This window comes from Drosophila santomea, chromosome 2R (genome assembly GCF_016746245.2).
Source record: "Drosophila santomea strain STO CAGO 1482 chromosome 2R, Prin_Dsan_1.1, whole genome shotgun sequence".
Taxonomy (NCBI): Eukaryota; Metazoa; Arthropoda; class Insecta; order Diptera; family Drosophilidae; genus Drosophila; species Drosophila santomea.
In genome coordinates this window covers 2,276,406-2,348,494 of record NC_053017.2, presented here as the reverse complement: position 1 = coordinate 2,348,494, position 72,089 = coordinate 2,276,406, and the positions used below count along the sequence as shown (strand labels likewise).

The 72,089-nt window shown below is 40.8% G+C and overlaps 2 protein-coding genes across 9 annotated transcripts; one reads left to right on the top strand and one right to left on the bottom strand.

Moving 5' to 3' along the window:
• Nucleotides 1–13,576: 13,576 nt before the first annotated feature.
• On the bottom strand, nucleotides 13,577–68,420 carry LOC120445263 (ionotropic receptor 40a). 6 transcript variants are annotated; one of them, XM_039625555.1, is made up of 7 exons: nucleotides 68,234–68,420; nucleotides 67,601–68,169; nucleotides 67,276–67,539; nucleotides 66,796–67,222; nucleotides 34,475–34,979; nucleotides 13,765–13,994; nucleotides 13,577–13,707 (listed from the first exon to the last, which is right to left on the bottom strand). In XM_039625555.1, the coding sequence occupies exons 1-7, from the start codon at nucleotides 68,334–68,336 to the stop codon at nucleotides 13,604–13,606; spliced, it is 2,202 nt and encodes a 733-aa protein (XP_039481489.1). In that variant the 5' UTR covers nucleotides 68,337–68,420; the 3' UTR covers nucleotides 13,577–13,603. The 6 variants fall into 6 exon arrangements, with proteins under 6 accessions (XP_039481489.1, XP_039481490.1, XP_039481487.1 ...); XM_039625556.1 differs by having other exon boundaries at nucleotides 66,796–67,219; XM_039625553.2 differs by having other exon boundaries at nucleotides 13,598–13,994.
• Nucleotides 43,373–45,408, top strand: LOC120445265. 3 transcript variants are annotated; one of them, XR_005615731.2, is made up of 3 exons: nucleotides 43,375–44,974; nucleotides 45,036–45,154; nucleotides 45,259–45,404. XR_005615731.2 is itself a non-coding variant. In XM_039625560.2 (2 exons), exons 1-2 carry the CDS (start codon nucleotides 43,610–43,612, stop codon nucleotides 45,301–45,303), a joined length of 1,590 nt encoding a protein of 529 aa, XP_039481494.1. In that variant the 5' UTR covers nucleotides 43,373–43,609; the 3' UTR covers nucleotides 45,304–45,404. The 3 variants fall into 3 exon arrangements, 2 of the variants coding, with proteins under 2 accessions (XP_039481494.1, XP_039481495.1); XM_039625560.2 differs by having other exon boundaries at nucleotides 43,373–45,154; XM_039625561.2 differs by having other exon boundaries at nucleotides 45,036–45,408.
• Nucleotides 68,421–72,089: the final 3,669 nt, after the last annotated feature.

Here is a 72,089-nt window from a genome sequence, read left to right as displayed (position 1 = left end):
GGCTTGCTCGACATATTGTTGTCACAAGTTAATTATATTCGAAATTCTCTTGGTCGATTATTGGAAATATGCTTTGTTACAAGTCTTGAAAGTGTGTTTATGTCTAGAGGAGCACCTCCTAGTCAACCAGAAGATCCATATCATCCAACTTTACCGTAATAAAATAGAGACCAGATAAGTCAACCAAGGGAATTAATTGTTTTCGTAAGGCTAACTTTCTGAGGCTAAATAATTTGATCCGATCTTTACTCTTGCAACATAACAGCGGATGCCATAAATATTTTTTATACTGCAATTAAATTATTTTGTAATTCTTGTGTTCCGATGTACTATCCGTCCATCTCTAACAAACGTATTTGGTTTAATAAAGAGTTGACACATCTAAGAAATGTTAAGTCCAGACTTCATACAAAATTTAAAATTACCGGTTTTTAATCTATATTCTCTAAATATGTTAGTGCTCGGTTAAATTTTACCGTGCTTAATGCTCAATTTTATAAGAATTATTTAAACCGTTGTAAGTTCCAGTTCGCACAGGATCCCAAACAGTTTTACAATTTCGTTAACACTAAGCGCAAAACAACCAGTTACCCTTCTTCGCTATTTTTTGAAAATACTACGGTAACATTGAATCAGGCAATAGCCGATCTATTTGCCAAGTATTTTCAAACCACATACTCTACGTTACCTCATTCCGAACAGCCTAAGTCTTACGCGGTATCAAAGTCGAATTTAATATTCTGTCCCTCGCTAAACGAAAGCGTGTTAAGCCTGTCTATTCGCCAGGTCCCGACGGAATTCCTGGCTGTGTGCTTAGATTCTGTGCGGAAGCCTTGTGCAAACCTTTACTGAAACTGTTTAACTTAACTCTGGAATCTTCACAGTTCCCCCATATATGGAAGAAGTCCTCTCCATAAAAAAGGTAGCAAATCGGTTGCAAGCAATTACAGAGGAATCTCCAAATTGTCTGCTATCCCTAAGGTTTTTGAAAACGTTATCACTCCTCATTTGCAGCTCCTTTGTAGGTTAATTATATCACCATGTCAGCAGGGGTTCATGAAGCGCAGATCAACAACTACTAACCTTTTGCAGCTAACCTCCTTCGTAGTACAGGGATTCAAAAAAAATCTTCAAACAGATGTCATCTATACGGATTTTAGTAAAGCATTCGACTCTGTTAATCATTCACTTTTATTAAACAAATTTCATTTATTAGGTTTCCTGTTGAACTTCTAAATTGGATTCTATGTTATCTGAATGGCAGGACGCAACGGGTTCTCTTTAAAAATGCTCTTTCTTGTATTCTCCGAGTCACATCCGGTGTCCCACAAGGGAGCCACCTAGATCCGCTCCTATTTACCTTATTTATTAACGACCCTCCCTTAATAATAAAGCATTCGCGTGTACTTATGTACGCTGACGATGTAAAATTATGTCTCCAGTATAAGGATATTTCTCGCCATTTGGACTTACAATCCGATCTATATAGCTTTCAAACCTGGTGCCGCGATAACGTATTAAACTTAAATGGCTCTAAGTGTAAAGTTATGACAGAATAACACATGTTGATGATCTTGGTGTTTTGTGGACCATTTTCAGACCATATTACGTCTATTATCAACAAGCCCAGGGGTGTGCTTGGTTTTATAAAACGGTGGTCAAAGGAATTTGAAGATCCTTACATGACCAAAACCTTACTTATATCTCTAGTCTGTCCGATCCTCCAGTATGGACCGCCGGCGGGAACGTTGGGTCGAGGCCGAAGCTGCTTGCCGGGTTGGCACCGGTTGGAGACGCGAGGGCGCTCGCGACCGCGACAACGAGCTAACCTGTTCGTGCATGTGGAGCAGCGTGTGGTGAGATCGGTCGCACTTCCTGTAACGATCACCGCTTCGGCAGTCTCCCGTGGAATGCTCGTGAGCGAGGCAATTGGCGCAGTATTTGTTAATGAGGACTGCTCGCAGACGCTTTTCAGCACTGAGCTTTAGGAACCTCGCGCACTTCCGAAGAGGATGGATACCGCGGCAGACTCGGCATCGGTAGGATTGAATACCTCGGGTACGTCTGCTCTCCAAGGCAGGAGCACTGCGTGCGTTTTGTTGACGAGGGGCCATGCTGCGCGTAGTTGAATGTCGAAAGGAGATCGAAAACGAAATGAAAAAGAATGGATGATTAGTGCTAGTAAACTACAACTAAGGTCGAGAGGAGCGCCTATTATTGTGGAGATTCGGAAGACTCGGCAAAAGCACCACTTTTGCCACTGGACGTTTAACAACTCCACGTGCAGTACGGATATTTACTACACGGACGTTGCCGTCGGCTCCTGGGAAAACAGACTCAATTCTGCCGATCCGCCACTCATTAGAGGGTAAGTTGTCTTCCTTGATGACGACCATGTCATCGATGCGGAGATTTTTGGACGGGGCCTGCCATTTAGTGCGCTTATGGAGTTCTTTGAGGTACTCTTCTTTCCATCGCACACGGAACTGCTGATGGAGAGCCTTCAAATGCTGCCACCGATTAAGAATGGATTTCGTTTCTCCCTTTACTTCGGGTTCCACCGTGGACATAAGGGGTCCCCCGACAAGGAAATGACCTGGCGTCAGAGCCAGCAAATCTGTCGGATCCTCAGACATAGGAGAGAGCGGCCTGGAGTTAAGGCACGCTTCTATTTTTGCCAAGAGCGTGGAGAGCTCTTCGAACGTGTATTTTCGTGTGGCAGTGCATTTGTAAAATAGCGTCTTAAAACTTTTTACGCCTGCTTCCCAAAGGCCTCCCATATGGGGTGCCCCCGGAGGAATAAATTGCATTGCATCTCTTGATGACTATAGGCATTCGTCACCGACTCTTTTACGGCTTGAAGGAAATCGCGGGAAAGCAGGGTGGCAGCGACAACAAAGGTTTTGCCATTGTCTGACTGGACTTGACGTGGACACCCTCTTCTGGATACAAAACGAGCGAAAGCGGTCGTTAAGTCAGATGTAGGCTCTAAATGGATGGTCTTGGTGGAGAAACAAACAAAAACTAACACATACCCCTTTGTAATAAGACATGCTTTTCCCGTATAGTTCTTTATATCGAACGGACCGGCGTAATCCATGCCAGTATACGTGAATGGTCGGGAGAACGATGCTCTTTCTTTGGGCAGGACACCCATCAGTTGGCTTTGCAACCGCTTTTTGTGGATCACACATACTTTGCACGAATTTACTACTGCTTTCATCAGGTTCTTAATTCTCGGAATCCAGTATTTCGACCGAATGAGGCGCACCATTAACTGGTTACCACCATGGAGAGTTATGCGATGAGTGAAATTCGCAAGGAGGCGAGAAAGCAGGCAGTTATACGGAAGAATCACTGGATGCCGTTCATTGTATTGAAGGCTTTCGGAAGCCGCCACACGGCCGCACGCCCTGATCAGTCCTTGCTGATCTAGAAACGGGTTCATGCTTAGGATGGCACTTGAACTTGGCACTGGACGCTTTTCACTTAATCAGTGATATTCCACAGGGAATTCTCTGCGCCATGAGACCAATTCTCTGTTTTTGTGGCCTGGGCGATCTTCGTCACCCTATTGGCTACAAATGTGGTCCACTGGCACGCTGGCTTGCTTAACCACGCAAGCACTATCGTGGAGTCCGTCCAACAGTAAAGTTCGGAGTTAATCGTAGGCATCTGCGAAATGATGGCTGCAGCCATTTCGGAAAGCAATAACGCTCCGCACAGCTCCAGTCTTGGGAGCGAAACCGTTTTGACTGGTGCTACCCGAGTTTTCTCGGTAAGGAGTTGCACCATAATGGTGCTGCCCACTTCTACGCGGACATATATTGCCGGCCCATAAGCCTTTTGCGATGCATCGCAAAAGCCATGATGCTCGACCTTGAAATCTGGATGAAACGATAGCCAGCGTGGAATGCGTATCTGCTCTAAAACCGAATAACTTTGGAGAAAATTAAGAAATCGCTGAAAAAGCTCATTTGGTATGTTTTCGTCCCACCCAAGCTCCTGCAGCCAAATCTCCTGCATGAAAATTTTAGCTCGAACGATAAACGGCGCTAACCAGCCTGCAGGGTCGAACAATTTGGCAATTTGGGACAGGACTTGGCGTTTTGTAAAGGACGTTTCGATAGCCAACTGTGGCGGGACGAAGAAGAATTCGTCGGAGGTTGCCTTCTAGCGAATACCGAGGGTTTTGGCAGTACTTTCTGCATCGATCTCGAGAAAATCAGTATTTAAAAGATGGTTGCTCTGAATGGCCGCTAAAACTTCCATTTGGTTGGAGGTCCATGGTCCTCAATGGAAATTCGGCGGAATTCAGAGCGTCTCGGAGCTCTTCCACCATGAGCTGAGCTTCTTCCGTGGAGTCCGCTCCGGCTAGAACATCATCCACATACATGAAATTTCGAATGACATTGCTAGCTTTTGGATGGCTGAGTTCTACGTCAGCTGCTAGCTGCTGCAGTACTCGGATGGCCAGGAAAGGCGCGCAATTGACTCCAAAGGTTACTGTTTCAATTCGAAATCTCTGATTTCCCTCTAGTATTTCGGAAAAGTATTCGTTGGAATGGAGTTTAGTAGTTACGCTCTCCGGTTTTAAGACGGCGTGATGTGGCAAATAGTAGGCGTTGCCATCATGGGTAGGAAGAACTTGTCGCATATGCTTTAAGTCGGGATACGATAAGTCGTATTCCTGGATCACCGAATCGTATCTCGCTTTCAAGGCCTCATCTCTTTTTAGACGCTGCTCATTTCTTAAAAACTGAGCCAACGCGAATGACCTGGAATGCCCTAGCCCGGAACCGATATGTTCTGGGTCGCGAAAAGGCAGAGTAACGACATATTTGCCGCACTCGTCTCTCGTGGTCGTTTGAAGGAAATTCTTCTCGCACATGGAATCGGATTCTTTTACCAACTTTATTGGTATATTCTCCACCTCCCAAAATTTGTTTGTCCAACAGTATTTTCAATTGACTGTTTACCAACAATCGTTTATTTTCGAAACGCTCTATTAGGTTTTCCCACGCAGAGCGGAAACCCTCGTTGGTGAGAGGCGAAATCGAAACGATGGCATGCGCGTCGCCACTTGTTTTGGCATTTAAATGGAATAACTTTTCAACCGGAGTCAGCCGGTTATTGATATAAATGACTGTGAAAAGATCCAGGAAAGTAGGCCAGCGAAGATAGTCGCTTGCGAAAACTTCTGTATCGCATGGAGGCAACCGACAGCCAGAGGAAATGTAGGCCTGGGGCGAAGCGTTCGCGGCTGGGATGGACTGAGACGTACCCTGCTCGATTTTATCAACGAGCTGGGCAACACACCTTTCATAGACTGAATAGCAATAACTGTATTTAGCCCTGAGAATAGGCATGTTGCCTGCTGCCGCTTCGCCTGCTGAAACAAGGCACTCTGAGCAGAGGTCGAATTCCTTTTCAACCTTGTCCCATAGGGTCGGACTTGGTCGCGACGGACGCCAAGCATCGTGACGGTTGGAGCTGCGGATTCCGGCGTGTTGATCTGAGCCTCAAATTCGCTTAAGCGGTCAGAAACCGAAATGAATTTGGCTAGCGCTAGATCGGAAGCAGCCATATTTTTAGCTGTGCGCTGTACTGTGGCTTTGGACGGAGTAGCACAGTCGTCGGAAATCTGCGCAGGCGTTTTCACCGAAATGCTTGGGATTCTTGGACTCTTGGGCCCTTGTGGTGAAAAAATAGACCTGGGTTTGTCTGCGGACAATTTCTTCTTATCGTCCCCGATGGGCATAATCGAAGAAATACGAAATGGTAGGGAAGCGGTTTTGGAGCCCGGTCACACTTTTGAAAATGTAGACAGATTCCTTAGACTGCACTTTAAGCTTTCCGCCTTGAACGGTATAAGGCAGCGGAAAAATACCGTATAGGATGTAATGGGTGAGAAAGTGGTGTAAAATTTACGAAGTGGAAACGCCGTAGTTTCGACTAATTGGACAGGTGACTCGGAGTGAACAGCGAATTGTATAAATGACCTGTGATTTATGGTATTTAGGTCCACCTGATTTACGGTTGGAATGTTGAACACGGTGGACTAAAATGTTTATTAGAACGTAGAAAATTGTATTTTTTTGTTTACAACTGGAAACGGAGAAAATGGAATGGTAGAATTGGAGTCTTTTCTCCGCGTTGTAAGTACTTCTAAAACAAACACAAATTAATATCCAAGCAATACAGGAAAAAATATTTGTCGGGTGAACGACTTATATTTGGCGGTCGTATTAATTATTTATGGATGAAAAAAAAAAAATTATTGTCTCGTAGTTTTTAAAAAAAATTTTTTTTTGAAAATAAAAAAAAATAATTTAATAAATATTGAAAAATTTATTTGTTAAAAAAAGAGAAAAAACCGCATTTAATTTATTGCTCGGAAATTAATTTGGAAATTTACGGAAAAAATTTATGGAAAACAAAACGCCTTTTCCGCGTCGGCACTTAGAATAAATTTTATTTGTGGTTTGGATTTGCCGACGGGAAACAATTTACACTGTGGTATATGTTTAAAAGGAATGCAGATAATATGCGCAATGTATGTCGGTAATATATGTGGATATATATGTTGATGTATTATATGTAATATATATGGATGTAGTATATGTAGATGTAATATATGCAATGTATATGGATGTAGTATATGTTGATGTAATATATGCTGATGTAATATATGTAATATATATGGATGTAGTATATGTTGATGTAATATATATGGAACTGGCGGGTAAATGTTTAATTAATATTTTATTTGGAATGGCCAGAGGGTATTCTTCGATGGCAAAGCAAATTGTATTAAGTGGACGGCGATGTTAAAGCAAAAATGTGTTGCGAAAAGAATTTGGCTTGCGTTGGACACAGTGAAACGAGAACAGAATTCTAGCCACTTTTGGCAGAGCTTTGGACTTAAAAATTTTCACTGAACTTGGCACTTTTATTTTCACTTTTTCACATTTGGAATTTTGCACTTTTCGGACTGGATGAATATTTAAATATATTCGTAAATTTTGACTTAGAAATTTTCACGAATGAGGCTGAAAGGAGAACGGTGGGTAATATGGCGGCGCCCGTTATAATGAATAAGTACTTTTCTTTAATTGCCTTTTGTCGGAGAAATCCGTTAGATTTGACAATAAATCTCACAGCAAATTGAACGAAATTGGATTTTCGAACCTTTTGCTGCAGACCGGCAATTAAAAGGAATGGAAATTTCGTACTTATCTTGTAATTTGTTCGCTGGTGGACAAACTTGAAAATCCAGGTGATCTGGCTCGAATGGATCAAAAAATGTTGAGTTGTAGGGGGGTGCGGTCCTGGAATTTTCCAAATATGCTGAAATAGAAACACTCAAATCAGCTAGTGTTAATATAGCTGGAAGTGTTAAGTTGTTCAAGTCTTCGTCTTCTATTTCTGTTTCTGGTTGTTCGTCCGATTCTATTTTTATTGGCGAATTTAAAATGGTTGGTATTGATATATCCAAACCAAGTTTCAATTTTACAGATAACAAGTTCGATCTAAGTTTTATGAGAACTTTCGATACCTGAGACCAATGATCTGGATTTAGTCTTTCCTTGTTATCATACACTAGTATTCGTGCTTCGTTGAAGGAATTTACCAGAATATTAACATGTTTCTTTATTGTCGGTCATAGAATAGGTCTATTTTGTGACAAACATTTATGCGATTTTTCAAATTCGTTTCTTATTCTTGTTATGTTTTTACATAACTCGTTCCATTCTATAATATTTTAAATATTCATACTTGTTAGTATATATTTATATAATCATTCTTTTTTATTTTTTTTTTTGTTGTTAGATTTTTTTTTTTCAGTTTCTTTTTTTTTGAAAATATATATTTTTTTATAGCTGGAATAATAACTGTATAATATACCAGTTACTCGTAGAGTAAAAGGGTATACTAGATTCGTTGAAAAGTATGTAACAGGCAGAAGGAATCGTTTCCGACCATATAAAGTATATATATTCTTGATCAGGATCAATAGCCGAGTCGATCTGGCCATGTCCGTCCGTCCGTCCGTCAGTCTGTCCGTCCGTATGAACGCTGAGATCTCAGGAACTACAAAAGCTAGAAAGTTGAGATTAAGCATACAGACTCCAGGGACATAGACGCTGCGCAAGTCGAATCATGCTGCCACGCCCACTCTAACGCCCACAAACCGCCCAAAACTGCCACGCCCACACTTTTGAATAATGTTTTAATATTTTTTCATTTTTGTATTGGTGTTATAAATTTCTATCGACTTGTCAAAAAACTTTTTGCCACACCCACTCTAACGCCCACAAGACGCCCAAAACTGCCACGCCCACACTTTTCAAAAATGTTTTGATATTTTTTCATTTTTGTATTAGTCTTGTAAATTTCTATCAATTTGCCAAAAAGCTTTTTGCCACGCCCACTCTAACGCCCACAAACCGCCCAAAACTGCCACGCCTACACTTTTGAAAAATGTTTTGATATTTTTTCATTTTTGTATTAGTCTTGTAAATTTTTATCGATTTGCCAAACAACTTTTTGCCACGCCCACTCTAACGCCCACAAACCGCCCAAAGCTGCCACACCCACATTTTTGAAAAATATTTTGATATTTTTTCATTTTTGTATTAGTCTTGTAAATTTCTATCAATTTGCCAACAAAATTTTTTCCACGCCCACTGTAACGCCCACAAGCCGCCAAAAACTGTCAGTGTTGCACATCCACTAGCTGAGTAACGGGTATCAGATAGTCGGGGAACTCGACTATAGCGTTCTCTCTGGTTTTTTTTGTCTAAACCCTGTCTAGACTGTTCGCCCTACTCATATATCTTCTTTTTAATATTTTGTTATGTATTATGTACAACGTCAGAAGGAACTGGGCCACACTGGTAATTGTCAAAATTAGGAGTAAAACCCACAGTGCTTGAATATCTTCTGTGTGATCTACTATTTTGACGTTGTTCACGACATTAGCCGTGTTGTCTTTGGTCTGACTATCGTCAGATCCGAACCAACCAATAGTTGTTAATTGAACGATTATTTTTATACCCGTTACTCGTAGAGTAAAAGGGTATACTAGATTCGTTGAAAAGTATGTAACAGGCAGAAGGAAGCGTTTCCGACCATATAAAGTATATATATTCTTGATCAGGATCAATAGCCGAGTCGATATGACCATGTCCGTCTGTCCGTCCGTCCGTCTGTCTGTCCGTCCGTATGAACGCTGTGATTTCAGGAACTACAAAAGCTAGAAAGTTGAGATTCGATATACAGACTCCAGAGACATAGACGCAGCGCAAGTTTGTCGATTCATGTTGCCACGCCCACTCTAACGCCCATAAACCGCCAAAAACTGCCACGCCCACACTTTTTTTAAAATGTTTTGATATTTTTTCATTTTTGCATTAGTCTTGTAAATTTCTTTCGATTTGCCAAAAAACTTTCTGCCACGCCCACTCTAACGCCTACAAACTGCCAAAAAACACTAGCTGAGTAACGGGTATCAGATAGTCGTGGAACTCGACTATAGCGTTCTCTCTTGTTTTTTATTAAATTTTGATTAAAAATTGTATATTGATATTATTTTTTCCTGGAGATTAGTATTTTTCAAGCAGCGTTTTCACGCATCGGCTTGAGGTATTTATTCTTAATATTAAGGCAGATTGGGGCATTGGTATTAAATACAGCCTCAACTGCGTTATTGCGCACCACTGCACAATTTGGCTTCAATCGCTTCCAGATTTTTGGTTAGGTTTGTTTTTTCTTCCTCCGTAGTTGCCGTCTTTATAAGGTCCTTTATTAACCTCCTTTGTTGAAGCAGCTTGATCCTTTTGCCGCTTCTTTTCTTCTTTATTTTCGGTTTTGGCTGTCTTCTTGCCCTATACTCAGCTATTGTGAGTGGGCATGGTCCATCGTTTGGACACACCTCTAGTGCCTCTTGTAGAGTAGGTGCGTCCCTTTACTCGATAGGAGCAGAGTCCTCCAGTTTGCTGCTGCTGTTGTCGCCGGGTTTGATCAATTATGGTATTATATTTCTTCTGGTATGGTCATCGCACAAGTTTGTGTTTGTATTTTTATTTTCAAACACTTCAACATTCAAAATATTTGCCGTGTATTTAACACTTTGATAGCATTTAATGTCACAATTTTTTTTTTCAATGGTCACTGTTCGCATTTTAACTTTTATATATTTCTTTTTATTGTTGTTTTATATGTCAATGTCGCCATGTAATAATAGTAGTGCATTTTTATGTTTTTAATATAACTTTTATTAAAAGAGAGGTTCAGTTGGATATCCATTATATTTGTAACTTCTGTTAAGACTGATTAAGATTCAATTAAGACATGTTGAAGACTCTTTCACGACTGCTTGTACTTGGTCTTGAAGAGTCCAAGCTAGCCAAATGCAATCCGTCTGCGCCGGCAGAGAGGCCGTCGGCAGAGACATTGCTTTGCTCTTATGTACTTAACTTTGGCAGCGAGAGCGCCGCTGTCTAAGAGAGTCATGTGCACATAAAGATCGAGCAGACGCGCATGCTATTTATGCCGGCTCTGCACTTCTGGTCTGAATAGCATTGCTGAGCACTCAATATATGCCTGGGAACTGAAAAGTCTTACATAAACATTGTTGCAAAAGTGCTACAATGTGATTGTTCCCAATGCTGTGATTTGATACAGTGCTTATTCGATATGTGTGCACATTACACTACGAATGTATATTTTTTTACGATAGACATCCTTTAGTTGAGAGTATATTCTTTTTTTGTTTGTGTGTATTACGACCGAGGGGCGCTGCCGTGTATCGTACCGGCTCGAATCGCGGGAAGATAGACGCGATATAGAAGGCAGTAAAAGACGAGGAAATATATGTTTACTAGTAATATCTAAGAATTTGTTAAATACGTTAGTATTGATCGCTTTAAGAACGGCAGAGAGTCAGAATTAGAGATAATAGGATAGAATCTATTATAGTCAGAACATAATACTCTGTAGTTATTATGCAACTCATAGTTAGATCTAATAATCTAATCTAAAAAAGATCATAAGATCAAACAGAAAAGCTTAGCCGTATAACCAAGTCGGGACTATCAACTTCGCCACGAATAAGGTTAAAAATAAAGACTGTTCCAAGCATCGTTCTACGGTTAGCTAAGGAGGGTAAGTTAATAAATATTAGTCTACTTGAAAAAGGCGGTAATCTAAGGTTTGCATCCCAATTAGGGCGCCGTAAGGCAAAAAGTAAGAAGTTATTTTGAACCGATTCAATGCGGTCCGAGTAAACTTCATATTGTGGACTCCAAACAGGTGATCCATACTGGAGGATCGGACAGACTAGAGATATAAGTAAGGTTTTGGTTATGAAAGGATCTTCAAATGACTTTGACCACCGTTTTATAAAACCAAGCACACCCCTGGGCTTGTTGATAATAGACGTAATATGGTCTGAAAAGGGTCCAGAAAACACCAAGATCATCAACATGTGTTATTCTGTCATAACTTTACACTTAGAGCCATTTAAGTTTAATACGTTATCGCAGCACCAGGTTTTAAAGCTATCTAGATCGGATTGTAAGTCCAAATGGCGAGAAATATCCTTATACTGGAGACATAATTTTACATCGTCAGCGTACATAAGTACACGCGAATGCTTTATTATTAAGGGAGGGTCGGTAATAAATAAGGTAAATAGGAGCGGATCTAGGTGGCTCCCTTGTGGGACACCGGATGTGACTCGGAGAATACAAGAAAGAGCATTTTTAAAGAGGACCCGTTGCGTCCTGCCATTCAGATAACATAGAATCAATTTTAGAAGTTCAACAGGAAACCTAATAAATTTGTTTAATAAAAGTGAATGATTAAAAAAGTCGAATGCTTTACTGAAATCCGTATAAATGACATCTGTTTGAAGATTATTTTTGAAGCCTGTACTACGAAGGAGGTTAGCTTCAGAAGGTTAGTAGTTGTTGATCTGCGCTTCATGAACCCCTGCTGACATGGTGATATAATTGACCTACAAAGGTGCTGCAAATGAGGAGTGGTAACGTTTTCAAAAAGCTTAGGGATAGCAGACAATTTGGAGATTCCTCTGTAATTGCTTGCAACCGGTTTGCTACCTTTTTTATGGAGAGGAATCACAAAGGACTCCTTCCATATATGGGGAAACTGTGAAGATTCCAGAGATAAGTTAAACAGTTTCAGTAGAGGTTTGCACAAGGCTTCCGCACAGAATCCAGAACAGATATGTCTTCGGTAATTCAGATTTAGTCTTTCGCCTAGCTTGCCGAAAACGTCTTACTCACGCGGTTCCTCTGTTTTTGCCTATTTGTGTTCCCTCGACAATCAAATGGTCTTGAAGTGCTCGTGTTCTTGTGTTGGCCACTTACACCGCGAAAATTCTAAGGGAAAAAGGGACTTTAGTTTGATACAGAATGAAAATTATATTGGTGGTCAAGTGAATTTTCGTGTGTGCGCATTTTTGTGTCTCGGTTTTCATTTTCATTTTTTCCTTTATCGCCTTATTTTTTGCGTTGTCATTTTTATTTTGCATTTGTGAGTTTCGTAATTTGTTCCTTTTTTTGTCTTTTTTTCTCTTTTTTTCAAATTTATTCTTGGTTTTACTTTTTGTTTTGTTTTATTTTGGTTAAGTTTATAATCAATTTTTTAGTTGCAGCTCCTTTGATTCCTTTATATTCGGAATAATTAATTTGGATTGGTCAAATCCCTGGCTTAAAAGTTTGAAATTGATTATGTCGGCTGTCGACGGTAAAAGCGTTTGAAATGTTTACAACTTATTTGTAGTCGATTAAAAACGTGGAAAAGACTTAGGTCGACTATGGCGCTTAAAGGTTTATGTTGTAATGATTTAAAATAACTCTTATAGTTGGCTCTGGACTTATGCTATTAGGGGTATTATTGTCAGAACAATAAAATCTCTGGGTAATGCAACATATAGTTAGATCAATAGGGATTTAAAATTAGGGTTACATACCTTTTCCGTCCAGCCATTCAATTAAATTAATCCAAGTTCATAACTGTTTTATAAAGAGAGTCTTAAAACTCCCCACAATTCTAGGTAACTAGCAACCGCGATGAAGGCTGGTCAAACGGCATTGACAAACTAACAGGGCATTGCACAGGAGCGGGCCGATCGCAACAGATGGACATAACGGAATCGGACCGGCCTGGCGTAAGTGCAGCTCGGCACTCAATCATTGAGAATGCGCAAACAGTCAACGAGAAAAGCAGATAAAGAAGCCAGTTAGTAAGAACGCACACCAAGACAGCATGTATTGTCAAAGATGACGCAGGACGACGCGGAACAGACGGCAAGGATCGTAGAAGTCAGTTATCGAGTGGTCTGATAATTAACCAAACTTAAATCTGAAACCGTGTTTTTATTTTAGTCAGGCAACAAACGTTTCCTTCTACCTAACACATTTGCAGCTAAGCTTCCTTGGTTTTTTCGATTTTATTCTTACAAATTGTCTTTAAAAAAATCTAAGCTCACTTAATTAAAAGTTGATTTGGCTCTCAATTTTAAGATTCTTACATTTATTATTTAAAGCTGCTGCGCCAAATGAGATACTCTAATTTACACTTCTCTGTCGTGCCTAATCCATTGCATGCGTGTGCTTAGAATCCACAATCGCGCTTGATCCAATTTTATAAATACTGTCTCTAGCAGCAGAACTAAACCTAAGAAGAAAAAGTACCTATAGAGTTTTCGAATCATTAAATTGTATAGATCAGCACCTGCAGCCAATGCACCAACTCCGAGTGCGATAAAAGCACCCTGCAGCATTCTTAGATTTAGCGGACTAATAACAGTACTATCGTAGCTTTCGGTACGACTGCAAGCCTCACTGCTTTTCGCCTGCACCTTGCCCTTGTCTATTGTCGTGGCTGCTGCCTCCTGGTACTGCTTCGCGTATTCGGCAGCGGTCATTTTATCTAAGATTCCGCTCTCAAACAACTGCATCAAGCTAAAAAAAAAAATTTAAAAAAGAGCATTAAGCACTGACCAATATTTCACTTACTTAACACTGTTTTAGTAAGAAACAAGAGAGAATGCTATTTTCGAGTTCCCTGACTATCAGATACCCGTTTATTTTAACATTTTCTATAAAATGCAAATTTGGTCGTGTTAGTTTTTGGCTTTTTGTGGGCGTGGTAAAAACCTTTTTGGCAAATCGATAAAAAATTATAGGACATATAAAAATTTTAAAAAAATTTCAAAAGGTTTTCCAGAAGTGTGGAGCCCACGCCCCGCAACTCGCACTTCGGAACCGGGGCCCCGGACCCCGCATGTCGTAATCATTATTAAAATAAAATTTTTTTTTTCAAACTTATTGCGTTATTTATTAGATCTTTTATTGTGAGACTAACAATAATTATTCAAATCTTATTATATAACTTAGATAAATCACAATTTTAAATGATTGTATTAGTTAGAGACGGCCCTAGGATTTCTTAGCTGGGCTCAGTCTGCGCTGACTACATACACAGCGAGCTTTGCTTGATGTTTACTCTTTCTCATCTGGATTTCCTTCTTCAGGTCTTTATGAAAGCTTTCTCTGCGTAGGTAATATGGTGTCCAGCGATAGTTCGCAGTAACGATAACTGAGCGCGCTGTACAATTTCAATGTTGGTATTTGACGCGTTTCTTCATAGTTCACAGCCGTGTGTCCAGATGGATTTTCAGCACGGTATTGTAGAGAAGTACTTTGTGTTCCAGGCTAAGTGGAGAGAGAGAGTTGCAATTAATAAGCCAGTGAAGATTGCCTGCTTTAAGCTTCATATGAGTCTTTAAGATTTTATAAGTCGCCGCCAGGTGAGGCGTCTATCTAGGTGAACGCCGAGATATGTTACTATGCTAGAGATTGTGAGCTGATAGTTTGTAGGTATGTCTGCTAAGTATAGGGTGTAAACCCCGATCTTTACACCCAGCACACTACCTTCGGGGACACCAGCATTGATAACACAGTCGAACTGTTACACCTGATTGTGAACACTCTTTTGGAGAGATCCGAACACTTTGTGGGTATTCCGTGGAAGCAGTTTGGTTCTCTTGTATTTTAGTCCTTCCAGCCAGACTCGGTCAATTGCTTGTGCGATATCTAAGAATATAGCTGAGCAGTATTCCCGGTGCTCAAAAGCTGTAAAAATTTCGTTTGTGATGATTCTTAAGTAGGGAGCAATGTTTTTTAAAAATGCCTTTTCAAACAGTTTCGACAGACACGATAGGAGACTGATTAATCTGTAGGATGAGGGTTGCGTTTTGTCTTTGCCTGGCCTGGGAATCATCACAATGATTCCTTAATAGCCTTAAAGAGTTTGCATAAGGTCAGAACCGCACACAGTGGGAGTTCTTTGATAATTTTTTGTGTCACCAAGTCGTGTCCAGGGGATTTTTTGGGCTTAAGATCTTTTATGCTAAATGCTATCTCACTTTGGCTTAATGTTATCTTGTACTGGATTTATTGGTGGCAAGATTTTAATTACTGCAGGTTAGAACAAATGAGTTGGTAGCAGAATTTGGTTGGAATACGTTCTGAAGGTGATCGGCGAATGCATTTGCTCTATCTTCTTTGCTGCGTTTGCTTCCTCAAGCTTAAGTGCCCTGGTTAGTCTACGTGCTGCTATTTTTCGCTGTTCGTTAGGCTTTGGGGATCTGTGATTCTGCCATTCTCTTCTGTCTTCGTTTTTCAAGTACTAACCGTTCGATTTCACGACTGGTCTTGATATGATTTGTCATTTTGTGTGTGTCTGGAAGGGTAGAGGCCTTGGTTGCAGCAACAAGTGTTTCCTGCATAGATTCGGTCAGGCGGTCAACATCCTCATCGGTAAACACTGTTGGAGTTGGTTCCATGTGAGTACAAACATATTTCGTGTACCTTGCCCAGTTGGTCTTGTTGCCTGTCAGCCTGTAGGGCTGCTCAGTTGTATGTGAGAGTAAGTAAAACTGGAGAGTGATCAGATGATAGTTATGCAAGTAACTCGGCCGTAATATTATTCTTGGAATCATTCTTGGTACTGCGAAATCTATGAGATCCGGGAGCTTATTTGGATCTGCAAGCCAGTATGAAGGCCTACCCGGAGTCACATAATCGAACTTATTTCGTGGCGTTGTAAAGTTGTTCAAATGTCGTGATCCCCAGTGCATGTGCTTAGCATTGTAGTTACCGGCCGCTATAAGTCTTGAAAAATTCCAAGAATTAGTCCTCAGAAACTACAAAACTAGTTGACTGCGGCAAGAGTGACGGGGCCGTTGCTAGATTGCATGCTTATGGAAATGGATTGCAGGTAGTCCATTTCAGTTATATTATGAAGGTGGTGTTTGATGCGATAGATGCATGGATATTTGAAGTGGAGAAGCTGTATCAGCATATATTGGTTTCGCATAAGATCTTTCATTGTGGTTTGCATGAATGTAAAAAATTCTTTCAGGGTTTGCTCAAAGACCATATAATAACAAGATGCGTAACGGCCATACATTGGTTTTGCACTATGCAGCCACTTTTTTGGTGACGACCAAAATTGCTCTCTTTTCGCTCGCCTAAAATCGAGAGCGTTAAAATCTAAAAATAGAATTGTCTTGCTTGTATGAGTAAAAACAATAAAGAAGATCGTGTGCATGTGTGCGTGCTTATGCTAGAAGACGATTTTAGGGCCGAAATCAATTTTGATCTAAAAAACAAATTTGATTAATGTTTTGGTCAATTTCGTAATTCGTAACTCTTATGGTTTGAAAGAAGTTTTTTATACACGTTACTCGTAGAGCATTTCTTACCACCCATAATAGCGCGCTTTTTGAAAAATATCAAAATAAAATATAAAAAAATAATTTAAGTGAATCTTATTTGCATTTTAAATACTGAAAATTGGTAATTTTTATTCTAGTAATTTGACTAAATAACTATAGTAAATAATTAAAACGTATACAAAGTAAATTATTAAAACTACTGTAATTTAAAACAAAGAACAACAAACAAAAATTACATTTAAAATATTTCATAAAAATAATTTATAAACTAAAATATTATTTATAAAATAAATAAAAATATGGAACTCTTTATTGCAAAATTTATTTCATTGATGCACGAAGTGCGGACATAAGCACCGAAGAATCATTGACGTCTTATATTTTTCACACGTCGCACGCTGAATACTCTAATGAAAACTATTCTAATATAAAATCATATTTGAAAATTATTATGCATTATTAGGTACATAGATTGTGCTATTATTATTTCTATGTTGAATTTAAATAATTGTTATGTTAAGGCAATGCAAATCTAAAGTTTTTAAGTGGTGGCAATTTATAAAAAATAATATAGATTTAAAGTTTAAGAACTTCTAAAATGAAGGGCATATTTTGTCATTTTTACAATGCATGTGCATACGTGTGCACCAATGCAGTGGTCAGCTGTCGCTGTATGCGTACAAGAGAGCTGCTGGCTCTAGAGCTTTCCACTCTCAGGCTTTTGAACAAAATTTCGAGAGAGCCTGGAGCCACTTGAAAAGCCACCACAAAAAAATCGTGTGCAAAAAATTCGTATGGCGTTACGCATCTTGTTATTCTAATGTCTTTGGTTTGCTGAAGTGAGATCATCATCGTTACAATGCCAGTTGATATATGCTGCGTTTGTTCGTTCGAAGTATTTATTTCCTGCTCTTCCCGCGTAGTAGCTGACTTTTGTGTTATTGGATTCACAAATATAATTCCCGACTTTAAAATAAAGTGGTGGTGAAATAATGTAATTAATAATTTTGTATTGGTTTGGAATTCATATTTGCAACTTATCCCCAAATTGAACAAGAGAGAACGCTATAGTCGAGTTCCCCGACTATCTGATACCCGTTACTCAGCTAGTGGAGAGTCTTCAACACTGACAGTTTTTGGCGGTTTGTGGGCTTTAGAGTGGGCGTGGCAAAAAGTTTTTTGGCAAATTGATAGAAATTTACAAGACTAATACAAAAATGAAAAAATATCAAAACATTTTTGAAAAGTGTGGGCGTGGCAGTTTTGGGCGGCTTGTGGGCGTTTGAGTGGGCGTGGAAAAAGTTTTTTGACAAGTCGATAGAAATTTATAACACCAATACAAAAATGAAAAAATATTTTTAAAAATGTTCAAAAGTGTGGGCGTGGCAGTTTTGGGCGGTTTGTGGGCGTTAGAGTGGGCGTGGCAGCATGATTCGACTAGCGCTGCGTCTATGTCCCTGGAGTCTGTATGCTTAATCTCAACTTTCTAGCTTTTGTAGTTCCTGAGATCTCGACGTTCATACGGACAGACAGACGGACGGACATGGCCAAATCGACTCGGCTATTGATCCTGATCAAGAATATATATATTTTATATGGTCGGAAACGCTTCCTTCTGCACGCTACCACGAAGTGCGCACCATTTTCAGGAAAGAGCACCTTTTTTATGGGCGTAATACTACAGGTACAGCGGCGAAAACCTGGCCAGTGTCCGGAGCGCCAGTGTAAAGTGAACAGACATCTACCGGATTTCTGCGAACGAAAACAGATTGAGCAACAATTACTTAGTTGCAAAGCTATTTCACTTTTTTTAACAAGAATTTGATCAGAACAAATTAATTTAATCTGGACGGCAGATGCTATTTCATCGCATTAAATTGCAGTCCACAATTTCGATTCTTTTTAAGTTTTCATGGATCGGATATCCACATCTCCTCATATCATTTTAACAGTATTGAGATCCGTACAATATGGCAGACATTTCAAAACCTAAACCTTTTTCTCTCTTCGGAAAACCTTCAAACTCCAATTTAATGCCATGTTTTCTTTCTGCATCGTGCCATGAAAAGGCAGTTCATTCCTCCTCCATGCTTGTTGATTTTCGCCGTTCGTTGACGTGTGAAGACGTGTTTTTTAATCGAGCTCCGTATCGGTTAATCTGAGTGAATGGTTATTAATATAAAACAAATAAATAAATCAAAAGCGAAAGAGACGCTCTGTGCGATGCACCATCGTTCGAATACATATGCTGTGTTTGAAACAACCAAGTAGTTTTTTTTTTTTTTTTTTTTTTTACGTCTTTAAACAAAAGACCAAAAACAAAAAAAAGAAAGCAAATAAAAACAACAACTATGAGTCAGAACGACGTTCGCGCTCAGCGCCAACGCGAGCAAGACGACCGCCGGCTCTCATTGCAACGAAACAACGCGTACTTCTCATACGTCTCCGCGACTTCTGCAGACAGCGAGCGGTCAATCACCCCTAACCCGACGAATTTACTTTTGCCAACAACTCAAGAAAGAGCGCGTTCTTGCTCTCCCTCATTACTAGCTTCGTCACAAAACCCTCAAGCACTAAACACTTGCGAAATTTCTTTACGCTTGCCTACGGTGACTAGTACTGTGACAACAACAACCACTGCAACTGCAATCACAACAACAATTGGAACGGTATCATCGGCTCTCTCAATTTCGTCGACGCAAGTACTTGTTCTCCCTGAGCCAGCGATCAAAACAAAAACGCAACTTAACGGTTCCGCTGTGCTAGCAGAAAACCAAAACATAAACAAGAACGCCGGGTCGACCATACGGACTGGAATGGATCGCTACATAACAATTAAAAGAAAACTCAGCCCTCAAAATAATAAAAATCAACAATCCGAAAATAAGGCAAAAATTACACGAGACGATGTCACTAATAAAACGCCAGCAAACACCAACAGATTTGAGCTTCTGGCAAATTCTACTGATGAAAGTGTACAAACGGCAAAGCCATCTAAAGAGGAACCTAAGAAGGTTAAGCCTCCTCCAATATACATTCGCGAAAAAAGTGCCTTAGTGAAACAAAAGTTCAAACTCACACCGAGGCTAGCCATCGTATCCTAACCAAATTCCTGGACGATGCAGGAAAAAACTTTTATACATACCAACTAAAAAGCGCAAGGGGCCTACAGGTTGTTCTCAAAGGGATTGAGGCAACTGTTTCGACCACTGAAATCATAGAAGCGCTCAAGGAAAAGAACTTTAATGCAAAAATGGTAATGAACAACTTAACAAAAATAAGGAACCACAACCAATGTTCAAAATCGAGTTGGAGCCAGAGAGCCAGGTACTAAAAAAAAATGAAGTTCACCCAATCTACAAGTTACAGCTCCAATTGCATCGGCGTATCACAGTAGAAGAGCCACACAAGCGCAACCGCCCAGTGCAGTGCACTAACTGCCAAGAATATGGCCACACTAAGACTTACTGTACACTGAACTCTATCTGCGTAGTCTGTAGTGAAGCCCACAGCACAGCGAACTGTCATAAGAACAAGGAAGACAGCTCTGTTAAAATGTGCAGCAACTGCGGTGGAAGTCACACAGCGAATTGGCGTGGCTGTGTAGTATACAAGGAACTAAAGAACCGTCTTAACAAACACGGAGAATCAACACGAGCTCAAGCACACACATCAGTCACACTCCGCCAAAACATCGCTACACATCGTACCAATCCCAGCGTTTCCTTCGCTACTGCCTTAAGATCGGGAATTAAAAGCGTGAGTCCAATAACACAAAAGTCACCTACTACGCGGGAAGAACAGCAAATAACTACTTCGAACGATCAAACGCAGCATATATCAACTGGCATTGAAACGATGATGATCTCACTCCAGCAAACCCTAAAAGAATTTATGACATTCATGCAAACCACAATGCAAGAGCTTATGCGAAACCAAAATATGCTGATACAGCTTCTCGTGTCATCAAAATCAACATAATGTCTCCACTTCAAATATCTATGTGGAACGCGAATGGCGTTTCATGGCATAAACTCGAACTTGCCCAGTTCCTATCCGAAAAAAATATTGACGTCATGCTCCTCTCCGAGACACATCTAACAGACAAGCACAACTTCCATGTTCCAGGATACCTATTCTACGCCACTAACCATCCGGACGGAAAAGCCCATGGCGGCACTGGCATACTTATCAGAGGTCGCATCAAACACCACCTTCATAATAGAACTGAGACGGACTACCTGCAATCCACTTCCATAAGCATGCAATCTAGCATCGGATCTCATTGACTTCGCAATAATAAGAAAGATCCCTAGAAATAATATTACGGCTGAGTCACTTGCAGAACTATCATCAGATCACTCACCAGTTTTACTTGCTCTCAGGCATCGACCACATACAACAGAGCACACATACAGGCTGACAGGCAACAGGACCAACTGGGCAAGGTACACGAAATATGTTTGTACTCACATGGTACCAACTCAAACAGTGTCTACCCATGAGGATATTGACCGCCTGACCGAATCGATGGAGGAAAATCTTTTTGCTGCAGCCAAGGCCTCTACCCCTCCAGACACACACAAAATGACAAATCATACCAAGACAGCTCGCGAAATCGAACAGCTAGTACTTGAAAAACGAAGACTAAGAAGAGAATGGCAGAATCACAGATCCCCAAAGGCTAAGGAACAGCTAAAAATAGCAACACGTAGACTAACCAGGCTACTTAAGCTTGAGGAAGCAAACACCCAGCATCTATATATCGAACAACTATCGCCCACCAGCAAGAAGAACCCTTTGTGGAAAGCACACAAAAATATTAAGCCACCAGCAGAAACACTTTGAGGCCCCTCAGGAAGCTGGATACGCAGCGAACAAGATAGAGCAAGTGCATTCCAACCAAATACTGCTACTCCTACCTGTAGCAATTAAAATCCAGCCACCAATAAATCCAATAACATTTAGTCAACGTGAGATAGCATCTATAATAAAAGATCTTGAGCCCAAAAAATCACCTGGACACGACTTGGTGACACCAAAAATGATCATAGAACTCCCACCGTGTGCGGTTCTGACCTTATGCAATCTCTTTAACGCTATTACGAAACTTGGATACTATCCCCAAAGGTGGAAAAAGGCGGTCATAGTGATGATTCCCAAACCAGGCAAAGACAAAACGCAACCCTCATCCTACAGACCAATCAGTCTCCTATCGTGTCCCTCGAAACTGTTTGAAAAGGCATTCTTAAAACACCTAGCTCCCTACTTAAGAATGCGAAACACAATACCATCCCATCAATTTGGTTTTCGCAAAAATCATGGAACGATCGAACAGGTCAATCGCATCACAAACGAAATTCGTACTGCTTTTGAGCACCGGGAATACTGCTCAGCAATATTCTTAGATGTCGCACAAGCATTTGACCGAGTCTGGCTGGAAGGACTAATGTACAAGATAACAAAACTGCTTCCCCAAAATACCCACAAAGTGTTCGAATCTTATCTCTTCAAAAGAGTGTTCTCAATCAGGTGAAACAGTTCGACTTCACACGACCGCGTCATCAATGCTGGAGTTCCCCAAGGAAGTGTGCTGGGCCCCGTTCTTTACACTTTATATACAGCAGACACGCCTACAAACTATCAGCTCACAACCTCTACGTTTGCTGACGATACCGCAATACTCAGCCGATCCAAATGCCCATCAAAGGCAACAGAAAAACTTGACTGTCATCTTAAAACAGTGGAGAGATGGTTTGCGGACTGGCGCATTAAGATAAACGAGACTAAAAGCGGACATGTAACATTCACACTGAATAGACAAACCTGCCCACCATGTACCCTAAACAATACACTCATCCCACAATCAGACGCAGTAACATATCTCGGGGTTCACCTAGATAGACGCCTCACCTGGCGGCGACATATAGAATCTAAAAGGACTCATATGAAGCTTAAAGCAGGCAATCTCCACTGGCTTATTAATTGCAACTCTCCGCTTAGTCTGGAATACAAAGTACTTCTCTACAATACCGTGCTGAAACCCATTTGGACATACGGCTGTGAATTATGGGGAAACGCGTCCAAAACCAACATTGAAATTATACAGCGAGCTCAGTCAGCGATTCTGCGAACTATCACTGGGGCACCATGGCGAAAGCATCCATAGAGACCTCAACATAAACCTCGTCAACGAGGAAATCCAGATGAGAAAGAGTAAACATCAAGCAAAGCTCGCCGCACACGAAAATCCTCTCGCGAAGTCGCTCACGCGTGTATGTAGTCACAGCAGACTAAAGCGCAAAGATTCTCCAGCCCAGCTAAGAAATCCTAGGGCCGTCTCTAACTAATACAACTATTTAACTTAAACTATTGTACTTAAACTAATTTATATAATAAGATTTGAGTAATTATTGTTAGTCTCATAATAAGAGAAGATCCAATAAATAACGCAATAAGTTCAAAAAAAAAAAAAAAAAAATGCTTGTTGATTTTGAGGGTATGTCATGGGTGCTGCAGTCTGAGTTAAATCGGCCATGCTTTGAAAAAAAATTTCGCTCCTGAAAAAAATTTCCAAAAATGTAAAGGCTTAGTCGAATGTTTCTTAGCAAACTGCAATCTAATATTTTTTTTGTATCGCCTACTGATAGTCCTTGAGAACACATTAAAGTCAAAATATGTAGTTCAAGAAACTCTTGACTATCAGATACTCGTTATTAAGCTAGAGCTGACAGGAAAAATGAACAATCTTTTTGGCATATCAATTGAAATTGCAAAAAAAAAAACCAATACAAAAAAACTCAAAAGTGTATGTTGTTTAAAATTTCAAATCGACGTGCAGGAGAGCTATCTAGCAACAGCGAAGAAGCCTGGAATGAAGGAGGGGTCAAGGGCAGCCAGGTAAAACGGGAAATAATGGACCTGGACCTCGGAAAAGCGGAGAGACCGTGAACTAACGGTACCGTGCTGAGCCTTGGACTCAAGGTGGCGATGGTCGCAGAGGTCGAACGGTAACGGTATAGACTTTGGACATACCCAAAGGGGACACACCGTGAACTAACGGGACATTCATAAGCATTAAACACAGGCGGGACGTGCGCAAGAGGGGAAAACCAGAATCACCCCGGCCTATAAAAGGACGGAGCAGGCGTAGCTCGTGACCAGTCAGTTTAACATGGTCCTACGTGCAAGCGCAGTCAAGACGCGGGCGTGCGGCCTGACAATCGGTACAGATTCAGAAGGCATGGACAGTCAAAAAACAAGAATTAAATAGTCAAACAGAGAGTGGTAAAGAGTAATGCAGAGGTCCACGGGACAGAAGAACCTGGCGCGGTCAGAAGGTATTGGGGAGTCAGTGGTCGGTCCTGTGACTGGAGCGATCCTTACAGACGTGCGCTTCCGGGCGTCACAACGGTAGTTCTGTCTTTTCTTTGGTCGAGCAATCAACTAAATCATAAATTTGGTGGGACGAACATACAAACTCTGTGAGCTACCCGTTGCAATTCGTAGCAAGCAGAAACAAGAAAAGCAGTTCGTTACAGTGTCGACTCCCCTCTTTGTCCTGATCGATAAAATATATATTTTATATGATCGCAAACGCTTCCTTCTACCTGTTACATACTTTTCATCAAATCTGGTATACCCTTTACCGAGTTAGGAGCCTTGCTTTAATATTCTTCGTAGTTTTTTTGTTTATGCAGCTCAGAGCATCAAGCACCAAATTTCTGGAACATTTCTTAAATAGCTAGGAAATACTCTAACCAGCTTCTGTACCCGTTATTAATAGTACAAAAATAAAAGAAATAAATATCCCAAATTCCAAAAACAAAAATTATGGAAAAAGTAGCGGGAGCATGTATGGTTTGCTAATCCCTCTCTATGAAAAATGATAATCGTTCGTGCAAAATAGTTATTCCAGTAAAATAATAACAAGATAGAACACTATAGACGAGTTCCTTGAAGTCGGGGAACTCGACAATAACATTTTCTTTGGTTTTGAAATTTTATTTGAGGCTAAGATTTGATGTAGGTATCAAAACTGCCAAGCAACTTTTCATTTGAGCAGTGTGTAGTCTTAGGTTTAGGCTTTAGGGCGTTGAGCCACGAGCCAGGCGACGAAGAGTCACTATTTCCCAGGCACCTATAGAAAGAGGGAGAGTGCCGCTGATCGCAGCACAACCGACCTAGATTCTGGAAAACGAAACCAAACCTAAGCCAGGGAAAAGAGCGGAAGTCTCAAAGCAGGCGCTGCGAAGGAAAGGATTTAATTCACTACCTAGGATAGTGTCCAGTCCTAACTGCATTTTATGTTATTAAGATAAGAAATTAGAGGTATGACGGCCGGCCAAAGGTATAGGCAGCCAATTGTGACGGTCAGTCGATATCTGGGCAGCTCAGGACGTGGTCTAGATGTGGTTGCCGGCAGAAAAAAGCCGACCCGGTCCCAAAGTAAAAGTTGGGGTGAATTACACAGTAATTGAGAAAAAAAATTACAGCAGAGATGAATTGTGATCGCCAAGGTCCGCGCAGCTTGTTCGGATCGGGCTCCAGCCGGTGGGCTCGGCGTCTGGGGGATATCGTGCGACGGCGAGAGGATGAGTCTTCCTGGGGGGCTGGGAAGAGAAAGACGAACATGCGCTCACGGGCCTGTCGCTGTTCGAGCAGTTAACCGTGGCCTGGCGGACAGTTTAGGTCAGCCGCCAGCGTGTTATCCCAGCATAGATCGGGGACCGCTAGATCTGCTAAAGAGAATTGCCAAGGAATCGTTAGGACACCCACAAGAGAGAGAGACGGATTGGTGGTCCGAATCTGATGTATTACCAGATCTACTGAATAGGTGTTACCAATGAAGACTCTGCTACTAGGAAGGCTTACTTCGTCCGATCGCTGTCGGCTGCTGAGTGAGCCATAGCCGCTCTGTATATAGGCCCCGAATAAGCCTAGTGTGACCGTCACCTGCGTGGCATTTGCATGGGTCAGTGTGGCCTGCCTGTTTGATCCAGGGTGAACCTAGGCGTTGCACGTTGGCGCGCGCGCGCTACTATTTTGAATTTGAATTATTCCATGTACTTCATGTTTATTAATGTACCCGTTTCTCGCAGAGTAAAAGGGTATACTGTTTTCGTTGAAAAGGAAGTAACAGGCAGAAGGAAGCGTTTCCGACCATATAAAGTATATATATTCTTGATCAGGATCAATAGCCGAGTCGATTTAGCTAAAAAGTGTACTCAGAAATTACTGGTCTTTATGTTATATAAGGTTAAGTCTTTATTTTATCTTTTGTCCTGGCGAAAAGTGCATAATTGTAGCTATAACTAAACTGTCCATAGCTTTTCAATATAGTTTACATTAAACCACACTAGTTGTTATGTCGGTCTTCTAAAAAAGTACTCACATACTACGACTGACTATTTAACTGCTTACAGCAGCTATGGTCTTAACTATCTTTAATTTTCGTTCGGAATAAAAACCTTACATTTATCTTCAATTCTGATTGTTACATATATTGAATACGTTATAAGCTCCTGATAAGTCGGCTTATTAGTGCCCGTGTCCTGGGTAAGGACTCCGGCCGAGGAAGGGGAATCAGATGTTCAAGCACCATGATGCCACTACCAGTTCGTACCGTTCGTCAGTCAGCAGTCCTCACTGCCCCACACGCTATACGTTGATAGTAAAACGATTGGGAAATTTTTCGGCCACATTTACTCCCCTTCATGCGTCCGCATGCCTGATGGATCGTCGCGGGCAGCGCAATACGATCCCATTTTGTTAAGGTTTTCCGTCACCTACTACACTTCTCGATTCAGTACCCCTTTTGGAAATGTTTACCTCCTCTTTTTGTTGTAGTTAAAAATAATAGCGGAATTTTATTGATTAATAAGTTGTTGGCTAGTGCCATGTGTAATGTATAATACAAAAATTATTTAAACAGTATAGAACATTAAAAATGTAATGTCTATTATTAAAATATATTGCATGGACAAGGCTAACAATAAAATATTTTCTTTTATACCGGACACCTTTTGGTTATCATTATAACCAAAATCTACGCATATTTACTAATCGTATGAAAATAAAATTGGCACGAGAATATATGCATTTACAACAAAATATAGAAAAACACGGGAACAGTGTTCCTTCAAACTTACTACACTTTAATCGGGAGCGATGAGATCTCGACGCGTTGGATCCTGGATGTTGCTACTGATAGAATTATATATACTTATACATTCGTGCACCAATAATTTGTTAACTGAACATTACCGTAATATACACAAACAGCAAAAGAATATACACTAAGTAAAGGTCGTCTTTCTAGACATACATATATATATATATATATATATATATTTATATGAATGTTTTTCAGTGGCACTCTTAAGCTGCAACCCGATTCTCAGATTACTTGAATTGCTCGCTTGTTTGGAAAAGTCACTGCTGTTATGTTTGTCTGATATATCCACATAAAAAGAAATGCACCGGTTTACTTATTCATTGTTTAATTGTTTGGCCGCTTTCATGTTATGCTTGGCAGTAGGCGAGTGAGTTTCATATCTGTTTATATCTGTTAAGCCGCCCATCTTGAGACTTCTGTAGGATTGTAGTTTTTCTTCATGTTCCTTGCATTGGTTCTGAGTCCTTCCAGACTACGTCCTCTTATCCTGGGGGTCCGAAGTTTCTAGCGTTTTAAGGCAGTCTTCACTTAAATCACGAGGATAAAGTCTCGGAAAAAAAAGGATTCTCGGGAATTAAGTCCCTACTACGGCTTCTCAACTATTGGCTTGAGGGTAGTCAGTTCAAGTCTTCCCGGATAATCACTTTCGGGTATTCACTTCGAGTCTTCCGCGTATTCACTTACTGGTATTCACCCACGGGTATTCACCCGGATATTGACATACGGGTATTCACCCGGGTATTGACCCACGGGTATTCACCCGGATATTGAATCGGGTATTGGCCTACCGGCTTAAAGCTTTTCTGAGCTACCGGTCTTCGATGCCAAGTGTTTCCACCTAGGGGTCGTATTTCTAAAGTTACCCTATTCTGGGAGTCAATACCCCCTCGGTGAACTGTGGCCATAACTGGAGTAGGTTTTTATACCCGTTACTCGTAGAGTAAAAGGGTATACTAGATTCGTTGAAAAGTATGTAACAGGCAGAAGGAAGCGTTTCCGACCATATAAAGTATATATATTCTTGATCAGGATCAAAAGACGAGTCGATCTGGCCATGTCCGTCTGTCCGTCCGTCTGTCCGTCCGTCTGTCCGTCCGTATGAACGTCGAGATCTCAGGAACTACTAAAGCTAAAAAGTTTAGATTAAGCATACAGACTCCAGAGACATAGAAGCAGCGCAAGTTTGTCGATTCATGTTGCCACGCCCACTCTAACGCCCACAAACCGCCCAAAACTGCCACGCCCACACTTTGGAAAAATGTTTTGATATTTTTTCATTTTTGTATTGGTCTTGTAAATTTCTATCGATTTGCAAAAAAACTTTTTGCCACGCCAACTCTCACGCCCACAAACCGCCAAAAACTGTCAGAGTTGAATACCCTTTTGTCCGTCAGTCGGGTGATGGACAAGGGTACTAACTGGTAGTTTCAAGCTTGCTAGAATAACGCGCCGTAATTGTGCATACACCCGGAAGTGAGACTACTCTCCACGCGAGGGCGGCTGGAAACAGGTCCCCTGGCACGGTTATGTCATTGCCAGAGGATGCTGGCAAATGGTAGTCGGGCATCCCGGGCCGGACTAAGGTGTCACTCGACCCGTGCCAAGAGTCAGCCTGACTGAGGGCCCGGGTCACAAAATAGTTCAGTCTCAAACGGAGAGCTCAGGGTACCTGGCGACCCTCTGTTCTAAGAAGCCTTACCCGGGCGTCGCGGATCTCCGCCCGAGTGGACCCTCCTTTTCTCCGCAACTCGTGGGAATCACATGGAGTCTATAAACAAAAATAAAAAGGAGTCAGGATCTCCAAAAAAACCTACCCAATCGGCAGTGACGACTGAGTCTGGCCGAACAACCCTCAAGGCAGCGAAGTTGGCGAGTGAGCCCATCTGCCTGGCCTCTACCACAGGATCGGGTTCGGGTGAACCCCGGCTCAAGTCTGAGGCGACTGAGTGCATGCCGCCCAAAGCCGTCGCCATGGGAACAAATCCAGGCCCTAGTGCCATGATGCCCCCTTCAGGGGCAGCCAAGGACGGTAAGCCCTCAGTGGCAACTGGTAACGGCAAATTCTTCAGGACAAATCCTTCGCAGCTAGGAGAAATCAAAAACGGCTCCTTCTGCTGAATGGATGAAGAAGATAGAATGGGCAAGATCTGTTTTGCCAAACTTCGGCACCACTCGGGCGGAGATCCGCGAGGGCTGTCATCGTACATGGCCTACGAAAGCTGGTAAGGAGACTGGTACAAGACAGCGAAAAGCAAAACATAGGACTCCTAATAGGCTGTGATGCAAACGCCCACCATACACAATGGGAAAGTACAAACACAAACGACCGCGGTGAGTCTATGCAATAAAGGTAATGACCCCACCTTTATCATTAAGAACCGAAAAGAGGTAATAGACGAGAGGAACTCTCGTCTCTACACCACTATTAGAGAAAGTAACTCACTGGAGGGTGCTAGATAAGCACTCTTTCTTGGACCACAGGGGTATAGAAACGACCCTCATGACCAACCCCTCAAAACCAGCAGTTTTCACAAACCCAAGAAAACAGACTGGCAAAAATGCAAAAATATTTTAAGGAAAATAATCCCAATGGATCCCCCTCCATACCCCCAAAAATTTCTAGTCTAAACGAACTAGTTTCAATTTTACCAGAAACCTGCAACTATGCACTAAAAAAGGCCTGCCCCAACAGCAGGCCCAAAAGAAAAAGACAAGCTCCTTGGTGGTCAGCAGAACTATCCCCCCTCCGAATAGACTGCAGAACCCTTTTTAACAGGGCCAAGGCAGGAAATGAGGAGGCCCTGTGGACCGCCTACAAGATAGCCCTTGGAAACTACAAAAAGGCCATCAGGAAAGAAAAGCGATCCTCGTGGCATTCCTTCTGCTCAGTAATTGAAAATACAACTGAAGCAGCTAGACTTAGAAAAATACTCTCCCAATCGGCCACAACCCTAAGCTACCTTAAAAAAGCAAATGGGTCCTGGACCAGCACGAGTGAGGAATCTCTAGAGATACCAGAGTCCCGAATTGTCTTCATCCCCAAAGCAGGGAAACCATCACACACAACCCCAAGGATTTCAGACCAATAAGTCTGTCATCCTTTCTACTCAAGACCCTTGAAAGAATCATCGGCCTGCATCTGAGAGGCAACACGCCTACAAGAAAGGAAAATCGACAGAGACAGCACTAGACTCTCTCGTCTCCAAGATAGAAAAATCAATGTCCCAAAAGGAATATGCACTGGTAGCTTTCCTGGACATAGAAGGAGCTTTTAACAACGTCATCCCAACGGCGATTACCGGAGCCCTGACAGACCTTGGAGTGGACCGCCACTTGGTGGGACTCATAAACCAACTGCTCACCTGCAGGACGGTTATGTCTTCACTAGGCGCGTTAGCCCTCACTAGGCACGTCAGCAGAGGCATTCCGCAAGGAGGCGTCCTCTCCCCACTTCTCCCCACATAGCAGTCAACTTGATACTATGCGACATGGAAGGGGGGCTGCAAGATAATAGTCTGTGCGGACGACGTTGCTATTATCTTCACAGGTAAATACCCCCAAACGCTATTCGACCAAAAATAACGGTCTAGGAATTAACCCCTTAAAGACCGAGCTGGTTCTCTTCACAAGGAAGTATAATGTACCAGACTTAGTCCCACCGCGCAAGGTACCTGGGCGTAATACTTGACAGGAAACTAAACTGGAACTTGAACCTTACAGACAGATACAAAAAAGCTTAAATAGCACTCTTCACGTGCAAGAAAGCAATAGGGCTCAAATGGGGCATGACACCCTATATAGTAAGCTGGATATATGTATAAGGCCATCGTCAGACCAATACTACTGTATGGGGTCGTGGTATGGTGGCCGGCTCTGAAAAAGAAATCCTAGCATTAAAATGCTAGCAAAGATGCAAAGAGCCGCGGCACTCACCACCCCAAACGAAGCCCTAAATGCCATACTCAACCTCCCAAGCCCAGAACTAGCTGACATGGAACAGGCTACAGTAGCGGCAATCAGGCTTAGATATACCAAACAGTGGAATCCACAAGAAGCGGGTTACTCATGGATCCTAAAAAGCATTCAAATAGCCCCCTCCAGAACAGACTACTGCACTCCAACGGAGTACATAAAAACATCGTTTAACACAATCTTCCCAGAGAGGGACGAGTGGAACTCACGAACACCTGGCCCCCAGAATGCTATATACTTCTATACGGACGGGTCAAAACTACAGAACAGAGTAGGGGAAGGAGTTTTCTCCAAACAGCTAGGCCTACGCATCTCGTTCAGACTCCCGGGTTCTGCCGTAGCTGTAGGGACGAAGAAATGGAATAAACGGTAGAGCATCTACTATGCAACTGTCCAGCACTGAAAGCGAAAAGACTTGCTCAATTAGGAAGCAAATTCCTGATAGACACGTCCGACCTGTCCGACATCGATCCACATCGGATACAAAATCTCACCAGCGCCTCTAGCTGGAGAAACGGCTAACTTTACACGAACCTCGACGGACAAAAGGGGAAAACATACACGGTATCACAATGGACCTCTTATGGTCTAAGTGCGTCGGATAACCGACGGCCGATAAAACCTAACCTAACTACCCTTTTAAATTGGAACACAAAATATACACCGGGTTCTTATCTAACAGACATACTTCACTATTTTTTTGGTGACTTAATCAAATTACTTAGTTTATAAGCCTCAATAATGATCAACAATATATATACATTAAAGAAACCGCTAATAGGCAATGACTCGCAAATACGCGCTAGAAACCCAAATACACGCCAAGACTCAAACATGAAATTTTTTTTTTATAACGATACCCCGATTTGCTGCCACAAATCAAGATTTTGCCGGACAACTTATTACATGCATTTACATGTTTCGTTCGCCCCGTGAAGAAAATCATTAAACGTATAAACCCACAAATAAAACAGCAAAGAAACTTAAACCATTGGGTCTCTTCAAGAGTCAAACTCATGGATATATGATAAATTCCAATTAACGAGTGTTAAAATTGGCACAATCCATCTACAGTTAATCTAACGGTTCGGCAGCCGGACGCTGACTCACCAAAGGGGTCATAAGGAAATATTACACCTCAGTGGAAAGACCTAAAAGTTCTAACCAATCAAAGAAGTCCAGAGTAATCTCTATTTTCGAATGAAGTCGAATGTCAGTAGAAAAGTGAAGGATATTGTTCTGATTACAGAAGATCTGGAATCCGTCAAAGCTCTCTTTTGGAATATCAGCCCTCAAACAAAGGAAAACACAAAAAAAAAACAAGAGAACGCTCTAGTCGAGTTCCCCGACTATTTGATACCTGTTACTCAGCTAGTGGAAGTGCGAAGGAGAGTCTTTAACACTAACAGTTTTTGGCGGTTTGTGGGCGTTAGAGTGGGCGTGGCAAAAAGTTGTTTGGGAAATTGATAGAAATTTACAAGACTAATACAAAAATGAAAAAATATCAATACATTTTTTAAAAGTGTGGGCGTGGCTGCTTTGGACAATATCTGGGCGTTAGAGTGGTCGTGGCAACATGAATCGACAAACTTGCGCTGTGTCTATGTCTCTGGAGTCTGTATGCTTAATCTCAACTTTCTAGCTTTTGTAGTTCCTGAGAGCTCAGCGTTCATACGGACGGACAGACGGACGGACATGGCCAGATCGACTTGGCTATTGATCCTGTCCAACAATATATACCTAATATGGTCGGAATCGTTTCCTTCTGCCGGTTACATTCTTTTCAACGTATCTAGTATACCCCATTACTCCACGAGTAACGGGTATAAAAGTAATTGGAGTAATTAATGGCCCAGCAATAGGAGTCTGTCGTAGTGAAACATACATACATATAAATAAAAAATATGACAGTTAGTTCTTTGGTTTATGTCTTTTCTTAACAGCGAAATAGTAATGTTGGAGTGTATATTTATAAATATGGAGTCAACACGTTGAGATCTTGTTGCAAGTGAGAAAATCTAATTGGTTTGGCGTAATAATATAAATATTTCACTTATTTCACCCGTAACCTATTTTAAATATAATTTGTATACTTTTCTGTACTGGCTTATTAATCCTATTATAAATGTTGTTTTTGAAAAATAGAGAACACTATAACCTCCTTAAATTCCGGCGACAAAAACATTACATTTAGTTGGATTCGCGAAAAGAAGGAAGCAACGTAGACAAATAAAGACTAGTAATGAATAAAGAAAATATATAATATTAACAAGAAAAGTAATTATCAAGCGATCGATAGGATAGGATAGTCTATTCTAGTCAGTCGAAATATATTGATTTTTTAACTCATAGTTTTAAAGGGAAGCCCAATAATAAATAAGATAAATAAGATAATAAATAAGATGGACCAAGGCCGATCTCTTGTGGAAACTCGGATGCGAATTGGACAATACATGAAAGAGCTTAATTAAAGATTCAAATGAATCGAGTTTTAAAGCCAGAAATCAGAGAGTCAGATGCTGACTAAAGCCTGCTAACGTCTGCCTAAGAATGGTTTTTGAAACTGTTTTTAGCTTTACCTTAAGGAAGAATGACAGAGACCAAAGGCTATTAGGCTTTTAGTAAACAAAAAGCTTTATGGAAAGATGGCGTGCGTAGCGATTAAAGCTGACTAAGCCGATTTTTCTTAAAATTTGTTTCCACTCTGACAGAGATGGAAGTATTTTGTTATAGAATGAAATAAGGCTAGTATTATAAGGTATGATCATATAAATATTACAGCGGATATGATAAATTATTTTGGAGCAATAATGTTGGTATATTCTCAGATAGAATTAATAAAAAGCTTTTTAAAGTCTGGAATACTTATTAAGTCAGAAAAGCTTACTTCTACCGGTCCCATACTTTTCAAAAATCTAGTATACCTTTATACCCTCTACGAGTAAAGGTTACAATGACTTAACCAGACGGACAGACAGTCATACATGTCCAGATCGACTCCGCTATTGATCTTGATCAAGAAAATATATACTTAAAATGGTCGGAAACGCTTGCTTCTGCCTGTTACATACTTTTAAACGAATCCAGTACTCAAACATATCATTCCCTCTTGATTTATTAGTATTTTTAATTTTTATCGATTCGGCAAACAAACTCTAAAGCCCTAAAACCGCCCAAAGCTGTCATGCCCACACTTAAAAAACATTTTTAATTGTTTTTTAATTTGATTATAAATTTTTCCCCAATTTCTATCAATATGCCAGTAACATTTTGAAGTGTTTCGTTTGCACTTCCACTAGCTAAGTAACGGATATGTGGTAGTCAGAGAACTCGAATGGTGGCATGCTTTTGGATTACCTTGAGACTTTGGATTAGTGTTAAGTGCACCTAGATTTCGTTGGTGTACAAAGTTGAAAAGGACTGTATGTCGGCTTAAGGTAGGCCGATTTTTGTTACGATTATGGAAAAATAATCTCTCCACACCCTTTACACCCGACGTCTTCATTATGAATTTCTTTTAGATATTTTATTTGAAAAATTAATTTACTTACACCTTATTAAGGCTTCCTAGGAAGGGGCAACCGATTTGTACGGCCACCGCCGAATAACGTGTGTAGAGCTTTTGACTGAGCTGAAAGTTTTTTGAACCGTATTGCTGAACGTTGAAAAATAGTGTTTCACGCCCTCCAAGCACTGCCTTGTCCTCACCGCCTTCTGCAATTAGTTTAATTCCGGCTTCCACAGAATCAATAAAAAATCCTTGAGGGTCATTGAGCACCTGCTGCCTCATCAGAGAATAAAGCTGACGAAACAGTTCTGTCCCATTTTCCAACATCTCCAATGAACTGCTTTCCTTCTCAACATATAGCCGGTAACCATCATGAATCATCGCTGCTTGCAGGCTCTGAAGAGTATTAATTGGTGGCTCGCGAGCAGGTCTCGCAAACTGGCTTGTTAGTTGAGCTGAATATACATCGGCCAAAACATAAGTCGCGGCTATCCAGTATACTATGGTCAAAAACTTGGCTCGGTATCCGTTATGTAGTTCATTGCAAGCTGAAAAAATTAAAAAATTTCTAAAATCATTTTAATGTTGGAATAATCCTATAAAGTATATATATATTTGAACAGGATCAATAGCGTAGTCGATTCGTATGAACGTCGAGATCTCAGGAACTATAAAAGCTCACGTTTTTTAATGATATTTTATTTTGTTTATATTTTATTCTTCTTTTTCCCTATTTCTATCAATATGAAAAACAATTTGAAATTTGAAACGGAGTATCGGATAGTAGGTGAACTCGATTTAAGCATTCTCTCTTGTTTCTATTTCTGTTTCTCGTATGGTTTTAGCTCTCCTTTGACCAACATCTAATCTAAACTTAAACTCTTAAACTCATCCGTGTTTTACATGGGTACAATTCTTCTAAAATAATTATATTACAACGAACTGGAGTACTCCGGGCCAATAGAAAAATCTTTTAATCCCTGTATGGTCTCCTTGTCGTCTTGATATTTCGAATTACGACATGATTGATTCTATATGACTTTTGTCATTTTTCTCTAATTACTTAAAATATATTTTTGCCAATATTTTTGCTTAGTCTTGTAGATAAAAAACTATTTGCCACGCCACAAATTGCCAAAACTGTCAGTCTTGAAAGTCTTTTTTGCACTTCCACTAGCTGAGTAACGGGTATCAGATAGTCGGGGAACTCGACTATAATGTTCTCTCTTAACGTTCTGCGTTACTCGTAGAGTAAAAGAGTATACTAGATTCGTTGAAAAGTATGTAACAGGCAGAAGGAAGCGTTTCCATATATATTCTTGATCATTATCAATAGCCGAGTCGATCTGGCCATGTCCGTCCGTCTGTCCGTCCGTATGAACGCTGAGCTCTCAGGAACTACAAAAGCTTGAAAGTTGAGATTCAGCATACAAACTCCAGGGACATAGAAGCAGCGCAAGTTTGTCGATTCATTTTGCCACGCCCACAAACCGCCCAAAACTGTCACGCCCACACTTTAAAAAAATGTTTTGATATTTTTAATTTTTTTTTTAGTAGTTTGTTAAAAATCTATTGATTTGCAAAAAAATGTTTTGCCACGCCCTTTCTTACGCCCAAAGTTGCCACGCCCACACTTTTTAAAAATGTTTTGATATTTTCGATCTCTCGAATTGACATAAAAATTGTTATATTGATATTGTTTTGATTAAAAATTTTTAAATTTTTTTTTAGTAGTTTGTTAAAAATCTATTGATTTGCAAAAAAATTTTTTGCCACGCCCTTTCTTACGCCCAAAGTTGCCACGCCCACACTTTTTAAAAATGTTTTGATATTTTCGATCTCTCGAATTGACATAAAAATTTTGGCACGCCCACTCTAACGCCCACAAGCCGCCAACAATTGTCAGTGTTTAAATTTCTCATTTGCACTTAAACTAGCTAAGTAACGGGTATCAGGTAGTCGGGGAACTGGACTATATCGTTCTCTCTTGTTTATTATTAACATTACAAATTTCTTGACGTCGTAATAATGAACAATTTCATAGGTATAGGTCTCTTTATTTTCTTTTGCAATATCTTAATTTGCCCATATTATTGTGCATTCCTTCCACGTTCTAACCAAACGTTCTGATTAGACCTCTTTTGGAGATCTCCATCGGTCCACGTGATCTAAGTGTTACAAGTAATTTGTCTCCCTTATCAATTTGATTAAAATATCCGTCTTCACTCAACACTGTGTCCAACTACAGTTCTCTGTCTGGTTCCTTCAACACTAACGTTTCTATTAAACTTCAAAATGCCTTTGCCAATTTGAGCTTCTTCAATTTTCTGTTCAAACATGGCTGAGAGCATGCCTCATCTTTGATTCTGATTGTTGTTCTATTTTGTAGTCATAGTCTTGTTAAAACATTGATGGGCCACTCTTAACGGACCGTTTTTTGTATCCCCTTCGTGGCGAATCTGTGACGATTTTGATCTTTATTTTCAGGACATACGAGTGCACGAGTCAATGCTGCAGTGACTGCTAGGACTTCCAGTTTGAAATGAGTGATATTTTTCCTCAAACGGTTTTGTCTTTCGACTCAGTTAAATAACGGGATACATACATGTAAATCGCCGTCTTCTTTATCCTTTCGAAACAGTTCTGAGCCGAAACCAAAATTAGACAAGTTCTTATGTATCTATGGTTTAATGATCAAAGCTACTTTTAACTGTTCAAATGAAACATTCTGAATTCGACATCTTTGCTCAAAAGGTATGATAAAGGTTCAGGTATAACTGTATTTTCATCAACAAACTTCCAAATATATGACGTTGATCCAAGAAATCCTTGTATAGCCTTTCGATTAGACGTTACGGGAAAGTTTGTTACAGCTTGCGTCTCTTAATTGCTTGGTGTAATAGAACCGTTTTTAATGTTGTAACCAAGAAAATCAACCCTGCTCAATAAGATCTGATTCTTGGACCTGGTAATTCACAACCCGTTCTGATCAGCAAGCAATCACTCTTTTTAATTTTTTTTCGCGTCGTCGGATTTAATAAGTTCTCTTGGTACTGTCATTATAAAACATGTAAACACCACTGGTGAGTTTAATATACCCCTTATATAAACTCGCATTGTCATTTATGTATACCAAATAAGGTATATAACATATAACTCTACCGGTATATGGAAATAGTCGTAGGTAAAATCAAATGTTGTAAAAATCATTCCTCCTTGTAACTCCTCAAGCACGTGGTATATCTGTATCATTTAAAAGTGGTCCCTCACATTTTGATTGCTCAACTTGCGATTGTTGCATCAAAAACGTTTCTGTCCATTTTATTTTGCTACGAGGAGGGGCGCACTTTAAAGCAATGGGCTTGATACTTTTTTACCAAGCCATATCTGCTCAGTGTAAGCAGTACGTCGAGCATGCTGAATCACTGGTATTTCGTCAGTAAGCAAGATTTTCATCTCAACAGAACAATGAACATTTCTTTTTTTATATATTATATATTATTACAACAAGTCTACATCAAGCTGGCATGATGTTTGTTCAAAAGATAACTTTCAAACTTTCAAATGAGCTCAGCAATTGCATGCTCATGCATGAACTTCGGTCCTAATCTCCATCCTGGACCTTTTTAAGTCTTGTCACCTGCCTGTCTGATCTTGGTATGAGCTCGGTATCATCTTTTGCGATTTTTGTGTCTAATATTAGTAGAAATGTTTTACCGAAAATCGCATCAAATTTCATATCTTGGTTGGCTATAACTTGGAATTCTACGTTCAGATATATGCCATCTATTTATACGGGGATTGTTATACTTCCGAAAGTTATGATTTGATTGTCAAACAAATTTCTGTCAAACAATTTTCCCTTCCCGTCAGGTTTCTTTTTCATAACTTTAAATGAATGCTTCAAAGTAGTTTTAAAGATCTGCATCAGTATTGTGGATTTCATATCGCCAGTGATCTGTAAGATTCGCCACTGGAAGAACAGAAAGGAGCGCACGGTACACATCAGCGACCTTAAGCACCAGGATCTGGAAGAGAATGATGTCGAGGACGTGGATGCGAATCCTCCGGGAAAAAAACATGGAAAGCATGCAGTAGAGCCAACTGTACCGGAGAATGGACGGAGCCAGTCATCCGCTTAAGAGTCAGGCCAAATGGAGACATGCCACGAGCAAATCGAAATACTGCGTCCCAACATGCCTAAAGACGACTGTTTATGCGTCTGGCCACCGCCAGAGTCTACAGCCCCAACCCTAATCCAACTTAACGGCAAAGTATTGTTTATAGTCATCAAAGCTTAGGGAAGGGGGCGCCTCAATCACAAGGCGGTCGATCGGCACTCGATAGTGTCAATCGATGGGCAAAGATATCGGAACTTGCAGCACATGATGGGTCACACTACAGAAATACCAGATGACGAAAGGACGAGAATGCGGAAAGAAGAGTGAAGAAAGGAGTGGCGTCACGGAAATAAAAATCGGCGGTAAGATTTGAAAAGGAGGAACGGGAAATACACTGAAAGGAGATCGGCGCTGTGGAACTCAAGACAAAGCTATGAGCTTCGACGGGATCTCAGGAATGGTTTGCTGTAACTGCAAGGCCGAATTTAGGGGGAGGTGTGTGGAGTTAAAGCTCCGCACTAATGCAGATGAAGATTGCATGGGCAGGGACTGCCGTTGGCAGTTACGTAACAAGTCAACGCGTAGTAACGGCAGTGCGAAGTCGAGGAGAAAGAGAGTTTGGAGACTCTGAACCTGGAGAAAGAGAGTTTGGAGACTCTGAACCTGGAGAAAGATAGTTTGGAGCCTCTGAAGCTTGAGAAAGAGATTTTGGAGAGACATAATGTTTGAAGGAGAGTAAGAGTACAAGCTGGGCTTTGGTAACGGTAAAACTGTGGATTTTGGATCCGGAGACTGGAGACTAGAGAGATAAACCGTTAAAGGAGGCCCATATAACCAGGCCGTGCGATGGAAGCTGGACAGTCAAAGAGAACGAGTATACAAGTTAACAACGAGAAGAAACGAAGTCAGCAGAGGAACTACAGCCGTGATAGTCAGCAAGGAACAAGATCGCTACGTCAAGACGTTCGCGACAAGGAAAGTCTTCGAATTGAGACACAGGTAGCTGAGGTCCAATACGACGAACCACGGTAGTCCGGGAGCATTCAACAGGCGGGGCCAAATAGCAGAAGGGTCCCGAAGAGACGGCAGGAATTGCGGTGTAGACCCGGTCGACTGTGTCGGTGACTACGTACGTGAACCCGGCGATTGCCTGGTGTGTCCGTGCGATCCAGCTCCGTGGTACCAGCTCCACCAGTCAGAGCAGACGTGGGTTTGGCGTGTTGCCGTTCCACCAGGCGATTGCCTTGGGGATTGCAGCCGATAGCTGCCGTGAGTCCGCATACGGCGACAATTCTCAGCCCAAGTGACGGGCACCCAACGACACGGTCCGATAATCACATTACATTATAAAGCTAGGCCAGAATAAATACCCAAGAAACGAAAACTACAAGTATTGTTACTGGTAACCGGGTGATCACGTTTTAATATAAATTTGGTGGGACGAACACACGAAATCTACTGAGCTAGCCGCACGTATTCCGTAGCGAGCAGACCAATAAAATCAGTTTCTTACAAGTTGCTTTTCCAAACACAATGTATTTCAACTATAAACCTGAAGACGCAAGCATGATTGTTGGCTTTGTCTCGCCTTCCAGCTGTACTTCTTCTCCTGCTTGAAATGGTATACCTTTAACTACTTCTTTCTAACCTTTAATGAAAGTATTACTTGACTATTTTTACTGATGTTTCCATTTGAACTTTAAACTGCCTCATATCCTTGGCTTGGTATATAAAAGCCTTGTTTACTTTGGAATCTGCAAATCCTTTGATAAAGTGTTCGATAAAGCTCTCATCATTTAAATCAAATGGCTTGGCCAATTTCATTAAAGCACGGGTAATAATTTGGTCTTCTTCTGCTGTCGTGTACCAAGTCTACGATGAAGCTCTGCCGATTACACCCTCATACCAAATTTATTCCAATAAGGAACATCACGCTGACTAGGAATAAAAGGGTTTGCCGATCCATTGAGTAATTGTGCAGTATAAATATAACTCCTGCAACATTCCACCGTAAGTGAACACTCCTCAAGTTCTTCGATCCACTGATAAATGTCTGGTAAACTGGTTCTTGAATACTGTTAAACCGCCTACGATTACCATTTTGATCTGCATGTACATTATAAGATATTACGGAAAAAAAAGTCTTATCTTCCTCCTGATCATCATCCACTTCAATTTCTTCATCATTATTATTATCCAAGTTCAGGCCATAGTGGAAAAGAATTCGTTTATGTTGTTTCCATCCACATCTGCTTAGTACACTGCGTAAGATTCATCTCACGTTATTACAATATCACACTTAAGTTATATGTATCCATTTAAATAAATCAGTTTCCAATCGCTTCCCGCCAAATCGTTAAATATTCTGCCACTCACCAATGTTGCATCTGTCTAAGTGTTTCACAGAAAAGAATTTGGTCTCGCTGTCTCACCAACACTGCTCCAAAATGACGACCTCGCTAGTTTTCAGATCTATTTTATTTCCAGATTGACAAACTTGTTCTTCGTCAACTTCTCTATCCATACACTTCGCGACAATACTGCTCCAGATTGGCCTGTTCGAAGATCACTGACACCTCTGCAGACCCTCCCGTAAGCTAGCGCTACCTCTTTAGATCATTCTGTAGACTAGTGACAACTCTGCAGGCCACCGCCTGGTTGCCATTTCGCTTTCTATACTTGCATTAACCAGCCTGTTGAAGCCCGCTTTCTCGTCTCTCCTGATGCACAATTTCTGTGATCCACCTTCCACCAAAACTGATTCACGCGTTGCACTTTCTCCAGATAACCACCATCCACGATTCTGTCTCTTGACAGGATCAAAGGAATAGCGGATACGATTTGGCCATGTCCGTTCGTATAAACGTCGAGATCTCAAGAACTTAAAAGCTTGAAAGTGGAGATTGGGCATGCTGATTCCAGAGTCATAGACGCAGCGCAAGTATATTGACCCATGTCGCCACGCCCAATATATTCCCACAAGCCGCCCAGAGCTGGCACGCCTACACTTTTGAAAAATGTTATGATATTATATTGTATTCAGTTTTGTGTTGGTCTTGTAAATTTCTTTCGACTTTCAAAAAAACAGTTTAAAACGCCCAGCATAAGCACATTACAAGGCCAGCAGCCAGCGGAGAAGGCCTTGGCCTACGCACTGGCATGTGTAAAAAGTAATGCAAATAAAATAAGGAAAAAATTATGTAAATACAAAATATTCCCGAGGAATTCCCAAGGCATTCCCGAGAAATTCCCAAGGAATACTAAAGGAATTTCAAAGGAATACTAAAAGAATTACCGAAAAATTCCGAAGGAATACTAGAGGAGTTCCCGAGGAATTCAGCGCGAATTTGACTTGTATTCCTCGGGAAAAGACCTTGCTTATTTTTCGATATTTCACAGAAATTCCTCAGGAATTCCATGGGAACTTCGAATTCCTCGTCACGAACGCGAAATTCCTCGCCGCTTTGTATGGCTTTCCGGCAATGAAAAGTCTGGCGTTGACTTAAGCAGTGACCACAAATTGTTCAGCCGATGGTCCCTGAAGAGTCACTAGGCATTGTATTACACAGTGTAATTGTTGACACTGGTCGTTACAAACAGTGTAAGTGTTGGTCACCAACGGCATTCTTCCCGTTATCGTCATCCTCCACGGCGTTTCCAATTGTTGTGGGTTGGTGAAATATCTACCGACGTATGTTCAGCGAACAGCCTGCCTAATAACGAGTCTACGTGATGTATGTTTGCAGGCGGCGGCGGAAGTTCTTCGTCGGACTCAGCGGAGGAGGCATTTCGGGTGAAACTTGCTGGGGCTGGGACGGGCGGCGGCTTGGAGACGATCTCATCGCACGGCGCCTACGGTATCGGTTTTAGGCGGACTGGTAGAGGAGTCCAGACTAAAGGAAGAGTTGCAATTAATAAGCCAGTGAAGATGGGCTGCTGTAAGTTTCATATGATTCCTTTTAGATTCTATATGTCGTCGCCAAGGTGAACGCTGAATTATGTAACTACGTCTGATTGTTGTTCAGGGTACAGGACAGGTATGTCTTTTCAGTGTGCATGTTACATGTTTGCTTTTGGTCTCGTATATCTTATTGCACCAGTACGCAAACTGTTTTTCCACTGTTTTAAGACGACAGGCAAGTTTTACTGTGGCTTTTGCTGGACATCTCGATCGGCTGTGTATTGCGGCGTTGTCAGCAAATTTAGAGGTTGTGAGCTGATAATTTTTAGGCTTATTTGCTGTGTATAGGGTCTAAAGGATAGGGCCCAGCGCACTACCTTGGAGGACTACAGCTTTGATAACGCGGTCGTGTGAAGTCGAACTGTTACACCTCATTGAGAAAATTTTTTTTGAAGAGATAAAATTCGAATACTTTGTGTGAACTCTGGTAAAGCCGTTTGGTTATCTTGGACTTTAGTCCTTCCAGCCAGACTCGGTCAAATGCTTGTGGGACAGTATTCTCGGTGCTTAAAAGCAGTACGAATTTCGTTTGTGATGCGATTGACCCTTTCGATCGTTCCATGACTTTTGGAAAAGTAAAATTGATGCGATGGTATTGTATTCCGCCTTCTGTAGTAGGATACTTAAAAATGCCTCTTCAAAAAGTTTCGAGAGACACGTTAGCAGGCTGATTGGTCTGTAGGAAGAAGGTTGCGTTTTGTCTTTGCCTGGCTTGGGAATCAGCACTGTCCGCCTTTTTGGGAATGGTATCCAAGCTTCGTAATAACGTTAAGAAGATGGCATAAGGTCTGAACAGCACACGGTTTTAGGGCTTAAGATCTCTTAAGATCTCTTCGCTTTGGCTAAATGTTATTGGATTTATTGGTGGTGTAGTAGTAGTAGTAATTGTGTATAAGCATAGTAGTATAAGTCCCATTGCAATATTAGAATGTAAGAACCTAATTATAAGAGTCGCGAATGTAAACAGTATACACACACTTGCTGAATAAATGAAGAGTCAGTCGTCGCTGAACTGTCACAGATCGCACACTAAAGCTCAGAAGTGGTCGGACCTACCGAAGTGATAATTTCAAAAGAAAAATAAAAATCGGCATTAATGAATTGTAATCCTGGCAATTACACATTAAAAGAACTAAAAGCTCTGTGCGTACAAAACAAACTTAAAAGTAGTGGCACAAAAATCGAATTGATTAAAAGACTTGAAAATATTAAATTTGAGTGGTGCGCGCTTGAAAAAAATAAAACAGCAATGAAAAAAATCAACGCCACAGAACAAACCGGTAAAATAGACAGGGATGAAAACAACGGCAACGGCGAAGAACAAAGTAGCGAAAACGAGATAGCAAGAAGTAGCGACAACGACGGCGACACGATGACGGCAACGGTTGCACATACATACAAAGGAATGCAAGAAACAGAAGGTTCGAGAAAAGTAACGGGATCTTGCGAAATAAATGTTAACAACGAAAATGAGATCGAGCAATGTTCTGAGAGGCAGATGGTGAGCGCCAGCAACAATGAGTCCAACAAATGTTTAGCGATCCCGATGGCCAGCAACAATGATCCCGAGATGCAAATGGCTGGCAACAAGGAGCCACAACAATGTTTTGGAAACCAAATGATGCGGAACAATGTAACTATCCAAGACAGCGATATTCAAAGAATGGAAAATGAGTTGAAAATATTGAAGCTGCAAAATGAGATCGACCAGTTAAAAAATAAACAACAACGAAGTAACGACACAGACTCAAGCATTTCTTTCGAAATTTTAAAGGAGATCGTTAAGGTATACGATGGCGGAAACAATTTCAATGTTTGGATATCTCAACTTTTGAATGTCCAGAAAAATTTCAAGGTCGGCGACGAGATGATGCGTGCGCTGATTCACTACAAAGTTAAGGGCGATGCTGAAATATGGCTGTATTCAAGCACGAGCGCTACTATGGACACAGCGGATAAAATGTTAAGCCACCTGGAGAAAATGTTCGTAATGTCCAAAGAATCAAAGTTGAGTATGCGGCAGAAGCTACAGAACTGCGTCTGGATCAAAGGTAAGGAGTTCTCCAAGTACTACAACGAGAAGTGGCAGCTGGCGGATAACTTAGCACTGGCAGAAGATGAATTTTTGGAATATGTCATTGACGGCATACACGATGTCAATCTACGCAATCTGGCTAAGTCGCGTTCGTTCAAGACCGGATTGGAGCTTCTGGAGGCATTCCGAAACGTTGAGTTGGGCTACGTTCCTAAGCCCAAGTTACCGGAAGACCGTAGAGCAGGAGATTTTCAGAAGCCACGAGGTAATGCAGAGTGCTACAATTGCCACAGTCGGGGCCACCTGGCCAAAGAGTGCCGCAAGCCTAAGAGACAAGATGGGGCTTGTTACGCATGTGGCTTGCAAGGACATGTTGCTAAGGAGTGCAACAAATACAAGAAGTCGAAGGGCGGGGACAACGATTATGTAAGTTATATTGAATTAACATTTTGTACAAAGAATAATATGCTGAACCCTATGTTTATAGAATGTCTCATAGATTCTGGCAGCCCGATAAGTATTATTAAAAAACGTTTTATACCAAGTCAAATTAAAATGGAAAAGACTACTTCTTTAAGTTACGTTGGATTAAATTTAAGTAAATTACAAATACATGGAAGCGTAAAATGTTCAGTTAAATTTTCAAATAAAGATACTCCTATGTTATTATATGTCGTGGATGATGAATCTATGGGATATGCTATGTTATTGGGAAGGGATTTTTTAGCAAGAGTAAAGGCCAAAATTGTAATTGATAATGAACACGAAAAAATATCTGAAATAAAAAAAGATTCGATAGTTGAAGAAAATCAAAATACAAATAAAGAATCTAAAAGTCATTATGAGACAAACGCATACGAACAAAATAATTTTGAAAAACAACTATTATTAATTGATTACAATGATAATGAAAATGTATATGAGATAGGTTCACAATTAAATTTTAAACAAAGACGCGAATTTATAAATTTTATTGAAGAATATTATATTAAACCAAAAAGACCGAGTGAACCGAATATAAAATGTGAAATGAAGCTAAGGTTAGAAGAAGACAAGCCGTTTAGTTTTTCGCCAAGACGCCTGGCATATGTAGAGAAAGAAAAATTACAAGGAATCCTTGATGATTATTTAAAAGATGGTATTATACGTCAAAGTGAGTCTGAGTATTGCTCGCCAATTGTACTAGTAAAAAAGAAATTGGGTGGCATTCGAATGTGCATAGATTATAGGAAACTAAATAAGATCACGGCGAAAGTTAGATACCCGATGCCATTAATTGATGATTTATTAGATACCCTAGCAAACAAAGTTGTGTTCTGGAAGTTAGACCTGAAAAATGGATACTTCCATGTTTATATGGACGAAGAATCGATAAAGTATACATCATTTACAACGCCACTAGGACAGTATGAGTTCACAAGAATGCCTTTTGGGCTGACAAATGCTCCGTCTGTTTTTCAAAGGTTCATCAACAAAGTATTTGACGACATGATTAGGGATAAGAAAGTGATAGTTTATCTCGATGACATAATGATAGCGACAAAGAATATAGAAGATCACCAAGCTATATTAAAAGAAGTATTTGAGCGATTGGTTAAAAACAAATTAGAGCTACGAATCGATAAATGTATGTTTTTTCAAAGTGAGGTGAAATATTTAGGAAATATAATATCAGAAAAGGGTATTAAAGCAGATGACGACGGTGTGAAAGCAATTGAAAATTTTCCCGTGCCACAAAAAGTTCATGATGTCCAAAGTTTTTTGGGGATGTGCTCGTATTTTAGAAGATTTATACAGAATTTTTCAACAATAGCAAAGCCACTCCATGATTTGACAAAGAAAGACAAAAAGTTCGAGTTTGGCCTAGCGCAATTAGAAGCATTTGATGAATTAAAAAGCAAGCTGTTAAAAACGCCTATTTTAGCATTGTACAGTCCTGAGGATGAAACAGAATTGCACTGCGATGCAAGTTCGATAGGTTTCGGATCAATTCTCTTGCAAAGGAAAGCAGATGGTAAATTACATCCAGTTTTTTACTTCTCAAAAAGGACAACGGATACAGAATCAAGGTATCATAGTTTTGAACTGGAAACACTGGCAGTAATATATGCATTAAAAAGGTTTAGAGTGTACCTACAAGGAATTGAATTCAAAATAGTGACAGACTGTAATTCCCTCACAATGACGTTGAATAAAAAAGACTTGAACGCAAGAATAGCAAGATGGGCCTTGGAATTACAGAATTATCTGTATAAACTAGAGCATAGATCAGGAACTAGAATGAAACACGTTGATGCTCTTAGTAGATGTAATACGATTTTGGTAATAGAGGAAAATACGTTCGAGGACAATTTAGTTATATGCCAAAACAGAGACGAGAAGTTGAGAAAGATTAAAGAAATGCTAAGTAAAGAAGAAAGCGAATTTTATGAAATGCGAAATGGTGTGATTTACAAATAAGTAAAAGATAAGTTACTGTTCTATGTCCCGGAAGCTATGGAAGAACACGTATTGTATAAATACCACAATGAGTTAGGCCATGTAGGGAAAGACAAAGTTACGGAAATGGTCGGTAAAAGTTATTGGTTTCCAAATGTTAGAAGTAAAGCGGATGAACATGTTAAGAACTGTCTAAAATGTATAGCTTTTCAAGGAAAAAATGGTAAGCAAGAAGGAACTGTTAATATTGTACCAAAGGGAAACACACCATTCGAAGTCATACATATAGATCACTATGGTCCGGTAAATCAAAAGAATTCTACGAAAAAACATGTATTAGTAATTGTTGATGGATGCACAAAGTTTGTGAGATTGTATCCAGCGAAATCAACAAACTCAAAGGAAGCAATGGAAGCTTTAGGTGATTATTTTAGAGCGTATAGCAGACCAACGACCGTTGTTTCAGACAGAGGGACATGTTTTACATCAGATATGTTCGAAGAATTTTTGGAATCAAGAAACATTAAGCACGTCAAAATTGCAACAGGCTCACCACAAGCAAATGGACAAGTTGAGCGAATAAATAGAGACCTAGGACCCATGATTAGTAAGCTCGTAGATGTAGAAAAGAACGCACAGTGGCACAAAGTTTTGGAAGATGTAGAGTATGCAATGAATAATACAAAGAACAGAAGCATAAATGAGCACCCAAGTATAATGCTGTTTGGAGTGAATCAAAAAGGAAAAATGCTAGATTGTTTAAAAGAAAATGTATTGGAGTCAATGCTAAAAAGAAAAGAAATTAATTTAGAGAAAATTAGACAAAATGCAGAAGTTTCGCAGGAAAAAGTACAGAACTATAACAAGAAATATGCTGACGCTAAACGACTAGAAGCAAATAAATACAAATTAGGAGACTACGTTGTGGTCAAGAATTTTGATTCAACAGTTGGAGCGCCTAGGAAATTAATAACCAAATATAAAGGCCCCTATGAAATCGCCAAAGTACTAGACAATGATAGGTATTGTATCAAAGATGTGGAAGGTTTTCAGTTGACACAAAAACCATACGATGGAATATGGGCGGCTCATAATATTAAACCATGGCTTCAAGAAAAGAATTCGGTATCAAATAATAAAAATATAGAAAAGAAAAATGATAAAGAAAAACAAATGTCTAAGGTAAATGTAAATAAGAAAACCAAACCAAATGTAACAAACACTGAAATAAGTAACGAAAATGTAATGATTACAAGAAGTAGAGCGGCGAGGATCAGGAGATCCTAATTATCAGGATGGTCAAAATGGCCCAAAATTAGCGTCACGAGGTTTATGGACGGGTAAAATCGGGTAAGTTGTATTAGTCTGCTGAGTCTATAACTAGCGTTGATGACTGGATTATTGTAAGTAGGACTACATGATTGCACCGAGTGAGTTGAATAACTTTCTACAGGTTTCTGTTCGGCAAGTGAAAGCATTAAGTTGCATCATCACACGTTCCAGGCAACAAATACTTTACAGCGTATATTTAATGACAACTCGCAATTCACATAGGTTTTTTAACCAATGACCTTTTTCATTAGCTACTAAATGAATAACAATTATTGGTCAAATAGTATTCTTGGTTTATTGTAGTTTATTTGACAGGGAAAACAATTGTATGCAGGCGGAGTATGTAGACGACTGAAATCACAAACGAGAGAGTTTGTCGCTCCGAATGCTCTATACAAAGATGAGATAAGATAAGAATGTAAACAAACATTTGCTTAGATAAATAAGCAAATAAATGAGCAAGAGGAAATAATGATGGATTTCCGATAATCTTAGCTATTGAAACTGGTCATGTCGGCTGCGTTGCCCCATATGCTCCCTCCGTTGGAAGTCAGGCATTCAACAGAGTCCTTAAGGGCAGCATACACAACTTGTTCACTGCACGCCTTGCCTCTCCTGAAGATGTTTGCAGTACTTCATCTCACTTTCTCTTTCCGGGTATTAGCTGAATTACCTCATTGGGTGTAGATTATAGTCCTTGACAAGGACAATGTCGTTCACCGTCAGACCAGGACTTACAGTTCGCCTTTTGGAACGCAGCTGACGTAGTGTTAGATTCTTTTTCTTATACTTAGACCAACAGATTTGCTGCAAATAGGAAACGCGCTGACATTCATCCAAGCGGTTTTAGTTGAGACCTGTCATGTCAGGCTCATTGAAGGAATCAGAAGGACCGCCGTTCAAGAAATGTGCTGGGGTAAGAGCGTCCAGATCAGCGGGGCTCTTTGAAATTGAGACTAAAGATCTAAAATTAATAACGCCTGAGATATGGCATACAGGAGTCCTCGGTTCATCGAATGCATGGACTGAAGGACCCAGAGCTGTTTTCACCGCTGCTCAAAATAGGGCGGGATGAAATGCCATTCGAAAGTTCAGGTGGACAAAAATCAAGCATGGCTACTGCTAAGAAACACTCGCTTTAGTTCCAGTACCTCGTTTCTGGCGTAGACAAAAGTAGTGACGTTAACTGACCAAATTGGTTTAGCCTTTCGCCTAGTGCATATAAAGCGCCTCAGAAACGCTACTGTGCAGATCCTTGATTAGCCTCAGATGCACAGCCTTGGTTACGAAGCAAATAATTACTCACACGTAGCACTTTATCGGGGCCTCGTTGCGAGACTCCGGCTTGTAGAAGAATGGGCCACAAAAATCGACTCCAGTGAAAGGCTTCTCATCGACATTGAGAAGTGGCTCTCTGACTGGCGAATACAAGTAAACGAGCAAAAATGTAAGCACGTGACGTTTACGCTAATAGACAAGATTGTCCACCACTCTTGTTGAACAACATACCACTCCCGAAAGCAGATGAGCTAGCGTACCTAGGAGTCCACTTTGACAGAAGACTCACATGGCGCAGGCACATTGAAGCCAAAAACTCAACTTAAACAACAGCTTACACTGGCTCATCAACTCTGGTTCTCCAGTTCTGTTGACAAGAACTGGACATGAGTTTAAGGGGTGCTGGCGGATGCGAGACCCTACATACTACCTCCTTTGGAAGCGTGGCTTTCAACCGCATTCTTAAGGGGAAGCAGACACAGCTTATTAACTGTTGGTGTCCTCAGCAACTTGGGAGACGTTATCTCTTCCAGGTAGCAGCTCCACGTCTCTCGCTAAAGGCCGCTTCAGGGGTGGCAAATATTCATCCTTAACGAGGTTCACGTCATGCACAACTAACCCAGGCTTGGGAGTGCGCTACTTTGTTCGTTGCTGCAGTAAGGTTAAATACTCTTCTTTCCATCGGGACCAGAAGCGCTGCCAGCTATACACCCATTTAAGTTTAAATTTGTCACATCTGGCTCGATAAATTATGAAGGCGGGCCACTCGTTCTTTGCGCCAAAAAAGTAAGTTGCGTTGTCGGACAAAATTTGTCGTGGCCTCCTTCTTGTGCATATAAACAGTTTTATACCGTGCAAGAAAGCAACTGTAGAAAGAGGCGGCCGAGCGTTGCGCAGCTATCAAGGGTTACCCACATTCCCGACTAGTTGCGGTACGATTGCGATTTCGATTACGATTACAATTACAATTACAATTACAATAAAACCAAAACCAATTTAAAAACCCTTAATGAGCTCCAAATGAATCGCCTTCGTTACAAAGCAAATATAAACACACACGTAGCATGTTATAGGAGTCTTATAGCGCGCTTCAGACTTGTTGAGAAATGTCCCTCAAAACTCGGTGCCAGTGACTTCAAACGCATGAGATTCATAGAGACGCTCGTTTGGCATATCCCCTATTATGTGCTCAATTAGGCACGGTTTCGTTCGATAACACCTGATGCACTTGTTGTCCAATATTGGGATCAAATTATGCTGAGAAGAGCACAATGACCAGTATGTAAGTTACGCTCATGAGCGTGACTTATAATGGCCATAGTAACTGGGTGATCCTTTGGTAGGATGATTGTGTGGCGGCCATTGAAATCCAACGAAGAGGTCTTCAACCGACGGCGGTACTACCCCTTTGGTCTGCAAAGGAATTAATATCATTCCATAACTGAGCACGCTAAACCATATCGCAGCAACAGAGAAGTCCCACCTTGAACGACGGTGACAGTAAGCCCAGGATGTCGAATGCGCTTGCAAAATCTATGGACGTATCCAAACGTACGCTGCAGAGCATCAAATTAATTCGCATATTGGGAGCATCTAACAATATCAGTGTACGCAGATTTTACAAGCAAGACCCTTCGACGAAGTTCCAGTATTGGCTTCTCCATTACTACAGTTTGTGGGCCCACAGAGGGGACTCGTTAAGCCCGCTGGGAAAGGCTCCTTGCGAAAGAATATGTGCAGGATTTAAAGAAGGGGGAATGTACCGCCATTCCATTGTACCGGTCAACTCCTGAATTGCAGCCACTCGGTTTGCTACAAACAGGTTGAATCTTGAAGGACCCTCCCGGATCCAAGAATGCACCACAGTTGAGTCGAACCATTAGTAGAATTTCCCTTCGAATACGTTCTATTTACCAATTTCAGCTCTAATCCGATCTAGGAGTTCAGCGCCGAAAAGCACGGTAAGGGTTTTCAAAGGGGCCACTCAAGACTTTGAACAAAGTAAGTTGCTGCTGTGAGATTGTCCCTACGACACGAAATATAAACAGGCTCCATAAGCTTCAATGCTGATGTTGGCTAAACCCATTTTGTCAGTCATTGTTTGTTGTTTGTTGTTTATTGTTGGCATATGAAGAAGGAAAAAACTTGAAGTCTTGTGTAGGTTAGTTTAGGGCGAAGGCGGGAGCATAATAAATCTCTCTCTCGCTCTTTGCGAATTCGCCCCGCCTTCGCCAACCTCTGTTAAGCTAGGCCTAAGAACATATGTAAAATAGAAGATCATATCGAAAATTGAATTCACCCCGAGCACACGCAATTCTTTTTCGTTCTCGTCGTTGCGAAAGCAAAAATTTATTATTCTTGCCACCAAAGTTAGTTCGGTTAATATTTTTTAATAAACTAATTAAAAAGTTCATGGCGCCCGCGGGTGGACAAGATAATTAGTTTAAACAAAAGGCAACATTCAATTAAAGTGACAGTGACACATTTATTTATACAGAACCATAAAAGTGCACCATAAAAAAATTGTTCTTTTTTTTTTTGGGTGCAAATAAATAAATATATTGTTGCCCGCGACGCGCTATGGTGTTTAAATAATAAATATATTAAACATATTCCGTGTCTGTCGCGAAATACCATGCTTCCGGAATTGCCGCCACCACCGAGGGAACTTTTAAGGAAAGTGGCCGCTAAAATTAGCATTCAGAAACCACAGATATTTGTGCAAAAAATTGAAAGCTAGAGTTATAGACAAATTTAATGTTTATTGTCTTGTGCTGGAATATTGCACCTCGCTTTCAGTTCTTGGCACATATGTACGTATCAATATAGTAAAGCTAGATTGCATTGCATGCACATTATTCAATTTATTGGTTGATAAAATAAATACACATACATTATTGAACTGCTTTGGACGCAACATTTATTTATTATTTTGTACTGTATTATTGCAATCACTGTCGCCCCCCCTTCCCCTTCTCGTTTGTTGAAACTCGCATTAATAGTTGGAAAGTTAATCCAAGCTTGCGCACTAATACACAGACAGCCTTATATACTAGCAGCTGCAGCGGTGAACTTTTCGTTTTCCCTTCGCTTTTGCACCGCTACCTGCGTTGTTGTTGCTTGGCCTTTTTCGTTGGCGCGCTTAGATTAGCGGACCGCCAAGTGACGCGCTTCCCTGTATTCGGCGGGTATACCCTTTTTGGCGTCTTTCGCACCCACTATTAATTGATACTGCGTGACTTGAATTTCAATTTAAATAATTTGTTTTCGTTGTTCTCATCAGAAAAAATATTTAATACATTTCGAACAATAGATTAATAATTTATTAAATTAAAAATAACCTATTTTTTTGGTTAAATAAATTTCTAATTATTGATTCGAAGGTTATTAATTATATTGTCAGTCTGATTTGAGATAATTTGTTTCGCCTATTTTTTTATTTAATTTGGAAATAATATTTAATTAATTTAAATATTTAAAGCTGAAAAGCAAGCTCAAAGGTCGGGTCAGAACAATTCGCCGATTAAATGAGCGATTAGAAACGGGATCGATTCCGATATTAGAGGAAGAATTGAAATATCGACTAGAAAACTTAAATGCTTCAAATAATAAGGCAAATCAACTACAAGAACAGATAGAAGACATAGATTGTGGCGATAAATTTGGCGATGAGTTGGAAGAGCTTTGTGTAGTGACCAAGGCAAAAATAATGTCCCTGTTGTCTGCCTTGAAAGTAGCAAGCGTCGGCGAAGCTCCGGGATCAGCTGCTGTAGCTCCAACTCGTGCGCGACCTCCGAATTCGGCATTGCCAAAATTCAGTTTTCGAAACTTTGGTTCATAAAGACGCCAGCATTCCAGTTATCAAACAATTTAACCATTTAATTTCATGTCTCTCTGGTAAAGCTTTAGGAACAATTAAAGCTTACCAAGTCACCGAGAGCAATTATGAAAAGGCACTAGCCAGTTTAAAAAAAGTTTACGATAACGAATGCCTCATCTTTATGAATAATATATCAACATTGTTGAGTCTTCCTCAAATATTGCATCAGTCCGCTTCCTCCTTAAGAAACCTTATCGATACTGTTTCTTCGATTAATGGTTCTCTGTTATCGATAGGGGATGATACAAAAATTCCGAATGCAATGTTGATATATTTGGTATTGAATAGAGTCGACCCAATGACCAAACAAAAATGGGAGGAACAGCTCGATTATGAGACTTTGCCGCTTTGGGCCGATTTTGAAAAAATGTTAAATCGCCGATATCAGCATTTATCAGCTGAAGAATCGACAAAGCCGAAGCAAGATAAAATTGTGTCGAGCAAGCCACATAATCGTAGCTCATTCTCGTGTTCCTTCTCTAACAGGAAGCCTCAGCAAACTTGTAGCTATTGCAATGCAGCAGATCATTTGCTACAGAATTGTAGCCCTGTAATGCAAAGGTTCGATATTAATTGTCTGCGAAAAGGCCATACTGTTTCGAAATGCAAAGGCAAAAAGTGTCATGCTTGTGACCGCTTACACCATATTCTGCTTCATAGATATACAGTGCCTGAGAACAGTTTAGCGTTGCCACCCCCGCCAGAGACCATATCTCCTACTTTTAACCAAGATCAGCCTTCCACGTCACATGTTATGCATGCCACGTCCTTGGACAGGGTGATTTTGGCTACGTCAATCGTAAGCGTCCGTACGAAAAACGGAGAATACGTCTTGGCCCGAGCTCTGCTGGACTCTGGGTCTCAAACGAATTTTATAACAGAAGAACTGGCGAACCGCTTACAGATTCGTAGAGAGGAGTCGTGTATCAACTTATTTGGTATTGGCGAGTCCAATTCTCAAGTCAAAAAAAATGTACACACAGTAGTGAAGTCGCGAATAAATGGTAGTGAGTTCTCGTTCGATTTCTGGATCCTAAAATCGATCTCCGGTTACCATCCTGATCAGTCGGTGAACGTCAGTGATTGGAAGATCCCGAAGAACCTACCATTAGCAGACCCATATTTCTACAAGTCACAAAAAATTGATATGTTGATAGGAGCAGAATATTTTTTCGAATTTCTAGCTGTTGGTCAAATTAGACAAGGTCCTGACTATCCAACTCTGCCAAATCCAAAGAAAATTCTGTCGTTATGTGAAGACCATTAAAGGAAGACTACTCAGGTATTGCCATCAGGTCGGTTTGAAGTTAGGCTGCCGTTTAAATCTGATCCAAATGGATTAGGCAACTCCTTCGAGGTTGCAAAACGGCGGTTTTTGTCGCTTGAGCGAAGGTTGTCTCGAGATCCTAACTTGAAGATCCTAACTTGGAATTCATGGAAGAATATCTCGCCCTAGGTCATATGTCGCCTACAGACAACAAAATCCCTTCCACTCCACATTATGTCTATCCCCATCAATGCCTGTTAAGGCCCCAAAGTACGCCAACAAAGTTGCGCGTCGTGTTCGATGCGTCCTGCAAAACATCGTCTCAGGTGGCCTTAAACGACATCCTGATGGTGGGGCCGACAATTCAAGAAGAGTTGTAATCCACTCTACTCCGCTTCCGGCTGCACAGGTATGCCCTGACTGCCGATGTAAAAAAAATGTATGGCCAAGTAATGGTTAATGAAGCGGATAGGAAGTTTCAACTCATAGTGTCACATATGTTACTGGACCAGCCCCAATTCTGGCTATTCGGTGTTTAAAGAGGTTGAGTGTATCTGCTAAATTTTCATTCCCTAGAGCTGCCGACATAATTGGATCCGATTTTTACGTCGATGACATGTTAACTGGTGCTGCATGCGAAGAGGAGCTAAAGACAATTAAGTCTGAAGTGTCTCAGGTTCTTCAAACAGCATGTTTTAAATTGACAAAGTGGTTTTCAAACTCACCTGAGGTCACTGCATCTGAGAGCACAGTTAAGTCGATACCTATCTCGGATTCAGAGTCAACTAAGGCGTTAGGAATATCGTGGTTGCCTAGCGAAGATGCCTTCAAGTTTAAAATTGGCACTTCTGTCATCGTCTACGAGCGACAAAACGGAACACACTATCGGTGACATCGAAGCTGTTTGACCCCCTCGGCTTGTTAAGTCCCATTGTGATTAAAGGAATGATCCTATTGCAGGAACTCTGGCTTAATAGAAGCTACATGGCGGCATGTTCCCACAAAGCAGAACCCAGCAGATATCGTTTCGAGAGGTTGTGACTTCGACGAGACAGGGCAGTCGATCTGGTTCACTGACCCACCATTTCTGAAGGACGAAGAAGAAAACTGGCCCAAAAATGCGCATTTCGAACCGGATGAGAAAGTCTTGCGTCAGGAAGCTAGGAAGACTGTGGTCGGGCTGACCGCTGCTGTGCAAACTTCCGATTTGCTGGATGTCATCGAGGGGGTTTCGTCACACCTCAAACTGCTTAGAGTGTTCGCTTATATGTTCCGCTTTATAAGAAAATGCAAAGACAAGAGTATAGTTTTCGAAGAAACTGTGTCACCGACTGAATATAATGAAGCGTTTCATATGATTATCGAAATAGTACAAAAGCACGAGTATCAAGTAGAAATTAAAAAGGTTCGTAAAGGCTCCAAGGTCGGCCCAAGTCTTCAGCGATTGAACCCATTCATCCATGCGAGTTGGGGGGCGACTAGCTAACGCTCCTATATTATATGATGCTAAGTTTCCCTTGCTGTTGACAAAACGCTCGCAGTTTGTGCAGAGCTACGTCCGGCATTTGCACCATTCCAATTTTCATGTCGGCCCTCGAGCACTTGTGAGCATCCTACGACAGCGTATTTAGACCGTAGTTCGACAGACAGTTCGATCATGTGTGCGCTGCTTTAAATGCAAGCCTCGACTGATGACACAAATTATGAAAAATCTACCCGCAGATAGACTCCGTGCTCTCCGCCCATTTGCGATATGTGGCGTTGATTTTTGTGGCCCTGTCTATACGACATTAAAAATTCGAGGAAGGCCCCCGTATAAGTCCTACGTTGCCTTATTTGTTTGTTTTGCGTCCAAGGCGGTTTACTTAAAGATTGTCTCAGATCTAAGTACTGATTCTTTTCTATTGGCTTTTCAAAGATTCATTGGTCGACGAGGATGTCCGCAGACGGTGCATTGCGACAACGCGACGAACTTCGTCGGAGCGAGTCGCCACTTCCTGGGTCTTCGCGATCGGATCGAGGAGCAGGCGGACGCAATTCGCGAGTTCGCATCAAAAAGCGGATGCGAGTTTGCGTTCACACCCACTCGGGCTCCGCACATGGGCGGACTATGGGAGGCAGGTGTGAAAACTGCAAAGCATTTACTCCTACGAGCAGTGGGCAGCGCACTCCTCAACGGCGAAGAGCTGGCAACAGTCCTCTTCGGGATCGAGGCCGCAATGAACTCGCGGTCCCTCGGAGCGCTCAGCCAGGACCCAAGCGACGGAGAGGCGCTAACTCCCGGCGGGCCGCTCATCGCAGCACCAGCACTCCGGACTCCGGACCAGGCGGGTCTCAGTTGCTTGCGGCGATGGCGGCTTTTCTCATCAGTCAGGCAAACGTTCTGGCGGCGATGGTCCCGGGAATATGTCCTGGGCCTTCAGGTTCGGGGCAAGTGGCACGAGGAGAAGGCCAACGTCGAGGAGGGCCAACTCCTCGTCGTGGCAGAGGACAACCTGCTGCCTCAACAGTGCCTCCTGGGAAGGATCGTCGCGACGCACGCAGAAGAGGACAGCAAGGTCAGGGTCGTCGACCTTAGGAGGAGTGATGGAGCCATCTTCCGGAGGGTGATCTACAAGCTGGCGCCGCTGACGGTTTGTTGAAGCCGTGGAGGAGTTCAACGGGGCCGGTGTTGGCTGAACCCATATTGTCGGTCATTGTTTATTGTTTGTTGTTTATTGTTTATTGTTGGCATATGAAGAAGGAAAAAACTTGAAGTCTAGTGTAAGTTAGTTTAGGGCGAAGGCGGGAGCATAATAAAGCTCTCTCTCGCTCTTTGCGAATTCGCCCCGCCTTCGCCAACCTCTGTTAAGCTAGGCCTAAGAACATATATGTAAAATAGAAGATAATGTCGAAAATTGAATTCACCCCGAGCACTCGCATTTCTTTTTCGTTCTCGTCGTTGCGAAAGCAAAAATTAATTATTCGTGCCACCAAAGTTCGTTCGGTTAATATTTTTAAATAAACTAATTAAAAAGTTCAGCTGACATCGCAAAATCCACGAATCTCTAATTTAACCGTGGGTATGAGAAATGCCGAATTTGTTCACAAATACTGCATATATCATGTCGTTCTGAATCTTGTGCTAAGGGAAGGCTTTCGTCCCAGGACAACTTTTCCTTGCATAGCAGCTAAAGGAAAATCCTGTTATTACTATTATTAAATCTGGACAAGAGCGCGGATGTCTGCTGCATTATGTTGACGGCATCTTCTTTGGAGCTGGCTCCATTGGATTATTTGATACATCAACATAAAAGTCATAGACCAGTGATTCATCAGCTAGGTGAGAAGCAGGTTTCGTGCCATACATAACAGTTTCCAGCTTAAACAAGTACAGATCATCTTGACGAGAATCTCTCTACACAAGTAGCTATCCTCAGGCGGAACCCTGACACATCTGTACATTTAACAGATGACTCTTGTGATTGCAACTGGATGCGAGGGAAAACGAAGAAGAATCTCGAATAGTTTTGAATTTGAATCACCGGACTAGCCACCAGAACATCGTTTAAGGAGTATCCTGAAGAAGTTGACGCCGATCCATCAAAAACGACGTGAAACTTTGTGGTGGTGTTGTCCTCTTTTATGACACAATACCTACAGAAATGTGATTCTTTTGTCGGAACTTCTGACATGTGTCCCATCTGCAAGTACTCCTCAATGAAGGCTTTGACTGCTGGACGATGCTCTAGTTTTCTCTCAAGAGATAAGAGATAGCACTCCCCCTACAGTTCTAAGCTGAACTTGGCTGGCCAGTGAACAGAATAATCCCCAGCCGGCAAGCGAGAAAAGCGTTTAACGAAATGCGCTTCACAGTCAAGCTCTTCCCTAGTAGCCCGGACAATGGGCTCAGCGCAACTCTTCACCTTCCAAAACCGCCGAAGAAGCACCTCAAGACGATCCTGTTGGGTTTTCTTATTGGACGAACAAACCGCGCCCGACGATTTTAAAGCCTCGCCTTTGGAGCAACTGCAGCCTCCGGAAACAACTCAGCCTAAACGAATCTTTTGAATTAAATGCAATCCCGGCAGAAGTCTGACTGCACCAACGCATAGACTGGCGCCCATCAACAAATCAGCTTCGGGCTTTGGGGTATGTTCCTGTAACAAACGTCGATGTTAAAGTTGGGCTGATGTTCGGTTATATTGGAAGCAATGACAGCAGTGATAGAAGGAGGTTCGAGATCGGATTGTTACGTTAAGTGACTTGAAACTAAAGTCACCTATTCCGGTAACATAAGCGGACGACTTTGTTTTTTTAAGCTGAAGCAAGCTGAAATGGAGTGGGCGGATTTTCTGTCCAATATAAGTTGACTTCTGGTGTCGTTGTTGTTGCTGTTGCGGCTGCTGCTGATAATTTCCTCCAGAAATGAAAAAGTCACGGGATCGACTTCAGATTCGCACTTTATTACAGCACTTGTCAATTAAGACTAACTTAAAACTAACATTGGGAGTACCGCGGTACCGCGGAGTGGTGAATAGAGCGAGAGGAGAGAAGGAGAGCGCGAGGAGAGAAGGAGAGCGCGAGCAGCGGTGCTTGCGAGCCGTGGAGGAGCTTTACACTGCTTACACTGCCGCTCAATTGTTTGAGCCCTAGTATTGCTTAAATTAAAATTATGTCGGGGTCACCAAAATGTTGAGCTAATAAGAATTTGTATTAGCCTTTTTGCAAATGAAAGAATTCAAACGATTTTATTTATTTTTTCTTCGAGAAGTTTGGCAGCGATGCACATGCATGGGGTACAACAGCGATAGTGAGAATATTACAGAGCGAACAGCTTAACGCAACGACAAAGATGCAGGCGTTAGTACAAGAGAGCGCAATCTGCAGCTGATCCGCAAAGAAAAAGTTGAGGTGTTGTGGACTAATGGTTTTCTCCAATTTTGACAAGAACGGGACATAAGTTTAGGTCGTGCTCTACAAGTAACGGGTATACAAAATTACAAAGTTGTCTAGGTGAACAGCGAGATATGTTACTAAGTCAGCTTTTGTGATGAATTTATTGCTTAGGGTACAGGATGGGCAGGTTTATCTGTTCAGTAAGAAAGTTAGATGTCTGCGCTTGGCCTCTCGATCTGCTAATCCGCAAACCATGTTTCCACTTTCCACATGCAAGTTGTTAAATTTTCTTAGCTGTGCATCTAAATCGGTTGAGTATTGCGGTATTGTCAGCAAACGTAAAGGTTGTGAGCTGTTAGTTTGTAGATATGGCTGCTGTGTATAGGGTGTAAAGAACGGGGCCCCGTACACTGCCTTGGGGCACTCTAACATTGTTAACGCGGTCTTGTGAAGTCGTTTCATGATTTTTGCGAAAGCCAAATTGATGTGATGGTACTGTATTTCGACTATTTATGTTGGGAGATAGTTGTTTAAAAAAAACATTTTTAAACCGTTTTGAGAGACACGTAGCGTTCTGACTGTTCTATGACTGTTTTTCTCCACCTCTGGCGATCGTGTCCAAGTTACGTAATACCGTTGAAGAGATGGCATAAGGTCAGAACCGTACAACCGTGGGAGTGGTATGATAATTTATGGTGTGACCAAGGCATGTCCAAGGGATTTTTTGGGCTTAAGATTCGTCGCTGCATATACAGCTTCTAGAGGGAACGATTATTTTTACCGGTGGTTGAATATTTTTGTGTGCTTTCTGCAATGTGGGCGATAGTTCTTTAATGTAATGTAATGTAATGCTTATGTGCCCTGGTTAGTCTACGTATTTATATTATTAGCTGTTCTTTAGCCTTTAGGGATCAGTGTTTTCTTTTCTCTTAGTCTTCGATTTCAAGTACTAGCTGTCTAATTTCACGGTTTGACTTGCTATGATTTGTCATTTTGGGTGTGTCTGTATGTACATAAGTACCTTGCCCAATTGGTCCTGTTGCCTGTCAGCCTGTAGGGCCACTTAGTTATATGGGTTCGATGCCTGACAGCAGGTAGAACTGAATGATGGTTCTGAAACTGACTCAGCCATAATATTATTTCTTGAGATCTTTCATGTTATTCCGAAGTCAAGGAGATCCAGAAGCTTATTTTGATTTGTTGGCCAGTATGTATGTATGCCTACCCAATTTCGCGTCTCAGTGTGCGCGTTGTAAAGTTGTTGACCCTTTGGGGTCGTGAGCATGCTTGGCATTGTAGTCACTGGCCGCTTTGAATCGCTTACCGAGAATTGGACGTCAGAAACTACACAACGAGGTGGACAGTAGACTGCGGTCAGAGTGATGGGGCTGATAAAAGCTGTGTTTGTGCGTACAAAGTAGTTCTCTTCGGTTCTTCCCGCTTAGTAGTAAACTTTTGGGTTAACGGCTTTATAGATTTAATTCACGATTTTAGCGCAAAAGCAAGGAAATGCTAGGACTGGTACGATGTGGGTGGTTTTAGCGCGTATTCTACACGTTTGTTAGGGCGGCTCCTAAGTCTCATTTTTACTATCAGCCACGCCAATTCGCTATGTGGCTTTCAGCGCAGTGGCTGCATATTTTTACAAGGATGTCTATGAAATTCTATTCTTCTATTCTATGTTCTACCTTCTGTTCTATGAACTTCTCTTTAGATTTTGCAAATCGATTTCGGTGTACAGTAACTCATATTGGGCGATTGCGCTTGTGTGGCTCTTCCACTATGATACGCTAATGCAGAAGTGCGATGCACGCGGAGTGATGAACTTCAAGCGGATGATATCGATGCCGTGCTCAGCAAGCTCGCTCTTTGCAAAGTTTGTAGCATTGATACTCCAAATGGTACCCGGACTGCCTAGCAAGCTAATGAATCTTCTCAGCACTGCGATAAAAGAATCCGTCGTGAGATCCTGGACAACTTCCAAATGAGCTCCCTTTGTCGAATAGCAAATGAAGACGGCTATATAGAATATATGGGGTGCCATAACCTTTATCGTAAAATTGCAAGCAACGCCTGTGATCCTGCCTGCAAATATTTGTCATAACAACAAACGATGAGTGCTTCAGACTGGATGATCTTTTGGTAAAAGTATCGGATGCCTTGTATCGCAGTCCAGGCTTGCATTGCAAGCTTGATAAAATTTCACTATTCCTACGCTAGGGAATTTCACCTTTCAAGATAACTGTCCGCAATGAACTATTTTCACTATATGAAAAAGGGGCGCGGGGTAATTAAACTTTCCTCACGTGGCCAGATTACTGCACCTCTTCTAATTCTTTCAATTCTTCTAGTTCAAGAAACTAACATCTAGTCTTACTATCTCCTATCAAAATTCAAGAGGCTTGCGTAGCAGGCTAACTAAATTGTATTCTGATAGCCATCTCATATCATAGTGCTTACAGAGACTTGGTGAAAGGCGGAGATACTCTGAAGGTAAGTTACACTATATACTGGAATGATCGCCCCTCCAGACATGGAAGTGGAGTCCTAATTGCGTTTAGGTCTACCCTCACGTCAGAGGAGGTAGTATTTGGCGACTCCCGTTGACTTCATATGCGTAAAGCTGTCATTTTCTGATAGCTTTGTTCATATTACGTGTTCTTACATTCCACCGTCTTTTGAATTCTTAGAATACCTGGCACCACAGAAGAAAATTCGAATATCCTTCTTCCTATAGCACAACATGGCTTTATTGACGGCTTGCTCGACTTATCGTTTTCGCAAGCTAATTATATTCGAAACTCTCTGGGTCGATTATTGGATCTAGGTATTGTGACAAGTCCTGAAAGTGTGTTTCTGTCCAGAGAAGCACCTCTTTCTCAACCTGAAGATCCATATCATCCTATTTTCGAGGTGTCAATCAACTCGGTAACGTAATAAAAGAAAAAATCCGGGAAGTCAACCAAACGAATTCAATGTTTTCGCAAGGCAAAACTGAAGCTCAATAATTTTATATCTGGCTCTGGTGGTCCGATGTACTATCCGTCAATCTCGAACAAACCACCTTGGCTTAACAAAGAGTTGACATAAACAATTTCTTACCCTTCCTCGCTATTTTGTTAAATGGTGTTTTTGTTTTGATCACTGAGAGCAAGGGCTTGCGTGGACGAAATTGAGCGAGATGGCGATATCGTTCCAGTTGTGTTGTGATTGCAGTTGCAGTGTTTGTTGTTGTCACCACTCTAGTCACTGTAAATAATCGTAAAGAAATTCGCATGTGTTTGGAGATTGCGAGTTTTGTGACAAACTAGTAGTGAGAGAGAACAAGAACGCCCCTTTTCTCGAGTTGTTGGCAAATGTTAATTCGTCGGGATATGGGTGATGTCTGCAGAAGTCGCGGACGGACAAACGGACGGACGGACATGGCCAGATCGACTCGGCTATTAATTTTGATAAAGAATATATATATGGTCGGGAATCGCGGTACCTTTTACAGACTTTTTACCTAATCTTATTTACCCTCTTACTCTACGATTAACGGGTATAATAAAACAGGAAAAACCATAAAGGTCATAAAGTTATACCTAAATTTACAAAAGAGAAGAAGGAAATTAAATTAAAGAAAAAACAAGGTATTTTCAGAAAATACAAATCTACTTTTTGGAGTCGAAATGTAATGGCACCGAAATTACTGATTCATCGGTTATTTATTACAGAGGACTTTACAAGATAACTATCATAGATAAATTTCGCATTTCGAGCATAGAGAAAATGTTTATCAAAAGGATCCCTTTTTGTATTTCAAATATTAAATTTCAGAATTTTTGGGACATATTATCACAATCAGCGGTGTTAAAGCAGTGGATCCCAGTGATAATGATTTATACATATACAGATTTTGCAAAAAAAAATTTTGATTTAACTACAGATGCAAGCAGTTATCCATCCAAAAGTGCCGTATTATTCCAAGAAGATAACAGGAAAACTGTAAACGAAAATGAGATAAGTTATGTAAAAGAACTACTAGCCATATTAAGAGGCCAATAAATATTTTCACTCCTATCTCTTTGAATGAAGTTTTCAAACATGCTCTGGCCATGAACCACTCTTTTGACTACATAGCTATGTATAGCTATGCATAGTTCATAAACATAAAACAGAACAATCAGAAATATCTAGGAACCGTACCAGAAAGGCTCTAAAAATGAAACCATTACTAACATGCCCCCAATTTTAGAAAAATGAACTCCAACAAAGTGAGCATAATATTACTTACTTTTGGGTGAGTTTTCTGAGTTAAGAAAAAAATTCCTAATTTTATAGTGATTTGTCCCAAATATAGAATGTGAAAAAGTACCAAAACATTTTTGGCGTATGGGCGCGGCAGTTATAATTGATTTGTAGGCGTAAAATGGGTGGGCGTGGCTAAACATTTTTTTTGGTAAATGGATACAAATTTACAAGACAAACAAAAAAACTGCGTGGCAGTTTTGGGCGGTTTGTTGGCGATAAAATGGGCATGGCAACATGGGTTACCAAGCTTGCTCTGCGTCTATGTCTACATTCTTAATCTCAACTTTCTAACTTTTATAGTTCCTGAGATCTAGACGTTCATAAGGAAGGACAGAAAGACGGCAGACTGGCATGGCCAGATCGGCTCAGCTATTGATCCCTATCAAGAATATATATACTTTATATGCTTGGGAACGCTTCCTTCTGCCTGTTACATACTTTTCAACGAATCTAGTATACCCTTTTACTTTAGGAGTAACGGGTATAATGACTTAATTGCAGTATAAAAACAAGAGAGAACGCTATAGTCGAGTTCCCCGACTATCTGATACCCGTTACTCAGCTAGTGAATGTGCGAAGGAGAGTCTTGAACACTGACAGTTTTAGGCGGTTTGTGGGCGTTAGAGTGGGCGTGAAAAAAAGTTTTTTGGCAAATTGATAGAAATTTACAAGACTAATACAAAAATGAAAAAATATCAAAACATTTTTTAAAAGTGTGGGCGTGGCAGCTTTGGGCGGTTTGAGGGCGTTAGAGTGGGCGTGGCAAAAAGTTTTTTTTGCAAATCTATAGAAATTTACAAGACCAATACAAAAATGAAAAAATATCAAAACATTTTTCAAAAGTGTGGGAGTGGCAGCTTTGGGCGGTTTGTGGGCGTTAGAGTGGGCGTGCTGCTTCTATGTCTCTGGAGTCTGTATGCCTAATCTCAACTTTCTAGCTTTTGTAGTTCCTGAGATCTCGACGTTCATACGGACGGACAGACGGACATGGCCAGATCGACTCGGCTATTGATCTTGATCAAGAATATATATACTTTATATGGTCGGAAACGCTTCCGCTACATACTTTTTAACGAATCTAGTATACCCTTTTACTCTACGAGTAACGGGTATAAATATTTATGGCATAGGCTATTATGTTGCAAGAACAAAGATCGGACCAATTAAAGCCAGATATATAAAGATTAAGCCTCCGAAAGTTTACCTTACGATGAATTCGTTTGGTTGACTTATCTGGCCTCTCTTTTATTACGGTACCTGTGTCGATTGTCACCTCGAAAGTTGAATGATATGGATCTTCTGGTTGACTAAGAGGTGCTACTTCAGTCAGAAACATACTTACAGGACTTTTAACAAAGCATAGATCCAAAAATCGAACAAGATAATTTCGAATATAATAAACTTGCGACAACAATATGTCGAGCAAGCCGTCATGCTGTGCTTTAGGCAGAAGAATATTCGACTGTTCTTCTGTGGACCACTTACGACCTCAGAAGACAGCGGAATGTAATATAAACATAGCTATAGGAAAATGACAGCTTTACGCATAAAAATTCTTAGTTACGAAACTCGTCAAAAAGTACCTCCTCTGACGTGAGGGTAGACCTAACAGCAATGAGGACTCCACCTCCCCGCCTGGAGGGACGATCATGCCTGTATACTGTGTACATACCTGGGAAAACTTCAGAGTTAAGTATCTCCGGTTTTAACCAAGTCTCTGTAAACACAATAATATGGGTTGCAAAGGAAAGGCTATCTGAATACAAATTAGTTAGCTTACTACACAAACCTCTTACAGTTTGATAACAGATAGAGAGACTAGAGTTTAGTTTTTTGAAGATAAAGAAGTAGAAGTAGTAGGGGGGATATGGCAGGGATCTGGCCACCTGAGGGAAGTTTTATACCCAGGGGCCCTTTTTTTCTATTTTTAGTTTTCGCTTCGAACTCTTTCACAACCATACTATTCGGCCAAAAATCACCAGAACATATGGTCGAGAATAGCTCGTTAGGGACAGTTATCTTGAAAGATGAGATGTCTCTAGCGTAAGAAAAGTTAAATTTTTCCACTTTAATGTTGTCGGCTTTTGTTTTGTCTTGTATATAAGACAATACAACAGATGATGTTTGATCAGGGGAAAGGCGAGAAACGAAAACTTGTTTCTTTAGTGGAACGCCCGAGAGGGCACTGCAGGTTGTATTTCTGAAGTGCCAACTTGTGCCGGTAGTCCGGACTCAATATTCCTTTGTGGTGGTAATTAATTATATTTTATTATATTTTTTTGCACAATTTCTATCGGTATGGCAAAAAAATGTTAAAATTTCTCCAAAAGTTTTATAACATTAACTGAATTCAAGATGATAGGAGTTCTCGTTATAAGATCTTTTTAGTATATCCATATTTTATATTAGACTTGTTTTCGTATGAACAAACATAAGAGTGACATTTGTAGTAGTCAATATCAACATCTTTGTTGTCGTGTCCTCCCTTTTAAGGTGGTAAATCAACTTTTTTGTACCCAAAAGCTAAAAGATTGATATTAAGCAAGCAGATTCTAGAAAAGAAGAAGCAGCGTAAATTTGTTCCAGTACGTTTTAAAAAATATGTTTCAATTTTGTTATTATATTATTTGTCTTGTCGATTTCTATCGATATGACCAAAACATGTTCACCACATGTTGACCTCAATCTAACTCCCACAAACTAGAAACAAGTTTTAAATTTTGTTTAATTTCGAATTTTTTTTCTCCCACTCCCACAGTTAAAGTAAATAAGGGGTATTTGGTAATCAAGGGACAAAAGATTGACTTAACTGTAGAAATAGTTTTAAACAAAGTTTAAGGATTGATTAAATTGCTAACCTTAAAAATAATTTCTACTTACATTGTTTTAAAAACAGACGTAAAGCGAACCATATGCACTTCTGAAAGAGTTGGTGAGGCATCTGGTGGGCAGCCAGCACAGTTCCGGGTTTGAACTTTAATAAGTGTGGAGTTATCTCTTTTAAGTACGTTATATGGAAATATAATTCTCCAAGATGTTCGACATCTGAGTTGACCCGTCGTCGACGCCATATATAAGGCAGGGCAATAATAACATAAAAAATAGGACCGGAGAAAATGATCGTAAGTATTAGATGAGGCCAGATGTCTTGCTTAAACGGGCGCATAATGGCCAGGGCCTCATTAAGTCGCCTTGGGGCGTGTGTAGCAAACGCTCCTGAATCTGCCAGTGTGAAAAAAGAGAACTCGATGGCCTTACGTCGCTCCCAGCTTAGACCGACATCTCCCAAAAAAAAATCTGCTAGCTGCTGAACCAAAAATTTAAATTAAACTGTTTAATATTAGGTTCAAAACCACTTACTCCACTTTGAAGCAATCCAATGCCTCCCGTGAAACTGTCATTCAAATCCCTGTCATTTTCTGACCTTATAGAGCCCTGGGTTCGACCGGGTGCTTCGATATACTTAAACCGAAAGTTCATTTCCTTAGATAGCAGCGTGAGTAGGCGGTGATCGCGACCACCCGTGACCCAAACCTTTCTTTTCTCTATGCTGTCTAGGTTGTTCAACTCCTCGTCTTCTTCGGAGCTGTAATTGCAATACGTTACCCAAAACCACGGCGGAGACTGCAATCAAATATAGCATTGATTAAGCCCTGCATTGTTGTTTGCACACACAACGCGTTACATGAAATACAGGCACCCGAAAAATACGACCTTGAAAGTTGGCGTACACCGATAATGCAGTCGGGAGAAGAGGAATTCGTTGGAGACCAAGGTTATCGCCGTCGTACCAATTAACCAACTGTAGCTGACTGTCGCTACATGGCCTAGCCTGGTTGTAGTAGATGCGGAAGGCCTTCTTGCGAGGACGAGTTAGCACTACCGCTCGAAGCGGTTCCTTGAAACTTATTACTCGGGGGCTGGGTGGAAAACGTGCTCCCCAGAAAAAAATAAATAGGCTTAAGCGATGGGCAAGATGGCGATCGTGGAGACTATTCAACAGCTGCTTGGGCTCCTCCAAAATCAGACTAATACACTCGTTTGCACCTTGAAGGTTTTCCTCAATGTATTGAAAAAAGAGCTCCGCCTTGCTGAATACCACCGACTTGTAGCTACTGCGATGAAGACGATGCAGAAAATCATCAAGATAAACGCTGCGGTCGTTCTGGCAGACACCGTCAGTTACATCTTTGCTTGGTAGCGCCAATATAGTAAGTGAATGTGGTTGCAAGCCTCTGATAATTTGGGTAAGCGCTAGGTGCATGTGGCTATAAAAACTTTTTTTTCAAAAAAAAAATAATATGAACTGCGTACAAACCTATTGCAGTGTCTGACTCATCGTTTGCAATAAACGTCAGCCTGGTGCCGTTAAGTAAACCCAGAAGGTAGGGCAGCAGGCCCAATGCCAGAAACTTATGCATCTTGAATCAAGGGAGCAGTACAGGTTCTCCTGTTTTATATACTTTTGAAAATTATTTAGTGTCTAATTATGGCATCAACTTCTATATTTCAAATGTCAAACGTCTAAAAGGTGCTTTTTGATATACGGAACTGACAGCTTAAAAAGCTAGTAACAGTGCAGATGGCTGAAAACTGATTTTCATTTTAGACTGGAAAAAATCGCTTTAGAAGCAAATTATTATTGTTAAAAGTATTAAATTTCTACCTAGTTAATGTTAAAAATATAATGTAAACAGAAATTATTTTTTTTATAAATCAAATAAAAGTCGTATAAAATTAAGACAATAATTTGACAATACTAAACTTTATAGTTGCAAACTTTAAGATATACAAATAAAAATGTATAAATAGTTCATTAAATTTGTTATTAATTAAAGATATAACCGTATCCCGTTCTCGTTAGAATACAACGTTGGAAAATAAAACTTAGAGAGTTTGATTAAGAAATAAAGATCATCAAAGGAAAAGAGAATCACGTAGCAAAAACTTTTTTAAGAAATAAAAAGGTAAAAACAGTCATGGTAATAACAAGAGAGAACGCTATAGTCGAGTTCCCCGACTATCTGATACCCGTTACTCAGCTAGTGGAACCTTCGCAATCGAGTCTTCAACACTGACAGTTTTGTGCGGTTTGTGGGCGTTAGAGTGGGCGTGGCAAAAAGTTTTTTTGCAAATCGATAGAAATTTACTAGACCAATTCAAAAAAAATAATATCAAAATAATTTTTAAAAGTGTGGGTCTGGCAGCTTTGGGCGGTTTGTGGGCGTAAAAGTGGGCGTGGCAAAAAGTTTTTCCGCAAATCGATAAAAATTTACAAGGCCAACACAAAAATGAAAAAATATCAAAACATTTTTCATAAGTGTGGGCGTGGCCATTTTGGGCGGTTTGTGGGCGTGGCAACATGAATCGACAAACTTGCGCTGCGCATATGTCTCTGGAGTCTGTATGCTTTATCTGAACTTTCTAGCTTTTGTAGTTCCTGAGATCTCGACGTTCATACGGACGGACAGACGGACATGGCCAGATCGACTCGGCTATTGATCCTGATCGAGAATATATATACTTTATATGGTCGGGAGCGCTTCTTTCTGCCTGTTACATACTTTTCAACGAATCTAGTATACCCTTTTACTCTACGAGTAACGAGTAATAAGTTGCATTTCCTTTTGAAATATTAAAATTTAAATTTTAAAACTTTTAAAATGGTTTAAGATCCCGGCCTAGTAAATAAATCGTTGTAAAATTCGTTACAAAAAATTGTAACAATATTGACATTTCTATTATAGCCGATATAAAAGGAGTCCTTAAAACAAAAAGTTATTAACAGATACAATGCCAGAAACTTATGCATCTTTAATCAGCGGCTCAGTTCTGGTGCTCCTGTTTTATATACTCCTTTTGAAAATTATTTAGTGCCCAATTATGGCATCAACTTCTATATATCAAATGTCAAAAGACTTAAAGGTGCATTTTGATATACGGAACTGACATCTTGGACAGCCTAAAAAGATAGTAACAGCGCAGAAGGTTGAAACTGATTTTCATTTTAGACTGGGAAAAACCAATTTAGAAGAAAACAAGAGAGAACGCTGTAGTCGAGTTCCCCGACTATCTGATACTCGTTACTCAGCTATTAGAAGCTAAGGAGAGTCTTCAACACTGGCAGTTTTTGGCGGTTTGTGGGCCTTAGAGTGGGCGTGGCAAAAAGTTTTCCCGCAAATCGTTAGAAATTTACAAGACCAATACAAAAATGAAATAATATCAAAACATTTTTCAAAATTGTGGGCGTGGCAGCTTTGGGCGGTTTGTAGGCGTTAGAGTGGGCGGGGCAAAAAGTTTTTTGGCAAATCGATTGAAATTTACAAGACCTATACAAAAATTAAAAAATATTAAAACATTTTTCAAAAGTTTAGAGTGGGCGTGGCAACATGAATCGACAAACTTGCGCTGCCTCTATGTCTCTGGAGTCTGTATGCTTAATCTCCACTTTCTAGCTTTTATAGTTCCTGAGCTCTCGACGTTCATACGGACAGACGGACATGCCCAGATCGACTCGGCAATTGAATCTGGTCAAGAATATATATACTTTATATGGTCGGAAACGCTTCCTTCTGCCTGTTTCCACCAAGCTCGTGCACCCTTTACTTGGGCAGAGTTTTGCAGAGAATTTAGGCAGAAATTCAAGGACGTCGATACAGACATGGACATATGGGAATCCATCAATAACAGGCGTCAGTCAGAGACAGAATCATTTGAGGAATACCAATTCCAGATAGAAAAGTTAGTTTCACGTTTGAGTACTCGAATTTCAAAGCAAACTTTAGCTGATTCGACATTATATACTTAGATACGAGCTTATGCATTTGCGCATAACGTCCCTACGCCGATGCATGGTAAGAACCAAATTGCAACTCGGCCGTATATTGCTCAACTAGAACAACAATCTGAGGATGTAGCCCTGGATGATATTTCAGCCATACAGCCTAGTCAGATTAAATATTGGAACTGCGACAAAATTGGCCATCGGTTCGATGAGTGTCTTGACCCTCGCAGCATTTTCTGTTACGGATGTGGGGCTAAAAACACGTTTAAGCCAAAATGTCAACATTGCAGACCATCGGAAAACCGTCAGCAGGATGCGTCGCTCAAAATCCACGCGTCGCACCCGAAGAACTAAAACCCAGCTGTGGTAGGCAGACAGATCCGCGCGAGTTTTTGAATCTGCGTGAATCTCATTCGGATATTTCAAAATTTAACCAATCATACCATATACGTGAAGCAAAATACGCTGAAGCTAGACGTAGAATCTTCGGAGACGTTAGTAGCTGTATTAAACCTCACAAGCCTAGACGTTCAACATCAAGAGCACGATCATTTTGGAAGAAGGTACGTCAAAATCGCAAGAAATTAATAGCAGCCGTTTTTATGAATTCCGATAACCTTTTATACACGGAAATCGATTTGTTGAATAAACGCTACGTGGCTTTACTGGATTCAGGAGCGACAATCAGTTGCATTGGAGGCGACGCTGCCAAAGATCTAAATCAAAACTCGAAATTACGCAAATGTTCAAGTCGAATTAGAACCGCAAATAATGCGGAATGTCCAGTAGTAGGCAGACTTGTGGTAGACATCAATTATCGCCATTGTACTTATCCAGTCGAGTTTTTTGTGACTCCAGAACTTATATATATAAATAGGGAACATGCTAGCGTTAGGCGTAATCGAAGAGTCTCGCAGCCCATGGAGCAGTAACTGAGTCTTGGTTAAGCGAGGAGAAAAGGTTAGGCTATGCTTGGATTCTAGAGAGGTGAATAAGCTGACCATAAAAGACGCATATGATTTGATATGAAACACGCGTTTGGGCAAATCCCGCTTGAGGAGAAGTCAAGACAGTGCACAGCGTTCACGATAACCCAATAGGCCTTTATAGTGAATTCGATTCAAAAGAATATATTGACCTAATCGACCAAGTTATGCAGAATCAAGAAAGATTGTCGGATTTGAAAGTGGCAGGTAAATTCTTGTACAAGCGAACCGAACCCTCGATAAGAGATACTCTACAAGAAGCGGAGATTTGGAAGCTCTGGGTTCCGAACGCGTTGCGAAGTCCCATTTTGCATCGAACTCACGATGCTCCCGATTCAGCTCATGTAGGGATGACGAAAATGATAGCAAAGTTGAAGCGTTATTTATATTGGCCGGGATGGTGA

Coding starts and splice junctions, on each gene's coding strand:
- LOC120445265 (XM_039625560.2), top strand. CDS start 43,610: ATGAATTGTAATCCTGGCAATTACACATTAAAAGAACTAAAAGCTCTG. Junction 45,155..45,258: donor GATTAAATTTAAGTAAATTA/CAAATACATGGA, acceptor TGCTATGTTATT/GGGAAGGGATTTTTTAGCAA.
- LOC120445263 (XM_039625553.2), bottom strand. CDS start 68,336: ATGCATAAGTTTCTGGCATTGGGCCTGCTGCCCTACCTTCTGGGTTTA. Junction 34,980..66,795: donor ACGTCTGTTTTTAAAACAAT/GTAAGTAGAAAT, acceptor TAATTTTTTCAG/CTTGCAATGAACTACATAAC. Junction 13,995..34,474: donor CTAGGAAGCCTTAATAAGGT/GTAAGTAAATTA, acceptor TTTTTTTTTTAG/CTTGATGCAGTTGTTTGAGA.